Source organism: Sminthopsis crassicaudata, chromosome 4 (genome assembly GCF_048593235.1).
Source record: "Sminthopsis crassicaudata isolate SCR6 chromosome 4, ASM4859323v1, whole genome shotgun sequence".
Classification (NCBI taxonomy): Eukaryota; Metazoa; Chordata; class Mammalia; order Dasyuromorphia; family Dasyuridae; genus Sminthopsis; species Sminthopsis crassicaudata.
This window is the reverse complement of record NC_133620.1, coordinates 320,120,815-320,188,312: the sequence shown is the minus strand read 5'-3', so window position 1 is coordinate 320,188,312 and position 67,498 is coordinate 320,120,815. Positions and strand designations below refer to the sequence as shown.

At 39.5% G+C, this 67,498-nt stretch overlaps 3 protein-coding genes across 10 annotated transcripts; 1 reads left to right on the top strand and 2 right to left on the bottom strand.

Moving 5' to 3' along the window:
- Positions 1-15,300: 15,300 nt before the first annotated feature.
- Positions 15,301-38,161, bottom strand: LOC141538705 (mitochondrial dicarboxylate carrier-like). Of its 2 annotated transcripts, none has more exons than XM_074260413.1 (12): positions 37,906-38,161; positions 33,965-34,376; positions 29,709-29,828; positions 29,114-29,228; positions 28,865-28,913; positions 28,652-28,693; positions 27,872-27,915; positions 26,958-27,028; positions 26,270-26,362; positions 23,334-23,408; positions 22,995-23,051; positions 15,301-16,159 (listed from the first exon to the last, which is right to left on the bottom strand). In XM_074260413.1, the coding sequence occupies exons 2-12, from the start codon at positions 34,052-34,054 to the stop codon at positions 16,043-16,045; spliced, it is 873 nt and encodes a 290-aa protein (XP_074116514.1). In that variant the 5' UTR covers positions 34,055-34,376; positions 37,906-38,161; the 3' UTR covers positions 15,301-16,042. The 2 variants fall into 2 exon arrangements, with proteins under 2 accessions (XP_074116514.1, XP_074116515.1); XM_074260414.1 differs by lacking the exon at positions 15,301-16,159 and adding an exon at positions 21,519-21,624.
- A 508-nt stretch (positions 38,162-38,669) lies between these two features.
- HGS (hepatocyte growth factor-regulated tyrosine kinase substrate) lies at positions 38,670-62,714 on the bottom strand. Of its 7 annotated transcripts, none has more exons than XM_074260411.1 (23): positions 62,400-62,506; positions 60,205-60,289; positions 57,228-57,333; positions 55,116-55,191; positions 54,472-54,564; positions 52,277-52,400; positions 51,317-51,369; positions 50,482-50,550; positions 50,258-50,382; positions 45,890-45,968; positions 45,602-45,700; positions 45,266-45,361; positions 44,523-44,561; positions 44,291-44,434; positions 44,129-44,188; positions 43,186-43,399; positions 42,064-42,236; positions 41,523-41,663; positions 41,242-41,419; positions 41,014-41,147; positions 40,670-40,789; positions 39,869-39,955; positions 38,670-39,539 (listed from the first exon to the last, which is right to left on the bottom strand). In XM_074260411.1, the coding sequence occupies exons 5-23, from the start codon at positions 54,559-54,561 to the stop codon at positions 39,423-39,425; spliced, it is 2,142 nt and encodes a 713-aa protein (XP_074116512.1). In that variant the 5' UTR covers positions 54,562-54,564; positions 55,116-55,191; positions 57,228-57,333; positions 60,205-60,289; positions 62,400-62,506; the 3' UTR covers positions 38,670-39,422. The 7 variants fall into 7 exon arrangements, 6 of the variants coding, with proteins under 6 accessions (XP_074116512.1, XP_074116513.1, XP_074116507.1 ...); XM_074260412.1 differs by having other exon boundaries at positions 43,186-43,396; XM_074260406.1 differs by lacking the exon at positions 57,228-57,333 and having other exon boundaries at positions 62,400-62,714.
- Positions 62,715-62,763: 49 nt separating this feature from the next.
- ARL16 (ARF like GTPase 16) lies at positions 62,764-66,325 on the top strand. Its single transcript, XM_074260415.1, has 5 exons — positions 62,764-62,898; positions 63,089-63,146; positions 64,070-64,183; positions 65,373-65,488; positions 65,620-66,325. The coding sequence occupies exons 1-5, from the start codon at positions 62,837-62,839 to the stop codon at positions 65,789-65,791; spliced, it is 522 nt and encodes a 173-aa protein (XP_074116516.1). The 5' UTR covers positions 62,764-62,836; the 3' UTR covers positions 65,792-66,325.
- The last annotated feature ends 1,173 nt before the right edge of the window (positions 66,326-67,498 follow it).

Here is a 67,498-nt window from a genome sequence, read left to right as displayed (position 1 = left end):
AGCAAAAGCCTGGTCCTAATGCCAAGGGATACAAAGGTTGGCTCCTCTCCATTTTTTTTAAAAGAATGAAAAGGGTGGGGAGGGAAGCTCCCGGCCTAAGATTGAGAAAATGAACAACTTTAGTTTGCTTGCTTTAAAACTATTTTATTTTTAATTCCAAAATTCTGTTCCTCCTCTGAATCACCATTGGGAAGGCAAGAAAACAAAATTCGCAAATATAATGTACAGCCATTCAAGACAAATTCTGGGGGAAAGGCAGCAGTAGGAAGACGTGCTTCATTGTCATTCTGAATCTGTCAGATCTCTGCTGAAAAAATGGACAGCATGATTTATCAGAGGCCTTCGTAGCTATCATTGGTTTTTAGATTGAACACAGTTACTAAGTCTTTGAAAGTTCATCATCTTTACAATATTACTGTTACTACAATAAATTTTTCTAGTGTTCTGATCATTTCACTTTGTGTTACTTAATATGGCTTCCCAAAAAACCATCCTGATGAGGGGAGCCCCGAAACACATACGCTGTCTCCGTCTCTCTCTCATGACTCTGTCTCTCTCTCTCTCTCTCTCTCTCTGACTCTGTCTCTCTCTCTCCCCTCTCTCTCTCTGTCTCTCTCTCTCTCTCTCTGTCTCTCTCTCTCCCCTCTCTCTCCCTCTCTCTCTCTCTCTCTCTCCCCCCCCCTCTCTCTCTCTGTCTCTCTCTGTCTCTCTCTCTCTCTCTCCCCCCCCCCCTCTCTCTCTGTCTCTCTCTGTCTCTCTCTCTCCCCCTCTCCCTCCCTCCTCTCTCCTCTCTCTCTCTCTCTCTCTCCCCTCTCTCTCCCTCTCTCTTCTCTCCTCTCTCTCTCTCTGTCTCTGTCTCTCTCATTCTCTCTCTCTCTCATTCTCTCTCTCATTCTCTCTCTCTCTCTCTCTCTCTCTCTCATTCTCTCTCTCTCTCTCTCTCTCTCTCTCTCTCTCTCCTCCTCTCTCTTCTCTCTCTCTCTCTCTCTCTCTACTCTCTCTCTCTCTCCCTCTCTCTCTCTCTCTCTCTCTCTCTCTCTCTCCTCTCTCTCTCTCTCTCTCTCTCTTCTCTCTGTCTGACTTTGTGGAGAAAGCTTGGGAACTCCCTCGGAGACTCTCTCCCCTGAGAGACTTCCCAGGGAATCAAGATAAAGTCATCCTGTTATTTAGATGGCGCTGCAGATTCCAATCCTATTGAATTGAAGATCAGTCCAAAGTCACCCATTCAATTCCAAGATTTTCTATTCTGATTCCAGCCCCACACTTCTAGCCATAATATGAGCCAACTTGGGGCTCAGTTCTTGCAGAGGACCTAACATGCCATGCTATGCCGAGAAATCTCTCTCCTTGGCATAAGTTGCAACCTTCTGCCCACTAAAATGATATTCTCTTTAAGCATACCCCCCCTTTTATTTCTTTCACACCTATTTACCTAACAAGACTTTATATCTTTCTGTTGGGATTTCTCTGCTAGAAACTTTACTCCCTTGGTGGGACCTTGCCACCAAGGAATTCAATCTTTCTATTCATGCACAGCAAAGGCTGACTTCCCAATGCCAACAATAAACTTCTTTTACCAGCCTTCGTTTTTCAGGTTCGTAAATTCCTTTAAGAAGGACCTCTGTGTCATGAGAAAGGGGTTCCCACAACTCCCCGCCCTGCACCAAATGCTAGGGGATCTAGGGAGCCAAACCTCTTCATTTGGTTCTCCCCTGAACTCTGAACCTGCCACTAACCTCATCATTTAACTCCTTGATCACCAGGAATTCTAACCTCATCAATCCCATTCATTTCTTACACCCCAATAATACCTACCTTTAGAACATCATGTACATGCTCACTTCTCTCCTCTGACTCTACCACTGATGGATTACAAGGGTGAAGCCAGACTTTTTCCATACAGGCTACCGGAAAAATAGAGTAAAGGTTATTCTCTTCATATGGTTCACCAAATAGTTAAAGAGGGGGGTTTGGACCCTAAAAGTATACTATAGAGGGGCAGCTAGGTGACGCAGTGGATAGAGCACCAGCCCTGAAGTCAGGAGGACCCGAGTTCAAATCTGGTCTCAGACACTTAACACTTCCTGGCTGTGTGACCCTGGGCAAGTCACTTAACCCCAGCCTCAGAAAAAAAAAAAAAAGTATATTGGAGTCTCCAGCCAGTGTTGCAGGTTGTCTCAAAAGAATTTGTAGGTTTGGACCTTCTCCAAATCAAGAGGCAATGACTTTATTATTAAACCATTGACTGGTATCCTAAGTTCCAAAGGGGAGTTTTAACCATTAACAAAGAGAAACACAAAAGCTAAGAATCCTACCAGAACTCACCATTAACTAGGGAGAAGATGCCATAAGACAGGCAAAATTAACTTGCAGCCATAAGGGTGGATGGGAGGGTGGGGGAAAAAACATTCCTAATGAATTCAAAAAGAACTGGAAGATCACTCCATTGACTAGCTGGCTAACTTTAAAAAGGACATAGTACTCTAAAAAGAGCAAGTTAGTAGGATATAGATAGGTTGTTTTATAGGGCAAAAATAACCTCTGGGGTTGACATCATAGCTTGACCCTCTGATTGGGGATAAATTTTAGGGTTTGTCAATACAAAGAATTGAAAAAGGAATTCAACCAAGACTTACTGAATAAAGGTCTATTTAGGCCTAATCAAAACCAAAAGGTCCACTTAAAGAGATGAAACTATTAGTGCTCCTTCTTTCTTGCCTCAGGGAGTAGCTTGGACAGTGAGGCTCTCTGCTATTAATGCTCACCAGCTACAGACCAAGGACCCCATCACCACCACTTGGGTGTAGGCCCTCTTCACCATATTCTTAAACGACTATCATAAACTCTGATTGTCCCCCTCATTCAAATGGGGGCCATTGCCAGTCATCTTGACTTATATGTCTTCTCACTGAACTCTGACGACTGTGAAGGAGAGAGTGAAGTCAATGATTTTGCACAGCTCTGCCTCACTTAAATTCAAATCACCAAGTTAATGACAAGTCATGATAAAGACTTGATAAATGACCTCTTAATATCACTAGTCCTCTTTGAGAATGAAGAGCTCCATTTCGTTATATATAGAACCAGCAAGGTATCCATAAGTCAAAGCGTTATTGTTCAGTTGTGTCCTATTTTTCATAACCCCATTTGGAGTTTTCATGACAAAAAGGGACATGTCCAATTAAATAGTTTTTTGGCCATAGTTCAAAATTACTTTCCTCATTGGTGTGACTAGTTCACAATTCCACCAATTAGTTCAACCAATAGTGCATTAGTGTATCTGTTTTCCATCAGTATTTATTACTTTCCTTTTTTGCCATCTTAACCAATCTGATGAGTATGAGTGAAGTACATTCCTCTGGTTTCCTTCAAATCCCAACTAAAATTCCATCTTTTACAGAAAGGTTTTGTTAACCCCTCTTTCTGGAATATCATCTTCCAAGATGGTAGCTATTAAAAGTCTGTAGCTACTAATTCTCAAGTAATCTTGGTTATACTTCTGTGGCAATTGAATTCTTTCCTTCTGGGTACTTTTGGTATTTTTTCCTTAACTTATGACCTCTGGATTTTGGCTTTATTTTCCTGGGAGTTTCAGATGATAACTAATGAATTTTTTTTTCAATTCATACTTTGTCCTTTGGTTCTAAGCTACCTTGCACTTTTATATTTTATTGAAATATGATGCCTATCAATTCTGATGGACATGGTTCTCTTTAACAAGGAGATGATTCAAACCAATTCCAATTGTTCAGTGATGAAGAGAGCCATCTACACCCAGAGAGAGGACCTTGGGAACTGTAAGTACCCAACATAACATTCTCACTCTTTGTGTTGTTTGCTTGCATTTTGTTTTCTTTCCCAGTTTCTTTTTTTTTTCTTCCTTCTTGATCTGATTTTTCTTGTGCAGCAAGATAACTGTATAAATATGTATACTTATATGGATTTAACATACATTTTAACATATTTAACATGTATTGGACGACCTGCCATCTGGGGAAGGGAAGGAGGGAAGGAAGGGATAATTTGGAACAGAAACCTTTGCAAGAGTCAATGTTGAAAAATTATCCATGCATATGTTTTGTAAATAAAAAGCTTTAATAAAAATAAAAGAAAACAAATAAATAAATAAATAAGAAATATGATGCCTAGGCTTTTTTTTTTTTTTGGTCATGACTTTCAAGTACAATGATTCTTAAATTATCTTTCTTTCACATGAATAGATGCTGAGTAAAACAAACAGAATCAGCAATATATTGTACACAATAATAAGAATGGTGATGATCAACCATGAAAGGCTGATCTACAGGAATCCCAATAGACTTTGGACAGAAAATGTCATCTGCAACCAGAAAAAGAAGTAAGGAGACTGAATGTAAATCAACACATGCTATATTCAATTATTTTTTCTGCTTTTTTATCTATTCCATGGTTTTTCTTGTTTGTTTTGATTTTTCTTTCCCAACATAATTCATAAAACAATGTGTATTAAAAATAAACATCCTTTTAAAATGATGCAATAAAAATTACATTTAATAAAGAGCCATGATAAGATTGATCAAAAATTCATTGGAAACTAAATAATCTAATCCTAAAGAATGAGTGATTCAAAGAACACATCATAGAATCAATCAATAATTTCATCAAAGAAAATAAGAATAATGAGACAACATACTAAAATTTATGGAATGCAATCAAAGCAGTACTTAGGGGGAAATATCTATATAATGCTTCTATGAACCAAGTAGAAAAAGGGCAAATCAATGAATTGGCCATGCAACTAAAAAATTTAGAAAAAGGATTGAATGGGACCAGGTGAAGCTTTCTCAAAAAAGTCTATGAGATGGAGTGGGTCAGACCCTAGACCTAAGCTTCTGGAAGTTATGTGTCCCACAGGAAGTAGACAGTATTGCTGACCATTAGTCCATGGTTACTTCCTTTTCAATCCATCCAATGAACCCAGTTCTTTTTCTATTTAACCAATTTATTATTTCCAGCTAAGTGCCAGGCATAATGCTGAGAGATGGGAGCTGAAAGACTCTGTGTCTGCTCAGCAGGTGTGCTTGGGCCTCTCCTTGCAAGGACTGAATAAATGCTTCCTCTATGTATCTGAAGATGCCTCTGAGTAGTCAATTTGGGTAAGGGGTCTCACACAGAATAAATTAAAGATCTCCAATTAAAGATCTTCCAAAAGACCATATTGGAAATCCTGAAAATCCTGAAAAGGGGAAATTAATAACATTGAAATTAAGAAAATCATTGAACTAAGAACTGGTATTATGAAAAATAAAATAGAGAAACCATTGGTTAATTTGTTTAAGAAAAAAAGAAACAAGAAAACAAAATTGTCAGTATCAAAAATAAAAAAGTATGGATTCAAGATCAATGAAGAAGAAATAAAAGCAATAATTGGGAACTATTTTGCCCAATTGTATGCCAATAAATCAGACAATCTAAGTGAAAAGAATGAATATTTACAAAAATGTTAATTTCCCAGATTAACAGAAGAGGAAATATAATACTTAACCCCATTTTAGAAAAAGAAATTGAATAAGTCATCAATGAAGCCCCTAAGAAAAAAAATCCCAGGGCTGGATGGATTAACAAGTGAATTCAACCAAACATTTAAACAATAATTAATTCCAATACTATATATACTGTTTGGGAAAACAGGCAAAGAAGAAGCATACCAAATTCTTTTTAATGACACAAATATGGTATTGATACCTAAACCAAGAAAAGTCAAAACAGAAAGAAAATGATAGACTAATTTTCCTAACAAATATAGATGCAGAATTTTTAAATAAAATACTAGCAAGGAGATTATGATAATATATCACCAGGATCATATACTATGAGCAGGAGAGATTTATACCAGGAATGCAGGACTGGTTGAATATTAGGAAAACTAACTTTCAGCATAGCTGATCAGATCAGTTGCAAAACCAATAGAAACCATATGATTATCTCAATTGATACAGAAAAAGCTTTTAACAAAATACAGCACCCATTCCCATGAAAAACACTAGAGAGCATAGAAATATATGAAAGCTTCCTGGTAAGTCGTATCTAAAATCTTCAGCAAACATTCTCTGTAATCAGGATAAGCTAGAAACCATCCCCAAAAGACCAGAAGTGAAACAAGGATGCCCATTATCACCACTATTATTCAATATAGTACTAGAATTGCTAGAAAAAGAAATTAAAGGAATTAGAATAGGTAATGAGAAAAAAAATTATACTCTTTATAGATGATATGATGGGATATTTAAGAGATTGCTAGAGAATCAACTAAAAAATAGTTGAAATAATTAACAACTTTAGCAAAGTTGCAGAATATAAAATAAATCTATATAAATCATCAGCATTCTATATGTTAGCAACAAAGCTCAGCAGCAAAAGATAAAAAGATAAAATCCATTTAAAAGAACTTCAGACAATATAAAATACTTGGAAGTCTATTTGCCAAGATAAACCTAGAAACTATGAACTATGAAACTATGAAAAATACTTTTCCCATGAGTAAAATCAGGTCTAAACAATTGGAAAAATATTAATTGCTAATGGGTAGGCCAAGCCAATATAATAACAATGACAATTCTATCTAACCAATAAAACTACCAAAAATTATTTTATAGAGCTAAAAAATTTTTTTAAATTCATCTGGAAAAATATCAAAGGGAATTAATGAAAAGAAAGAAAGAAAGCAAAAGAAGGTACTCTAGCTATACCAGAGCTCCAATTATATTGTAAAGCAATATCAATCAAAATTATCTGTTCCTGTCTATCATATAGAGTAACGGATCAGTAGAATAGATTATGTACACAAGATAGAGTAGTAAATAATCAAGGTAATCTAATGTTTAATAAACTCAGAGATCATAGCTTCTAGAATATTTGACTGATTTGATTGATAGAATATTTCACTATTTGACAAAAACTACTGGGAAAACTGGAAAATGGCATGGCAGAAATTAGTATAGACCAGCATCTTGTGCCATTTACCAAGATAATGAAATGGACTGACACGACATAGACAACTCAGACCAGATTATTCAATTTAAAGCATCATTTATTAGCTGGCAGGCAACTGACCCCACTAGACAGGCTAGTAGAGATCAGCCCCGAACCTTTAGTGAGGTACACTTTTAGCGTGTTTGCCAAATCTTGGTACAGCCTTGCAGTTACAAATTTCGGAAATCACTGACACAATTTCTCATTTACAATGAAGAAATGTCTGGATGTGAGTGAGCACACAATGGAACCTGTTGACATGTTTTACAATGTTGTCCTGACTCTGTTAGACACACACTTCTCAGAAAATCCAGGGTCTCATGAACCAGGGGATGGGGCCCAATCTGAACATAACACTTCCCTTAATTTAAGTTTAAGTAACATTTTCCTATAAGCCTGAGGCCCCTTGACTCAGGAATGAGGGGACCAGTCTTTTGTCCATTTCAATAAGATCAAAATGAGTACATGATTTAGACATAAAGGATGATACTATATGCAAATTAGGGGAATACAGAAAAATTTACCTGACAGATCTATGGAGAAGGGCAAAATTTATGACCAAAACAAGAAAAAGAGAGCATAACAAGATGTAAAATAGACAATTCATTCAATTAAATTTTAAAGTTTTTTCACAAAATCAATATAGTCGATTAAAAAGAAAGCAGAAAGCTGCAAAACAAATTTTAATAGCAAATGTCTCTGATAAAGATTTGATTTCTCAAATAAATAAGAACTGAGTCAAATTTATAAGAATACAAGTCACTCAAAAGATAAATTGTTAAAGGATATGAACAGGCAGTTTTCAGATTAAAAAAAGTAAAAGCTATGCATAGTCATATGAAAAAGAATTACTCTATGAGAGAAATGCAAATGAAAACTACTCTGAAGTACCACCTCACACTTATCAGATTAGTTAACATGACAGAAAAGGAAAATCAAAAATATTGGAGACAATGGGAAAATTAGGGCACCAATGTATTGTTGATGGAGTTGTGAACTGAATTTTAAACTAGTCCAAAGGATAACCAACCTGTGCATAAGTTTTGAGCCAGCAGTACCACTAGTAAGTCTGTATCCCAAAGAGGTCATAAAAAAGCAGCTTTTTTGTGCTGGCAAAAGGCTGGAAATTGAGGAGATACTCATCAATTGGGGAATAGCTAACTAAATTGTGGTATATGAAGGTAATGGAATACTGTTGTGCTATAAGAAATGATGAGTATGATAGTTTCAGGGAAACCTGGAAAGACTTACATGAACTAATTGAAAGTACAATGAGCAGAACCAGGAGAACATGGTGATGAGAGTTGGGAAAGGGGGAACACCTTTTGGTTTGGCGCAAGGATAGTCTAGTGACGGTGCAGGGTCCCCTATAAAGGAATTTACAGGCCCCAAAACCTAGATTGATAAAAAAAAAAAAAAAAAGGTTTATTGTAGGTGTTTGGAAGTACGGGTAAAGGTAGAAAGATACCAGGGCCAGAGGTGGTCACCGGGCAGACAGGAACCCTTACATGGCCAGAAGGATACCATGTTTTAGAGCTCCTGCAACGAGTGGACTCCAGAGTTTCCTTTTTTATGATCTTGAAGGTGGGTGGAGTGGCAGGCTCCTGGCTGGTTTTAGCTAGGGTTAGCATTGAATAGAATTCAATGGGTTTTAGATAAGGAAGAAACTGTGGGGATTGGGGAAACTTGAGCAGATAGTGGGGTGCTGGAAAGCCCAAGTTAGCTCAGATCCGGTGGGGGCTGGGAAAGCCCGGATATCATTGGATTTCAAAAAGGGTGCTTTTTGACCAGGATTTGTGAATCAAAGATCCTAGCTTCTTCAGCCATGGGCGGGGGAGAGGGGTTGGGAATCAGAAAGGAATCTTAAAGGGACCTCAACCCCCATTAATGGTACGCAGTAACAGCCACATAGTGCAATGATCAACTATGACTGATTTAGATCTTCTCAGCAGTACAGTGATCCAAATCAGTTCCAAAAGACTCACAATGAAAATACTACCTACCTCCAGAGAAAAAAAAAACTAATGGTGTCTCTGTGCAGATCAAAGTATACTATTTACAACATGATTAATATAGAAATATGTTTTATGTGATTGTACATATATAATACATATAGAATTTTTTTTTATCATTTTAGGGAGATAGTTTGAAATTTTTATATTTTATAAAAAAGGAAATGTTAAGAATTGTCCTGATATGTAATTGAGGAAAAAAAAAAACCAAAATCTTTCAAAATCTCCAAAAAAAAAAAAAAAAAAAAAAAGAAGTGAAAAAGAAAAGAAAAAAGGTCTCCATTCAGGACTAGCAATAAAGTTTTCTCACAATTCACAAAATTAAAGTTTTCTCATAAGACAGAAATTGCACTAGACCGATAAGTGAATAGCAAGGGAACTGAACTAGATCCAGAACTGAGTCACAAGGTGGAGTCAGTGTCATTCATTCAATTCCCACAGACTTACATCTCCTCAGTAAAGTAGTAGTGTCAGAAGATGTCTACAGAAGTAAAATTTGAGGGACATTAAGTGGCAATGAATACAATTCAACTAAAAGTGATCGCTTCTTAAAACTTTTCCTTTGCACTTAATCACTTTACCTGGAATCATATTTACATACACATTCCCCATCAGATTTAATTTTTCATCTTTGTCTCCCCAGTACTTTGCATAGTATCCTATCAAAGCAGATATATGCAGTACTTTAAAGCTTGGAAAGCACTTTATGCCTATGATTTCATCTGATCTTCATAACACCACCATGAAGTAGGTGCTATTAACTCCCCAGAGAAGAAAACTGAGGTTCAGAGAGGTTTAATCAACCTTGCCACACAGCTCCAGGAAGCCTCAGAAATATGTCCTGAACATGGTTCTTCCTGACTAATATATTTCAAAGCCTTAGCAAATTAAGTTTATTAGTTTATTGAGTTGAATTTTTTTCTAGTTCCTTTTTTGTAAAATCTATTTTTGTTCTAGGATTTATTAAGGAGAACTGGTTCTCTAGTATTATCTTGATTTATGAGATAATTATTTCTAGTCAACATTTATTGCGTACTTACTGTGTGTTCATTATGGCTACATGGTTATGAGCCAAACCTCAGGAGATTTCTAAGGCCTACCTGGCTCAAACAGATGCTCTGTTATTCCCCTTTGGAATGGAGAACCAGGGACTGCAGAGAACAGTGGCCAGGAATCCAAATCTCACCAACTTCTGGTCTATTCTCAACCTGTACGCACCGTGGCAAGGGCCAGTAACTGGCACCCCCGCTCCAGATGGCATTTTCTTCCCAAAATATTTTCTCCCCAAAAACAGTCTCTGGTGGAATCTGGCCCAGTTCCTCAATAGCACTGATCCCACCAAGTTCATGTCCAAAGGTGATGAGTCTCTGTATTAGTTTGCACTGGACTGGGGTCCCAGAGATCATATTTTATTCTTTGAGGGATTGATGCCAGTATTAACAGACAACATCAACAACTACAATAACACCACTTAACATTTATATAGTATTTATCACCTGTGCCAGAACCTGTGCTAAGCACTTGACAATGTTAACACAATTTCACTGTATTGGTCTCTGAATGAATGTAGTTACACAAAGCAGGCCTAGAGACAAGTTTTTACAAATTAAGGAGCAGTTTGTATGGGGCAATGAATCGTAACCAAATTAAAATCAGACTCTCAAGGTAAAAAGAAAAAAGGGATTTATTATGATCTCCCAAGAAAAGACAAACTCCCAATATAGACAAGGTGTCAGCAGAATAGTGCAAAGCACAAACTGCAAATATAGGATTATATAGCCCCTAAGGCAGAGGTCCTCACCCCTCCCACCTTTTCTTACATTGGGTGGGGAGTTCGAATTTAACCAGACACTAAATATGGATCCCCAAAACAAAGAATATTAGTCAATAATACACTCTTTACCTTATTAAGTACTTAATGCCAATGAAAAGTTGTTAAGAGGTGAGACTAGGAGGGAAATGTTTATATAAGATAATCAAACACTTGCAGTTTTTAGCTGTAACTAACTTGTTATTGCAAAGTCTCAAGTCACAATTAGGACATAGGTCAAGGCCATATTCCCATGTTTTCATTCAGATAAACTTTACTCAGTTTATACCGTTCAAGTTTAAATAAATCACTTTCAGAATGAGAAATGCAGTTTGCAAACTGGAAGCCCTCCTGGGCAGGAGATCTCACTTGTGACAGGAAAGGTAAAAATTTTATACACAAATCAAATGGAAAGGGAGGAAGAAGGTGGATTACAATTCAAACATTCCCTGGGTTTAGAAGACAATACAATTATTGAATTGTTTCTAAATCTTGAGGGTTGTGACCACTCCCTCCTCAGGGCACAGAACCAGAGTTCTGTGATAGGAACAGTTTTCTATAGTTCTCCATGTTGTACACTTCACTCATTATACACAGGTACCATACAGCACAATAATATAACCATTTTCAGAGTGGTAATTTCAAGCTTTATTGTGTGTTTTTGACTCCCAAGTCAGAAAAGGCAGCTCTGGGAAGTTCATAACACATATCATATGAAAATCACAATATTTTTCACAGCACATTATCAACTCTGGTAAGTAGGTATATCCATTTTACAGCTGAGAAACCTGACGTAAAAGTGTCTGAGGCGAAGTTTCTTCCTGGCTCTCTACCGGCTGCACCACTTAAGTGCCTCCTGTCCTGGTGCTAGAATCTAGACTCTAGGACAGAGAAACACTGGTGAACTCCATTCTCTGCCCCCCCCCTCCCACCTCTTGAATTTATGAGCTTCATGGTTCTATTATCTATCATTTAAAAGGACAAAAACAAAACAGAGACTAAGACTAGGGTCCTTTCTTGAGACCACAAGAAAGTGGTTGAGGCAGACCAGCTTTTTTGAATGCCTTCATACCCATATGAAGAATCAAGTTTTGAATTCCAAATTCTCTTCTTTAACCCCTCCTCCATCTATTGAGAAAATAAGCAATATAAATTATACATGTAAAACCATGTAAATATTTCCATATTAGCTATATAAAACTATAAAAAATAAAGTGGAAAAAGTATACTTCAATTTGTACTCAGAGTTCATTGGTTCTTTCTCTAGAGGTGGATAGCATTTTCATCATGAGTCCTTTGGAAATATCTTGGATCAACATTGTCTTGATCAGAGTATGAGGGTTGGCAGATCGATTCCTTGTTTTAAAAATGAGGAGGAATACATGAGGAAATCACAATGGCATTTTCTTTGCCTAAAGATACCTTTATTCATGAGAAAAGCTCATGGATAAAATCCAAAGATGATTTCATGACATGTTTTGGAAGGCAGTGATTTTTATAATTTAAGAGGAAGGAGAGATAAAAAGGGGGATCTAGAGAGTGACAAGGATTTATATTGAGCTTAAAGATAGTCTGGTATAACAAGTTTCTATCAAGACTGTCTCAAAGATTGCTTTGACCATCTTTAAAGATGCTAACTAGACAGCCTTGGGAAACCTAAGTTTCCATCAAGGTTGGAGAACATCATTCTACACAGACAGGACAATCTGGAAGAACTAGCTTCCTTTTTGTATGCAAATATGATTAATAATAGAATGGATTTTTTTTTTTTTTTAGCATTTTCTGATAAGAGAATAAGCTAGTTTCTGAGTTTACAATCAGTTGTTCATCCTTATACTATTGTTATCACTATGTAAAATGTTCTCCTGGTTCTGCTCATTTCACTGTGTATCAGCTTATTTACTTATCCCCAAGTTTTTTTTTTTTTTTTAAACCATCCTGCTTAACATTTTTAATAGAATTATAGTGTTCTATCACAATATGCTACAATTTGTTCAGGCATTCACCAATTGATAAGAGTTTGTGTCTCTTCAATGACAGTAAGCAAAACCTCTCTTTAGAAAGCTAAGGCTACCCCTTTAACCATCTCTTTTGAGTGTTTTGGGGACAGCTAGGGGCTGTTTTGTTTTTAGTTGTTTAAGAGGTGGAGGGATTATAACAGCTGATGCTAAGTTATCTCTTTAGTTAGAACATATGGTCAAGGCTGAGATGAAGTTGATGAAATCAAATGAGCAAATCCAGGGAGCATCTGCAAAATAATGTCCCTCTGAGATCTGTTATCATCCTTTAGACTTTTAGTCTAGAAACAATTCCTGTCCCACTGACAGCCATTCAATATTGTTCACAGAGTACCATTGTGTGCCTAGCACACATTAGTGAGTTAAATTAAATGCTATAAAAGGAATTAGAAAACAGGTGCTCTGATCTTTATTCACCATCTATTGGGAAACCAACACAGTCATATAATCTTGCATTTCATTTTATACACTTCATATCTGCCAAAGTCTACAACTGCTTATAAAGAATATTGATCCATAATTAATAGCCACTATACTGACAAAGCTTATGTCAGAAACTCCTTCCTCACACAAAAGGTTGGTTAAACTTTGGGAACCTCTTCTTGGGTTTTTTGCACTCATCCAGGTGCAATATGGGAACTTTATGTCTGGTATTTTGAGGGGAGCCACCAGTTTCTGTTATAAGTGTTCAGGATTACAAAACTTTATAGAGGCACAGAACAGATTTACATGTAATGGAAACAGGAAGAACTTGAGTTCATAATCAAAAGATTTTGTTGCCAACCAGCCTGTCCTTCCCACAAGAAAGGTGACAGTTCTTGAGACAATATTGTTCTATTGTTCCCTGCAAGATAGGAGTGGTGCTGGGGTTTGCTACTTCACATCTTCTTCCTTCACATCTTCACATTGTTTTTTTTTTTTTTGAAAGTCACATTGCTTTTTTAATCAGCACTTTCCCCCACTTGCTACTCTCTGTTGGTGTCCTATTCTTGATGTCTTCCAATTCCGGCAGTATTACAAGTCCTCCTCCGGATTTATTCTCTATTTTCCCTTCCAGTTCTCCATTGTTCAATTCTCTAACAGACAGTATGAGGTCCCTTCTCTCCAGAGATGACCAGCTCTGGAGCAGCCAGACCCTTAAGGAAGTTGAAGTGCAATCTTAACAAAACTATATAGCTTTTTCATGGCTCCAGAGACAAAGTTTGTTTTTTTCTTTTTCTTTTGTTTTTGTTTTTGTTTTTGTTTTTGTTTTTGTTTTGTTTTGTTTTGTTTTGTTTTGTTTTTTTAACTACTCAAAGCCCTGGAGCTGAGACCACAGAACAGATCTATTTCCTGCTCCAGATTAGTTCATAGCATTTGGGGAGAGAATAATCCTACTTGAATTAGTCATCACTGAGTATTTAGGGATTAAAGGTCTTGCAAAAGGGAAAGGCAAAGCAGAAGACTGACCCTAGCACAGTATATGAAACTCTGAGGGTGAAAGTAACTTGACTATACTTGATCTCACTAGATTCTCATAATAGCTCTATGAAGGCGAGTTGTACAAATTATTTATGAACCCCAATTTCACAGACCAAAAAGCTAAGGACTCTCCAAGTCCTCAATCTTAGTGCCTTCCCTCTGAGACCACTCTCTATCTTGTCTCTATCTTGCTGCACATCATTGCTTACATATCGCCTTCTCAATCAGGCTGAGTTCTGTCAGAGGAGAGGTTACCTTTAGCCTTTTAGCCTATCTTTTAGCAAATCTTATTGTCAGAGTAGGAGCATCAGATGTTCATAGGATTCTAGAGCTTGTTTTCATATTTCCAGTCTACCCCATCTGGTGTACAGCAGGTACTTAATAAATGCTTATTGAATGAATGTAGTCCAACTCTCTCAATTTATCGAGTGAAAAAACAGAAATGACTTGAAGGTCACACTTGTGGCATCAGATCTGAAACATGGAACTTGACTTCAAAAAACCCTTTCTACTCTGACATATTGGGTCACCGGTTCTGAGTTAAAATCTTGGCATTATTGTCTCAGTGTGAATATGGGCAAATCCCAACTTTCCTGAACTTAAACTTTTCCTTATATTCAAATCCATGAATTAATGGAACAGCTACTGGTGCAAGAACGTGTCCTCAAAGGGAAAGGGGTTGAAATCATTAAATTCTAGCCGAGTTCATCGATATAAGACAAATGGCAAGTAGGGTCATACTACATGTTTCTTGGAAAACACTGACTACTTAAAGGCCCAGAAAGTACCAAAGAACTTAGGCTCTTTTTTATGCCCATTTGCCTCCTGTCCTGGGCAGAAGAGTATCATACCAGAAGCCCTATTCACCTTCACACCAAGAAGCAGCGCCAGAGACAGTTCAGGCAGAAAGTACAGCCTTAGAAGAGTCTGCCATTGATTGTCCCACCTGCTTTAGAATACAGTCCAACAAAAACAAACACACAAGGCCTTGGAGAAAAATATATTTAATAGGTGGAATACACAGAATTAAAGTGGTTCAAATGTCACAGGTGAGTATTTAAAATTCAAACAATTCTAAGTTTTGCATTCCCCCTCTCCATAAATCTCTAGCCCTACCCATTACCAAACATGTACACACATTTTCCCTCCAGGTCAAAGGCAGCTCTGAATATGCTGTAGCTGTGATGAGACCAATCATGGCAGCCAAGATTCAATTTTCACAGCCTTTGAGGGCAATAGAAACCCAAGCTGAAGATGGGGTGGAGTGGGGGAGAAATAAGGTACCTTGTCTAAAATGCATTAAGAAGGGCAAGTTAAGAGCATCCCCTACCAAGTACCCAGGGCAGACCATATTTTTGAGAACCAACCTATCTCTATTATTGACTCTGGAATACCAGAAATCAACCTTTGCACATCAGAATATGATAACTGTTCTCTGATCTATATCATAGCCACCCTAAATTACAAGGAACTGAGGCTTACAAAGAAAGGCTCACCTGAGTAGATAAGTAGGTTGAGGATGGAGAGAAGAGGAGAAGAATAGACACCACAGATTCCCCTAAAAGGCTGTAATAGTGTCCTTGGAGTGCATAAGCCAAGACATGGGAAATCATGCCAGGTAAATGACCTTCTTTACATCCTGAAATAGAAAAGTCAGAAGTATCCAGGACCCCTCTTGGTCTTTTCTATGACATCTTTGCCATACTTGGGTCCAAAAGCTCTGATGAACCTCAATCTTGACCCAAGTCACTTTTCACTGGAATGCCAAAATTTAATCGAAGTTGCTCCAAGAAGACAAAGGTTAAAACGGTATGTGGTATCAGGCGAATAGCAGCAGGGAACATCCCCTGAAATGAAAAGGGGAAAAGATGTGGAAACTGGAGTGGCTGTTCCGGTACGTGATAGATTCCTTGATACTAATCTAGGGGACCCAGACCCTTCAAGGGCACAAAACACAAATGCAATGAGGCTACTATGATCTACCTATAGAATTATATGAGGTAAAACACAAAAAATTTCAGCCTGGTACTTAAAAGCCTTGCATGCATCTACCTTTCTAATCTATTGCATATTCCTACCTTTGAACACTCTTCCTGAAGGTGAAACTAGATGGTCAATCTCCCACCTCTGTGATAAGTCATCTTTCATGGCTAGAATTTACTTGCATCTTAGAATTCATGTGTGTTTTGTTTAGGCATTTTTCAGTTATGTCTGAATCTTGTGTCGATTCCTTTTGGGAGCATTCTCTTGGCAAAGATATTGGAGTGATTTGCCATTTTTCTCTTCCAGTTCATTTTACAGATGAGGAAACTGAGGCATACAGGCTTCAGTCACACACCTACTAAGTGTCTGAGAATTCCTAGGTTCTTTCAAAGCACAGCTCAGTTGTCTAGAGTCTAATCTAGGCCTCACTCCTTTTTTCACTTTCTTCTATTTGATTCCCTGCCTCCCTCCTTCTTGACTTCACTTATATATGTGTTGTATTACTCCTAGTAGAATGTAAACTTTCCAGCAAGGACGGTTTTTGCTTTTGCATGCCTAGTTCTTAGTGAGAATCTTTGTAAACTTTTAATAAGTATTGAATTCAAAATAGGAAACTCAATTAGATTACAAACAACATTTGGCAGTAGATTGCCTGAAGCACATAAAGGTCCCTGAGCTAGAAAGTACCAGGGGGAAGAATTTGAACTAAACTTTCACCAAAGTAGTGGGCCTCTAACTTGCCTGTTGCAAGTGTACCCCGCTCAGACCTGCAGATTGGCTCCTCCAAAGGGTAGTGATGTTCATAATTTCAGGATACTATATGTACATATGGTACTAAAATGAGTCCCTATGGATGAGCTCATTTTTAAGGGAGCCACAACAGACTTTTGCATAGATACATTCAGTTTAAAGCAAAGGCATTACTAAGGTGGATAGTATCATTGTAATACTAGAGAAACTGAGGCAGATTGTTTTTAAACTTTAATGTGGAGAGTTTAGGGTAGCTGACCCGAATGTAATTCTTGTCCAAAGCATTCTGGCCAGATAAACCGAGGCAAGGAGTTTTAGCTAAGAGGGGTTTGATAGGGGAAACAAAAGTAGATGGGGAGGGGGGGGCGGGGGGGGGGAAGAGGGGAAAGTCACTGAGAGGATGGACAAGCCACAATTCCAGGAAAGGATCATAATTTAATCCTGACAGGATAGGGGTCAAGATAGGTAGTCGTGGGCAGGAGACAGGGCAATAATCAAAAGAAGGGGGAATTATCCTAGCAAATTGAGCTAGAGCATCTGGTCTTTATGACACAATAGTATGTAGTAAAACTCAATTTCTAGTCCTAATGGCAAGGAAGTGGGTGGCTATGATGCCAACATATCCAGTGCCCAACATAGAACAGAAGCTATAAAACTATCCCCTCCCCCTCTCCAAACCTGAGGCACATTCTCCTACTCATGCAGTAAGAGAAGTAAGCAGAAACTTTTGAGTACAAGTGTTGGTAAAGTATATACACAAGAGAACACACATGACCAGGGAAACTTATGGCTCTGGTACTGTTGTGCTCCAACATGCTTTCTTTCCCCATGTAGTTTGGACACTTTTCCTTCCCATGGAGACCAGTATCTTTTCTGGGTGAGTTCCCCATCTCTACTCCTCCCTGCAGCTCGACTCTCAACAGCTTAGGGGAATAACTTAAAATCTGCTTTTAGCCTTAAATGCTGCTCTCTACATCTATTGTCTAGAGAGTGCTCCCTGCTATTGTGGTGCCTCATGAGTCAGACTATTACAAAGTGCTATGGCAAATGGACTTGGGATAAGGAGAGGAAATGCCCTTTGCTAGAGGACAAGGGCTGAAGTGAGTGTCCATTCTCCCAGAACTGCTGTTTTGAAACTCTTGTGTTTCATATACTGGCCTTTTAGGGACCACCCATGGCATGGTTAGTCATATTTCAACGACCAGCTGCCCTTCTAATTCTCCCAGACCTTTTTCATAACTCATAAAAGTCATTGCACTTAGTTTAACAACTTATTATATGACCTTTATTTTCTATAATTACATCCTGGATTAGGGGCTTAGTCAGCTATCAACTTCTACCTACCCCAAACACAAAAAAAATTCAACAAAAAACTGAAGAGGGCAAATATATCCTTGATCAGCTCTTAGTTTCTCCCTCATGACCTTGTTCCACCAATTATCTCCTCCCTCCATTAACTCCTGGGAGTACAAACATACCTAGGAAAAAGCCTTCCCTTAAATATGCTTAACTCTTGGCTATAGTCCTTTCATGGATAACCTTCCCAAAAAATTGATTTATAATCATGACTTCCATTTCCTTGCTCCTTTTTCAGTCTTTTAAAGTCCTAGAGTTTAGCTTCTACTCCTATCCATCCATTGAAACTGAACTCTTGAAAGTCACCAGTGGCTAATTGCCAAAATAAGGCATTTTTTCCTCCTTGTCTTTTTCTGTAGTAATTTATCACGCCTTCTCCTTTTCTTGAAAAATCTGCCCTTTTGACCACCATGCTCCATGAAAATCACAGCGGCTGCTTCTGTTTCCTTTATTCTTTCTTGGTTCCACTTTATCCTTCACTCCCCTAAATGTGGACCCTCCCTAATGTTCAACTCTTGGACTTTCTTCTCCCTAGGAACTCTGTTCCTTAGAGAATACATCCATTCTCACAGTTTCAGCCAGTATTTTTATCAGATGGCCCCCTGTTTTTATCTCCCATCCCTGACCTCTCAAGTTCCAGTCCAACATTTCGAGTTGTCCATTGGATATTTCCAATTGGACATCCAGTTGATACCTTAAAACTCAAGATATCTAAAATTAAATATCACCTTCAAAACAATTGCTCTTCTTATTTCTGTCAATCATACTATCATTCAGTCTATGTCACCTTTATTTCTCTACAACCCACAGTCACCCGATCATGTTAATTCTTTACATACAGTGGTATCTCAGGACTCGTCTGCTTTGAATCTCATCAATCTCATTGATGCATTTCCATTAGGAAAAAATGCTTCGGCACCTGAAGCTTGCTGTGCCCTCGTGGCACTTGGTGGTTGTCTTGGGTGAGCACAAGGACAAGAGATTGGCTAGCCTCACTGCCAGCTCCTTCTGCCACTGCTAGTGCCTTCACCTGTGGCTCCTTATCAGTGAGGTGTGCCAGGCTGGAGCTCAAGATGCTAAGGATGTGCGTGCTAGCAGGCAGGCAGAGGGGCAGTTCCTGTAGGACGATATGGCTGCAGCAAGTAGTCTATCAACTCCCCAAACAATAAGTAGTACTGGGAGAAGCAGCAGTGGCCATGCAAGCAACAGTAACAAGGAGCCCAAGCTAAGGCTGAAGTGGTGGGGGAAGACCCAGGACTCATGGAAACTTCTGCCTCCACATCTAGGTGTTCTCCCCTTTCCCCTTCCCCAAGGAAGCTTGGATGGCAAGGGATGGGAAGAGGGTATAAAGGTCACAGAAAGTAAGTTGGGTCAGGAAGGGAAGAGCCTGGCTGGCTTGGGCTGTTTTGTTTCTCCATAGCTGAAAGTCGTACTTGCCTCTTTGGGGAGCTGGGTGGGAAGGGATGGTTGTACTCCTTATGGGAAAAATTTGTTCAGTACTCATCATTTTTGTCACTCATGATTTCTGCAAACAATGAACAACTAGCAAGATACTATTGTAGTTCATATCTTAGAATTTAGATATGGAAGAAACCTAAGAGACCTGTTGGTCTCTTCATTTTATAGATGAGGAAGAACTGAGGCCTCCTGTGGTTAATCAACTTGCTCAAAATCATACAAGTAGTAAGTTACCAAGGTAAGATTCAACCTCAAGTTTTTTAAATCTCATATCCAGAGTTTTAAAATGTATAATAATGGATGACATTAATATGGTTCTTTAAGGCTCAAAAACTCAAAGGCTTTACAAATTTTATCTTATTTAATAAACTGACTTTTAAGATAAAAGCTATTTTCTTCCTTTTACAGAAGATGAAACAAAGGCTCAAAAAGATAGTTATTTGACAGAGTCTCATAGCTAATGTATCGAAAGCAGAATTTTAACCTAGGCTGACCCACCTCCAATTATTCTATCCACCATGCCTTCTATTCATCAGTTTAGTCACTATCTAGTCTGCTTCAAATAGGTCCCATCCTAATACCTCTAATCCACTTTAGATTCTTTTGTCACATCCATCTACCAGAAACATTGTTTTACAAATTTGTTTCTCAATATGATAAAGTCTTTCAGTAGCTTCCCATTGCCTACAGGATAAATTCCAATCCCTTTATTCTTATATTCAAACTGGCCCAGAGTTTCTTTTCCTAGAGGGATAAGATTTATCCCTCTTCTCTATAAAAGTATCACTCCAGTCAAGTCTGCTCACTGTATCCTAATTATTTTCTATGCATTTACACCTCTTCAAATTTGCTCATGCTATCTACTTCCCCTGAATAATAATGATAATAATAGTTATTGAACAGCTGAGTGGTACAATGGATAGAGTACCAATCCTGAAGTCAGGAAAACTCTTCCTTTGTTCAAATCTGGACTCAGACACTTACTAGCTTGTATCTCTGAGCAAATTAATTAAACCTGTTTGCCTCAGTTTCTTCATCTGAAGGAGGAAATGGCCAACCATTCTAGTATCTCTGCCTGGAAAACTCCCCAAGAAGGATCATCAAGTTATTATTATAGCTAGTATTTTTATAACATATATATATATATATATATATATATATATATATATATATATATATATATATATATATATATATATATATATATATATATATATATATATATATATAAGGTTTGCAAAGCACTCTACAATATTTCACTTAATCCTAATGACAGCTATGGGAGCTGGGTGCTATTAACACCCCTATTTTAAAAGGTAGGAAACGATTAATGCTTTTCTGAACTCAAATTTGAACTCCTGATTCCAGGTTAGTGTCTTAGTCACTGGAATGCCCATTATTTCTGCCACTCTAAAACATCATATAGTGTGGGGCAGTGAATAAAGGGCTATCTATCCTAGGACCCAGGCGGCCTTGGATTCAGCCTTTCACACAGAACAGCTTCGTGCTGGAGGGAAATTCTCTAAGGTTTTGAATTAGAGATGAGTTGCTAATCTGTAGGAGTAGCAAAATTTTCACACTGAGAGTTGCCTATACCTATAAAGTTATGGATATGTCCCCAAACCCCAGAGGCAGCAGCAGGAAGTGGCTTGGTAGATAGAACAGCAGGCCTGGAGTCAGGAAGCTTCACTTCCCTGAATTCAAATCCAGCCTTAGACACACATCAGCTGTGACCCTGGGCCAGTCACTTCTCTGTTTGCCTCATCTGTAAAAGTAAGCCGGAGAAGGAAAAGGAGAACCACTCAGGTATCTTTGCCAGAAAACCCCCAAATGGGGTTTACATAAAGTCAGACATGACTGGAAAATGATTGAACTACAATGTGCAAACCATTGTGCTGTGTGTTAGGGCTATAAAGAACAAAACTGTCAGTTCTTTCTCTTAAGGAATTTTTCATTATCCCTAGGTGGCAGTTGAGTTACACCACATATTCAAAATAATTAAGGGTGTCCCAAAAGTCTTAGTGGAGTTTTAAATAGTTTTTTTTTTTTTTTAAATGGTTTAAGGCATTTAAAACTGCTCTAAGGTACAAGGTAATTTGGGGAGTGTGAGACCACTGTTAAGGGATGTTAAGGGATTGCCTGAACTTGTCTTTTTGAGTTGCCATATTTTGCAGAAACACTGGTCCCAGAGCATGCAGGAGGCCCTGAATGTGTCAAGGATGAAATTCCCCCGAGGTAAAATCATTTGTTGTTGCACTCCAAGCTGGACCCCCTGTGTGACCTTGGGAGGCAAGACAGGTGCCAAACAGTCTGTACCAGGCTGGGGTAATAATGCTTGTACAGCTGGAGTCCTTTGCAGATAAGAAAATCCTTGGTCTGGAAGTTCCCAAAGGAAAAAGAATGAGGCTTTTGCCATCCGGTTGCTCCTCCCCATTCCTTTGCTTCACTATTCCCTTCTCATGTCACACTCTTTCCTGGTATTCCCTCCCCTTTGTCCTACTATTATAAAAATGTAAAATTTTGTAAAGACTGAGAACTCTAACAACATATATATTCATTTCTCTTGTAATAATCCTGGTTTTTACACAAATCTCATGAAGTTGCGATTGTTGATACTATTGATCACACAAACAAACCAGGTTTTAATTTGTGAGATGGGAGGGTATAATGATCCCTGACACTGAGGATAATTGGCTATTCGTTCATTCATTTTTAAAAACTCGAAGTTTTTTTTGATAGTTTATGTTTTTCATATCATCTAAAATCTACTTGTTAATTTAAATTCTTCTCAGTGACATATTTTGATTCAATAAACATTTATTAAATACTATGTGCTAAAGTACTGAGAACAAAAAGACAAAGCACAAAAATCATCTCTGTCTTCTTCCTAAAGTCTACTTGGGGCTAAAAAGATAGTATAACCATTAACAGCTAAGTGTGGATTGAACGTTTACTGAAAAACATTATAAGCTTTTGAGAGTTTGTATGAAAACTGGTAGATCCTTAAAATTCTTTGTCAAACTATCTTTTAAAAATAATTTATAAACTTCTTTGACTCTTCCTCAGGATAAAGTCCCTTCTTAAAATCCACCAATGTCAAGTCCTTAAGACTCTTAAAAGAATAGGTATAGGTACCTTGTAAAAAGCCAGAGGTCCCAATTTGGCGGTCTCTGATGCACAATGAATGATACCCTAGAAGAAACAACAAACACAATTTCCCAAAGATAGTACATTCAACAGTCTAGTTCTATTTTAGTTCATGTGCAGCTCTCTCTCCTCAACTTTATGATCTTAGACAAAGTCAGGCAAGTTGGCACTTTTATTTGAAGAGAAAGCTTTTGCATTGTCTAAGTTTAAAAAAAATTAAAGTTATCCCCTATAGTTCAAAAATAGCCTATGCTAATTCTTTAATTTCTTAATAGTAATGAAATTTAGGAAGAAAGATCTTTAAGATAAATAGTTCTATATACTCACATCATAATCCTGGGCATTCATCATTCGAGTCTTCAGCACATCCAAGGGCTGACAGAGGCAGGTGGCACAAAAACCCTAGGGAGAGGGAGAACTTTAAGATTACAGGGGATAAAAGATCTCCTGCCTTCATTCATTTGTTATTTCTTCAACTATTCTAGGTATTTTTCTCATTTAAATCTCTCGGTTCTTTGGCAAATCAAGTATCATCATCAAGGTGCCTGAGAATCAACTGGTTACCCAATGGATGGATATGTTTTGCCACACTGTCCACCACACCTCCTATTTCAGAAACCATGACATCATGGTTATCACCCCAATCTACCAATTGTTGCCTTTCAGATTCTTCAACAAAAGCTCCTGAAGAAAATGCTTCTGTTCAAGAGCAGGTTTTATCCTCAAAAACTTGTGTGCCCTTCCCAACCATGGCATCAAGACAAACTTTGGTTTTGAGGTTTTGAGAGGTTTGGGTTGTTTTTTTTTTTGTTTTGTTTTGTTTTTGTAAGGGGAAACTATTGCTGATTTGATCTAGTTCTGCATCTGAAAGGATGAATGGGCTGATAGCCAACCAAATAATACTGTTGTATTGGACACCAAAAATGACTATACATATCAAGTGGCAAAACATCTGACTGGATTTGATGCTGTTCATTATAGGAACATTGACAACCTATCATGCATGAGGAAAGAATAAAGAAATCTTGATCTCATTTGGTAAAGGAGCAAAGGCTTACTTATAGCTAGAAGTCTTCACTGGAGTTCAGTGAGTGTTATCAGACAATCCAAATTTGCATAGAAAATAAAGCTATGATTTAAGGATGAGTTAGTTATCACTGATGTGAACTCTAAACAAGCTCATTCTGTCTCTCTAGTCAGGGAATCCTAAAAAAAACCCCATTCTATTTCTAATATCAAAATTGTTATCATTCCTAATTGCACACAAAATGAGGTCAGTTTTCCCAGACTGTCTTATCAGCATATTTAAAACAATCTGAACCATCTCATTGCATATTTAATAACTTGCATTTGTCCTCAACTAGGCTCCTCCTCAACTCTCTCACACTTCTCCCCCTACTCCTTAAACCTACCTTTGTTCCCCCTCTCCTCTGAGACTTTAAAGGCCCCTTAATAGGAAGCATGGTACTTAATCATCTTTGATTCTACCTTGCTTATTCACATTTGGCTAAGCCCATGTGATATTTCACATAATGGCAAATTCTTGTAACCTGTGATAAACATCTGACATGATTGTTTTATATCAAATTGAACAATTATGTTGTCCCACAAAAGTATTTGGCACTCTCTTATTACATCATTTCATCATGTCAATGGACATAAAGAAACTTTGCAAGTACAAGTAAGAAGCACATCAAACTTATTCAAGCCTACATTAAAGTCTCAGGAAGGAAAACTCAGGAAGGATATTATCCACAAGAGAAAACAGTAGTTGTCCAAAAAACAACAACAACAAAAAAAAACATAGATATGATGAAAGGAAACACTGAAAAAGAGAGGGGGAAGAGGTATGGAAAGAGAGAGCCAGAGAGAGGGGCCCAAACACAGAATTCTTGTAACTAGCTTGCTGTTGATTAACAGAAATCCATTTCTATGCTGTTTTTGAGAACACATGCAGAGGAGCCAAAGTTCAAAGTAGAAAAAAAGCACAATTGAGTAAAATTAAATATGTTCATCAAACATCAGATTTAAGCTACTTAATCAAGTAAACTACTTTATGTTCTTTCTACAGCCACATTAAGCTGTAGCTACTGCACTTGGGACGCAGTTTGAAGAATGTCCAGCAAAGGGCATTGGTATGGGTCTGAAACAAGCCAGAGATGCAAAAAACTTTAAAACTTTTTTCTTTTTACTCTAGTTAAGAGAGTGCCTGGATTTCTCAGAGGACAAATAAAAGATCAGATTAAATTATTGGTAGATATTCTTAATAAAGGAGTATGATTCAGGCTCTTTCCCCAGCCTTCAGTACTAACCTTAACTTCATCTGAATACAAATAAAATTAAGACCTTATGAGTAAGGTGAGTTTTAATACCCCAGTTCCCACAAAATACCAGTGGATATTTTGGAGGATAAAAATAGGTTTTGAAGCTACAAATTCATAATCAAAATGGAATATAAGAAATTTCCTAATCTTGAGATATTTGTTTGGGAATATAAACTTTAAAACAAGATCTAACCAGTACATCAAAAATAAAAACAAAGAAAAAAATCTTGTCAGCATTCCACTGACTTTTGTTGGCTTACTGGTTAAATGTGGAGATTTAATGTAGGTGATTCAAGCTTCCTGGCAAGACTTTCTAGCCATCCCACTAGACTCAAGAGAGACCCTCAAACTAAGGAGATGCACAGCACAGGCAGAGATAGCATCAGAGAACAGTGAAATGATACCTTGAGATGAGAAAGACACCTCTGCAATATCTGAGGGGTGAAGTGCTAGGAGCATTAAGTGCCCTGGCCATGTGTACTCTATTATGTCCTTGGGTTTTTGGTCACTATCTTTTTACCCAAGTTCCTTGATCACATTCATTCTTTGCAATGTGAGCTTTATTCTATATATCTCCTGTGTGCATGAGAGAGGGGTATGAAATCTTCCTTTTCCACTTTTATTTGCCATGGTATTAATGAAGTTCCTTTTGTTCTGAACTTTATCATCTGGCAGATAGATAAAAATACACATATTGGGAGGAGGGGTTGTGGGCAAATATTTTAAATGAGTGTTGACCTAACAGTATCTTGAAATAGGGAAAACTTTTCTGTGGATCTCAATGAAGAAGGACGTATCAATGAAGCCACATTGATAATTTGGAGAGATTTCCCCAAGATGTATTAAAAGAATTCTGAGAAAGCATATGACACATGCATTCCAGTACACAAAGTCATATAATTTCATGAATATCCCTTGAAGCTTCTAAAAAGAACCTACAGCAATGAAACTGGCCATAACATGGGTGCTGAGACTGTCTGATGAAATTTGCCAGGTGAGCACCAATTGCTTGATCTCGTCATAGAAGGATGCCTGCAGAAGGAGATTAAGTTGTATCAGCATCTTTAAAACTCAAGCTGAATTTTATGCCTGTTCTTCTCTATCATCTCTGTCCATCAGAGACTCTGCACAGAAGCTTAGTATGAATCCAGCAATAATTGTATGCTATGGCATAACAGAGAAAAGTCTGGCCTTATAACCAGAGAGTCAGGTTTAAATCCTAGTCCAGACATTTATTGGCTGTGTGGCTATGGACAATTGATTGATGTCTCCAAGACTAAGGTTCTTCATCTGTAAAATAGAGATAATACTTGTATTTTCTCTCTTGCAAAGCCGTTATGAGAAAAGCCCTTTATCAATCTTAAAGCATTTCATAAATGTTAAAGTATTAAATATCTTATTTCAGTAAACCCCTTGCCATAAGGCAGCAGTTCTAAACACTTTCCTTCAAATCTGTAACTGTAAAGTATGTGAATAGGATTCAACAGTATTTTTATAGTTTTAAAGGTAAGACTTACATTGAAATAGCATGAGAGCCTTGAAAGCTTCATTTGTGGCCTCCTTCCAGACACTCTCCCAGCCAATAGGTGCAGAGAGCAGGACATCTGAGGAAAGGAACATGGCCTACCTGTCCCACCGTCATCAAAGCCCCTCGACTTGACGCCAGGGTAGCCCCAGAGAATAACATCGAAAACCCCTCTGGAGGAAAGAAGAGGGGCAGGGAGGCAGACAAAATGCCCTTGAGCAGGTTTGGAGCTGGAAGGACAACTACCTCAGTCTCTAAGTTGGATAAATCATGCTCTCAGTGGGCGAGGATGCAAGTGCTGGTTTACAAAGATGAAAAGCAACCCAGGGACCTCCAGCATTCCCTCAGAGAATCCTGAGCTTCCCTAAGCTCCCCCTTAGGTGCTGGGCACCAGGAGCACAAACAGGAAAATCGTCTCTGTCCTCCAAGAGCTTACACTTCCCATTAAGGGAAGGACTGTGCTTACAGAAAGTAAATACAAGGCATAGGTTTAAAAAAAAGGTCACCATCCATAGACTAGCCCCACAGCCTTTTCTGGTCCCCATCACTTGCTCTTTTCCTTTCCTCAGATGATGCCCTCAGTAGAATGTAGGCCCCTCAAAAGCAGGGGCTATTATCTCAGCTTTGTATACCTTAAAATGGTTACCTGCCTATTTTGCTTTGGGGATCTAGATCTATAAAGAAGCTGCTTACGAAAGCTGAACATCAGAGTCTTAGGGAATTGCTTTGGGTCCTGAGGGTTTAAGTGACTTGTCCAAAGTCACAGAGCTGGTGTATATAGGCTTGACTCCAAAGCCAGGCCTTAATCCACTATTCCATGTGGCCTCTCATCTAGAACATAGGAGGGGCTGTTAGACCACATGAAAACTCTGAACTATGTGTCCCTTCTTTCAGAGGCTTTATTTTGGTGGGCACTTAGGAACACTTTGTCCTGCTAAATGTCATTCAAAAAATAATTACAGCAACAAAACAACAATAATAAAATTTCTATTTTTTCCCTTGTTAGGAGAACCTACCTTCCTGAATTATACGTGTGAATCCATTCAGCACATGGGAATAGCTATAGGATAGAAAATATATAGATAAAATAGATGTATACACACACACACACACACACATACAAAGTTATGTCTCAAGGATTGGTTATTTAATATGTAGGTCTCTTGGGTATTGTGGGGGAAGACTAAAATAGAATTCAGGGATTGTCTGTGAACTTCATTTATTCAGGCTATGTCTATTTCCTTATAAATCCAAATTATTCCTTTTCATATCCCTATTCAAAACTAAAACATTTCTTGGGCAACTGCTGCCATCTGGTAACAGTAAGACCTACTGCTATTTATTTCAGGGGAATTCTTCAACTTTTTGCATGGTTTACTGGGTGTAGATTAGCAAATTCATTTTCAGCTTTCTTTAGATTCCCTTTTTTAGGCTTTTGCTTCCACTAAGTTTCTACATAACAATCAGCAGAAGTTCCATTCTTTAGTCTGTGGATTTCCCTGGGCATTTTACCACAGTGAGTTGGGGGCAGGCCTCAGTGCCCCTGGGGCAATGACAGCTAGTAGAAGACAGCAAGGAAATATAATCTCATCATATATGTTCAAGAAGATTAGAACATGAATCTGCTAGTTCCCTCTCTACTCTTCTGAGTTTAAAGGATCATTTAAAAGACCATTAGCTCTGTGTTAACTTCAATTGAGCTTTAGACTTCAATTTGGATGAGATGATGTCTAAAGCTCCTCCCAATTCAGAGTTTCTATAAATTATGAACTCACTCCCTCTCCTTTATGACTTACTTCCTCCTCATGTGCACTGGCATCTTCACATCATTCTGCATCCTGCTTCCAAATAAGATCCAATAATTAGAAGGGTTGGTCACCCTTATAGGACACAGAGATGTGAGAAGTTCAGAGGAAGAGAGATGCTAAGAGGAAAATAGTGGAGAGAAATATGCCCCAAGTAAGGGAGCAGGAGAAAAGGGAGGGAGAACAGCACGGGAGGTAACTGACCTAACATTCACCAAATCTGCTGGGCTCCCCACAAACCCGCCAATGAAACCTAAAATCAGAGGGAAAAGGACATAAGGTTTACAAGCCTGCTTCAAATTCCATGGAACTCCAGGACTGTTCACTCTCTCAGCTCCCACAGTTTCTTACTTCCAATATCCCTCTCAGGGGAAATGAACAACGCATTTAATGCTCTTTGATTCTTGGGCCGGTCAGCTGCTTCTTATCAACCTCGAGCTCAGCTCCTCTTACCTCCCAGGGCTGCCAGATACACCTTCTGATAGAAGGGGAGGTGCTTTTTCTTGCCATGTATTATATGGTCCCGCAGTGAGTGATAGATGGCAAAGCGAGTCACAGAATATGTCAGCTGATAGAGAGACAGAAAGTTCCAAAAACAAAGATGTCTCAGGCAGCCAGGAGAAATCTTAAGCAATCCCTTGATCCCATTGCCCTTGGATGAACAGGCAAGATTTAAAAGAAAACCAAAAACCAAAAACAACCCTCAGAGCTACAGCATTTGTTGACTTTTATTATGTGTAAAACCCTGACTTAGTCAGCGGATTCAGAGACATTAAGGAACCTTCAAAGAGCTTATATTTTATTGGATGGGAAAAGAAGGTTCAGAGAGATCAATCAATCAGCAAACATTTGTTAAGCACCCGCTATGAGATACTGGGGGTAGAATGAGGAGTTGAGGATAACGGCCAAGCCTAAAGATGTCATCCTAGAATTAGTCAAAACTCTGTGATAGTCACAATGTCAACTAGGTGGATCACTTCCTGGACCCAGGAAAGATGATATCTTGGATCAGAGGACAAAATAGTAGGGGTCCCCATCTGTCACCTACCTGTCTACATAGTGAGGCAGAGAGCCCACTGTAAAGTGCCATAAAGCCACTGACGCTAATCACTCTCACTGCCATGCCAGCAAAGCCAATATTTGCTTTGTGTTGAGTTTGAAGATGGACCTACATCAGGGAGACAAGTGGGGATGAACATGGAGGTGGAATATAATGAGCTGCTGCACTGTGGGATAACTGACAATGTACAAAGGAGCAGGGTTCCCAAATCTTGCCATATTAAAATTATCCCACTTACAATAAGAGAGACTGAGGCAGAAGTCTGAGCCAATGGTACTTGGTCCCTTCTAATGAGGCAGACCTCAGACCCTCAAAATCTCTTCCTTCTAGGGCCCTATTCACATAGGGTTATATGTTCAGTAATTTCAAAACAACTATACCAAATACAGAATAATTCCACTGAATAAGAAAAATAATGTCAGCAGGGTCACAAATTGGGTGAAACAAAGAATATAGTCACATAATATGGACAAGCTTCTCCCTAATTTGGGCAGGAGGAAATAGTACAAGTCAGTGCCCTAAGAGGCTATAAAATGGTCATCTGCCTCCTATTGGACAAGTGATTGGTCTGGAGATACAAAAATATTTTGGGGGACTTTCCATGTAGTTATCACCTCTGCCAAGCTGAGCTTGATCAACATCACAAGGCAAATCAAGAGTGGAGGACCTTAGTTAACTTCCTGTGGTTAACTTAGTGAACTTAGAATCTGCATCTTATAGCTCTGGGGCCTTATATGTAGAACTTTGAAATGATTCTATAATTAATCAATTGATTAATACTGATTGAAACAGAGAAGGGGTCCAAAATGAATTATTTCTCTCACTGCATTGAAAATCCTTCATGACAGACCCAGAAAAAGGGATGTATGCCTTAGATCTGAAAACCAGCCCAACTAAATTCAGAGGCACATCATCAGGATGGCTGGAATTAGGGATTGGATATGGGCAAACTGTCCATAGGAATTTTGGAATACTGCCCCCCGTTTCTCCAACTTGTAGCAGGACTGTAACCCAGGATGGTAGAGGAAGTACTCAAACTGAAAAAAAAAAATCACAACAGAATTACAGTATCCACATTTTTAGATTTGGACAGCAACTAAGTGGGTCAGGTACGAGAATATGGATCTCCTGATAGAGATAGCTTACTGCTTATTTGTTTGTTTACCCACACCACTAAAAGGGGTACATGTACAGAAGCATCTTTAGGTGAGCATAATTTCTTACATTAAGAGTAGGGGCTTCAACTATTTTCAAATTGCAATCTTACTGAGAGATACAGCTCTTACTAGCAAGTCACTTAACTCTGACTGCCTCACCAAAAAAGAGACACAGACATATAACCCCTGGGTTTTATATATATAACCCCTATAATAACCCCTGGGAAATTACACCTCTTTTATTTGAGTATTTCAAGGGAAAGAGATAACATACCCTCTTCCTTTAGTGGAAATTATTTGTTGGGCAATTTATGTCTCAGGATCTGGCCAAAGAAATTTTATAAAAATGTATTAATAGGCTGACTCTGGGAAAGTTTCTCTTTGGTGAATACCTGAACTGATGAGGTCATCCCATAAGGGATCCATCCCTGAGGGAAATGGTTAAGAGTGTTAGGGGGGAAAAAATCAAAAAAGATTCAGGTAATCCCATATGTAAATTCTAAGGCAGAGGAAAAGGCTGCAGTCAGCCCTCCCAAGAACAAATATGGAAATCTGATAGAAAGGAGAGGAGGAACATGAATAGACAATCCAACCTACCTACTCATTTTACAGATGAGGAAACTGAGCCAGGGAAGCAACTTGTCCAAGTTCACAAAGGGAATTTTAGCATTGGAATTGTAAATCCAAGTTTTCCTGATTCAAAAACTTGTACTCAATGAAAGTCTATGGAGTTATGACCATCTAAGAGGAAAACGGAACAAGGACATCTAGAAAAAGAATTCAGAGACACTTTGGGCAGTGGTTAAAAAAAAGTGATAATTGGTGCACCAAGATTAACTAATTACTGAGCACACTTCAGTGGCAGCATTGGGTTTCTCAGGTTTTTTTGGTCTGGATCTGTGACATCACGGTAGAGCAGAGCTCAGGTGTGGAAGCTGAACTGACATAGACAAGCACCTGGTCTAGTCTGGCCACAGTGAGAAGTTATTTGCCCAGGATCACACAACAGATATGAGGCAGAGGCAAACTTCTTGAATTCAAGGCCGGCTCCTCCTCTGGGGCGGTAATTGCCTTAAATTCAATAAAACATTTCCTTTAATGAGGATCTAGAGAAACAGGATAGGATGGGAAGAAAAAAACTAGGTCTTAGGAGTGGATTCTGTCCACATTTATCAAAAGCAGGAAGCTTAGGCAGTTAAGGAACTTTGGCCAGAGAGATAGGGATCTCATTTGTTAAAAGGACATAGCCAGAAACCCTTTACTAGAAATTAAAAAAAATTTTCACCCCTTAAGTGTTCCTTATAACAATGCTTTTAAAAACTCCAGGCAGTTTCTAGCAAATTCCAGGGATAGTGGTCCTTCAGATACAGCTCAGGAAGGGAGGTAGAACACACAACCCCTCTGGAGGCAGGTAGAGTTTATTAGAAACACAGGACTGGAAGCAAGACCTGAGAGAGTCCTGGCAATTATATCCCTGGCTTGGTTCTTAATCTGGAATCTATGAATTTGTCATTTTTCATATTCTGATAACTGTGCTTTAAAATAACTGGTTTCTTTGGTAATCTTAAGAATTGTATGCATTCAGTAACATTCTAAAAAGGGGTTCATAGATTTCACCAGATTCAGTCAAAGGGATCCATTATTGGAAAAAAAAATAAGAATCCCTGCTTTTGTTGATGATTGTTGACAATGTCAATTCTTTTTGTGGTGGAAAAGATTATGGAAACTAAGGAGATGCCCCTCAGTTGGGGAATGGCAAGACAAACTATGGTATAGGAATAGGAATTTATACTACCATGTCCTAATTAAATGATCAAAGGAATGGGTTCAGAAAAATTTGGGAAAGCTTGTGTGAAGAGAGAAGAACTGAAGGAACAATTTAGACAATAACACCACCATAAAGAAAAAGTTTTGAAAAACTTAGTAATACTGATCAACACAATGAGCAGCCACAATCTCAAGGGTGCCAATGATAAAACATGCTACCCACCTCTTGACCAAAGATGACAGATTCAGGGTACAGACAAACAGATATATACCTTTTGGACATGACCAATGAGAATCTGTTTTGCCTAACTATGCCTAACTACGAGAGTTTTGTTGTTGATTTTGTTCTTTAGTTAGAGGAGGGTAGCAGAAAGAAAATAGTTTTTGTCCATTGAAAAACCTAGTGATAAACTATGTGTGTGTGCTGTCTGAAGAATGGCTTAGAGAGTGAGTCATCACCAGATTAGTGATGAAATTTTTAGTCACAGCAACTATTATAAATGGATTGTGATCTAAATTAGTGGATATAATCTCTATCCATAACAAAATTACTGGACAAATAGTGACATAGTGGATTGGGCGCTGGGGCTGGAGTCAGACACTCCTGAATTCAAATTTGATCTCAGACATTCACTTCCTAGTTGTATGACCCTGGACAAGTCACTTAATCCTGTTTGCTTCAATTTCCTCATCTGCCAAATGAACTGGAGAAGGAAAAAGCAAACTACTTCAGTATTTCTGCCAAGAAAACCCCAAAATTGGATCACAAAGAGTCAGATATTACTAAAAAGCAAATGAAAGCACAAACAAAATTATAGTTCCTTAAAGCACAAGAATAGACTAAGTTGCAGAAGGATTGTGACTTGTATCTGTAAAGAAGTACCAACATGACTAAGTATTAGCTCTTTTTCAGTGAATCTTGCCTACCATAAGATTTGTAAATTCTTTTACTGCAAGGATCACGTCCTATTAATCCTTTGTTTCTCTCCCAGCATCTGACATAGCCCATTGCTTCCCCTTCTTCCCTTTTCTGGACCTGTAAATTTGTTGTCATTAGGAACTTTCTCTACCAATACGCATCAATAGCTCATCTGAAACTTAAAAAGTCTTAGCGTTGCCTGGAGACACTGAAAGTTTGAAAGACTTGCTGAGATCAGACATTTAGTACATATCAGAGATAGGATTATAAACCAAGATTTTCCTGACATGAAGGAATTTTAGGTACAACACACTAGCCCAATGATTTCTGAGGAATGAATGCTTGAATTCTAGACCACCTCATTTTCACTTATTCCTTGCCTTGGAGAAGTTGGTACTCACCTTGATCAGATCCAGTGGATGGGTCACACAAGTGGCTCCAGCCGAAGCCAGTCCCCCAAAGTACCAGCGGAATGCAATTTTCTTGCCCATGTTGTTGCTCTGAGAGGGTTTCCACAGGCTCTGGGTACAATCACTCACAAGAGATTCAGAGAGAGTCTTGATTATCAATAAGTTGTAGAAGTTCTGTCAAAGGTTACAGCTGCCACACACTTCTGCTCAAGGAAGTAAAATGATGGAGATTGTTCACATTGTAGTTAGGAGAAGGTATGCTGAAGTGTTCGGGGATTCTATGTTAACTGATAGATCTGGGAAGGCTGCACATTGGGCTACTGCCCACAGGACACAGGCCAAGTGTCCGCTGTTCCATTAGCACCTGCTCATTTGACTTACAGAAAACTCTTGGAACCAATATCTGAAGGGTTCAAAAGATACATGGAATCAATCAGTCAGAGCAGCAGTAGGTACAAAGGAAAGAGAGAGGGACAATGGAAACAGTTAAAGTTTTATGATGAACACTAGATAGTTAATTCAGTTCAATTTACAAACATTTGTCAAATACCTACTAGGCCTGACAACAAACATTTGAATCTACAAGGACAAGAATGAAAGATGCCTTGCCCTCAAGGGATGTTTTCCCCCTCAAGGAGATTACAGGAGTACACCAAGTACACCAGTAAATAAATACAGAATAATCTGAAGAAAGGGAAAGTCCTACTCTGGATTATGGTACCCAAGACTTGTAAAGACCTTACATAGAAGGTGGTATCTCAGCTGTGCTTTAATGATAACAGCTGGCATTTATAGTGATTTAAAGTTTGCAAAGTGCTTTACAAATACCATCTCATTTTACTCATTTTTCTTCTACACAGTAGGTCTGGGAGGTGCATATTATTACCCAGACTGGTCTGCCAGATTGGAGAGCAGCAGTGAGCCTGGAAGAGGGCCCCAAACACTGCCTGACCATACTAGATGGTGGTCTTTGAGGGCAGGGATGGTGTTTTGCCTTTCCCTGTATCCCCAGAGCTTAGTACACAGAAGGTACCTAATAAAGGCTTACTGGCTGACATAATAGAGGCAAATCAGACCATTTTAAGAAAACTGAGGAGATGTTCCCCACAGGATCCCTTGGAATCCAAAGAGAGAAGAGCTTCTCCAGAGTTGAGTGGCACTTAACCAGGCACTTAATGCTTGTTGAATGAATACAACACTCTTATTGTTAATCCTTAGTTATGGAAGTTATGGAAGAGTGCCTCAAGGAGGCGATACCAATGACAGGCTGTGCAAGGTCGCCTCCTGAGCCATCTCGGTCCGTGGCCAGATACAGACCAATCAGTCTGCTGACTGGCCTGGATGCAGTGAGAGGCCGCCGCCTTTTTAAGCTCAAGTCTTCAACAGGTCTCAGTGTGCCTGAGGCAGTGCCCAATCAGTGATTATGGCTCACCACTACTAGGGGAAGTAGGTACTAAAGGCAGTAACCCTATGTTACAGTCTCAGAAGGCCGAGTCACTTGCTTGTGGTCACACAAATAGTGTCATAGGCAGGATTTGAACCTGAGTCTTCTAGATTTTATCAGGAGCAGCGAGGTGATGCAGTGGAGTTTGGAGACAGGAAGATCTGAGTCCAAACCCATCCTCAGATACTGACTGTGTGGCCCTGGGCAAATCACTTAATTCCCCTCCCCCCACTTAGTCTCAGTTCCCCATCTGTAAAAATGGGAACACACTGGAAAAGAAAATGGGAAACCACTTTATTATCTTTACCAAGAAAACCCCATAGCCTTTTTCATGGAGTTGCATAGACATGACTGAACAATTTCCTGATCAAAGAGCCTCAGTTCAACTCTATCTTTATGTGATTGTGGACCATTCATATCACCTCGCTAAGGCCAAGGCCCCTTTCAAGTAGAAATCTATGGTCCTATGATCCTAGGATTCCAAGTCAAACCTCCATGTAGCACTGCTGCCAGAGTAACCCAGAGGCCCTCAGGAAGAGGCACCTGAAGAGTTGTCATTTGGGAGGAATATGAGATTTACACTAGATCAAGTGAACCTGTACGTATATAGATCTTATATGTTCTCCTACTTCCTGTAGGACTCCCTGTCCTTACTGTCAGTGCCTATTTATTATACTGGATATGCTTTGTTGGTACATGGTTATTTGCATGTTGTCTCTCCCATTAGGATGTGAGCTCTTTGAGAGCAAGGTCTACTTTTTGCTTTTCTTTGCATCCCTAGAACTTTGCAGAGTGCCTAACACATACATAGTAGGTGCTTAAAAAATGCAAGGTAACATTATTAATAGAGAACAATAATTATTTTAAAATCTGACATTATGCAGCATCTTAAAGTCTGCAAAGAGCTTTCTACATGTTATCTCATTTGAATCTCATGATAATCATGTTAGGAACATTAGAAGTATTATTCTCCCTCTTTTACAAATGAGGAATCTAAGGTCTGAACAAGTTAAATGACTTATCTAGGATCACACATACATGTAAGAGGTCAAATTTGAACTCGGGTCTTCTTGAGTTCCTCTAAATCTAGTGATCTTATTTATTTTTCCTGAGGCTGGGGTTAAATGACTTGCCCAAGGTCACACAGCTAGGAAGTGTTAAGTGTCTGAAGCTGAATTTGAACTCAGGTCCTCCTGACCTCAGGGCCAGTGTTCTATCCACTGTCCCATCTTGCTACCCTTCTAGTGACCTTTTTAAAACAAGACAAATAGATCGAGGAATATGCCTTCTGGATATTGCATTACTTCAGAAGATTTACAGCTTTAAAAAAATCATGTAATGATAGCCTGAGCAGCTAGGTGACAAAGTAGATCGAGTGTCAGAGTCAGGAAGATTCATTTTCCTGAGTTCAAATCTGGCCTCACTTACTAGCTGTGTAATCCTGGACTTAATCTTGCTGCCTCAGTTTCCTCACCTGCAAAATAATAGCAATAACTTACATTCCTAGAGCTTTTCATGCTTATGTTTTACATGCATCATTTCATTTGAGTGTTTATAGAGGTAAACAGCACAAGAATTATTCTCATTTTTAGAAGAAACTGAGGATCAGAGAATGCTATAGAAGAGGAAATTGAGGATCAGAGATTAAGTAAGTGGAGTTAAGGAGTGGAACTGGCACTCAAACCTGTCTTCCGAGTGCAGTGCTCATCTACCAAAGCATGTAGTCATTTAGGAATCCTCTTTCTGGTTTCAAGTAATTACAGGATTTATGGAATAAGCAGGGAGACTCAGAAATCGAGCCCTGTGATAACTATTTTTCTCTAACAATTCACTTCAGATAAATTTGAACAAACAAAACCTTTACACACTCGCCACAGCGTGAGGTTTTTATAGTCTTGGGCCATTGTCATCAGGTAAGAGTGCAGTTAAAATCCAGTGTCCAAGATGAGTTCCTGTTAGGGTCATAGTCAAGCATGGAAGGTCCAACCTGGAGATAGCATGCCCGGCCATTGCAGTCCCCGAACCTTTACCTGAATTAGTCAGATGCTGGAACGGTGGGGGTGGGGCATACTGGAGAGAAACATTCCCCCTAGACGTTGGCCTGGTCTTGGGCTACTGGCCTGGTGTTTCTCACCTCTACTGATTCCCCTCACCCCATATTTAGCCTAATGAAATAAAATTAAAAGGCACAACCAGGGCAGAAAGCGTTTTTTCGGGGGTGGGGATTTCCATCCTCCTTTTCCTAGATGTGCGAAGGGAAGCTGCAGCCCGGACTGATTGAGGGTCGCTCCGGGGAGTCCGTAGTGGGATAATGGAAGGAGGAGTGTCCCCTTTTCTCCCATTTTTCTTCCCCTTTTCTGGGCTCCTGTAAGCCAGGAGGGTCGTGGAGCTGGGGGGGATACTTTATTGATCGACCGAGAATTATTTGACAGGCCATATTTCAGGGCGTGGCATAGAAAGGGAAGAGTCCCAGGGCCTGTTTGCTCACCTGAAAAAACGGAGAGGATCACTGGAGTGAAATTGGAGTGAAAACAATTATAAAAGGAAGATGAAGCGTCAGCCCGAGGCCGGGCGGGATGCTAGCGTCCACCGGCCCTTCCTCTAGCCCAGGCCTCCCACCGTGCCAGGGGTCCGGCGGGACTAGGCCCAGCAGGGGCTCCACCCTCCCAATGTTCTAGGGTGGGGGGAGGGGCGGCGCGAGACCGCGGCCAACCGCCTTGCCCAGCCCCAGGGCGCACGTGTCTGTCTGGCGTGTGGAGGTGGGGCCCAAGGTCTGAGAATTCCGCACTCCCCCACCCCATTTCAAAAGCTGACCAGCCACCCTGGTCTAAGTCTGCAGAGGTTCTGGCTCACGATGGAAGGGGCTCAAATGGTGGGAGAATTACCAATTGCTGGAGGAGGGAGGGGATGCCCTTATGTGCTTACTAAATGTTTGCTGGCTGTGGAGCGAAGGTAATCCTTAACCAGGTCTAGTTGGACTCCATGAGCCCCTCATCACCTGTCCTTTCTAGCTGATTCTAGTAAGGGCCCTATATTGTGGGAGGTGATAAAAAAAGCCATGGTAAGGAAATTCGTGTTGGACTGGGTGTGAGGGCCACTCATGGGCACAATACAACTTTCTGCTCAGGGGAGAAGGCAGGTATCCTCCAGTGTCCAGTACTTCAACCTGCCCTCTAATAAAGTCTAAATATAAGAATTGGGGGGGGGAAAAAAAGGATCCCTCTTCCAGCTATCAGAACAATGCTGCATTCATTCACTTTTAAAATGCATTTTTATTATTGTTTCCAATCAGTTTACTAAAGACACTAAATATGAGAGATGAGTGCTTAGAAGCAGGGGTATACAGACCCCCAACTTTGGCCAGGTCCTATGGAGAGCGGCTTGTGACTCCTAGGAGCTAGCCTCTCTGAGAAGGGAGCCAGCTTTGGTCTACACTATAGAGTTCCATACATGTTCCCTTATGGCCTTCACAGCAGCTGGGGATACACTCAATGATCTCACAAAATAAGAACTGCATCTGAAGATGAAGAAACCATATTCCAACCCAATCCCTAGAAGGGGTCAAACAGCTCTTTTCTTCTCTCGTGGGTGGTATCAGGGCCAGAATTCACCTGGAAGGTGTTACTCCTCCTCTTATAACCCTACCCCTCTCCTTTCACAGGGGCCAGGCCTGGGAAAATGAGTCAGTTTCCAGAAACATGGCACCAATGAGATGAATGATGGTGATGGGGGTCTGGGAAATTAAGAAACTCAGGAAGACAGAAAGGGAGGTGGCTTTGGTGAAAGGGAGATGTCCAGAAACCATGTTGCTGACTGAACATAACAGTTCCACCTTCATTTTTGAGATTCCCCTTCTCCCATTCTGTACAGAGAAAGGACTACACGGCAACAGGCAGAGAATAAGTTGACAGAATAATGGCTAGTTAAGTACAGAAGTAATTTCTGATGAACCATAGTGTCATACTGGTACGGTGATCCCCCAACCCAATCACTCTTTCCCAAAGATCAGTCAAAGGAGATGAGCTGTGCCTCTCCACTTCCTGGAGCCGGCTGACCCTGTGACGGGGGCTGCTGAGGCACCGGTGGTGGTGGCTGCTGCAACGGGCCTCCTGGAGGTGCCAACTAGAGGGAAGAAAACCAGATGTTGTTATAAGCTTGTTCACTAACAAAGCATGATCCAGTCAATCCTCTTTGACCCACCAGGCTGCATAAACTTTGAAAGTCCAAGACATTCACTTGTCTGATGATGAACCTTTAAGTGCTTACTTGTGCCCAGCCCAAAACCTACTGCTGACAATTTTCAGAGCAGACAGGCTTTTGTTTTCATTTGATAGCCTGAATAATCTTGTTTGCACCCCAAATCCAAAGAGATTTTGAATTCATTCTTAGAACATTTTTTTAAGGTCCTGAAGATAGTCAAAAAATGGTAGAAACCTTAGAAAAAGACTTACCTGCTGGTATATAGGCTGCTGTCCCGAGAGGTAGGGTTGCTGGGGTGGCATCGCTGGATCCTGGCCAGGAAGGGCAGTCATAAGATTCTAGGGATGAATAAAGGAAATAGTGATTTTAAGAAATCAGCTGAATGGTGTGGAAGCCTCTTACTCCAATATTACCAAGAACTAGAGCAGGGCTTTTTCAACTTTTTCTACTGCCTACTTATTTTCTTTATGGTACGTATACAATAGATATACAAATCAAACACTGATAATAAATCATAATTTCTTGACACCCCCTCCCCCCATATACAGTTGGCAAGACTCCATATGGAGTCACTACCCAGAGTTTAAGAAGCTGGGGCCTAGAGGACTAGAAGGGTTTCAAGTATTAGCCCAAGGAAAATGGAATATAGTTCTATCACCTTAGCACTAATTTTTTAACCACCACACTGCTCACAGATGGTTTAGTGTTCTGAACTATCTCAGTGGAAGGAAAGTAGCTGCATTAATGAAATAAGATGCCCGAAGTTTTGAAACATATGATCAAGAATCAAAAGTCAGAAGAGGAAACATCACATGGTACAGAAAAAAAGAATCAGATAGAAAAAGATGTTCCACTTTGCTCACTTCAAGATAGTTTCTTTAAAAAGTGATGGCCCATAAAAATAGATGTACAAACATCCTTCAGTCACCCCCCTTCCTAGACCTTTAAAGTATTTCTGCCTATTTCAATACTCTGTTTTCCTCTAGATATTGTGGAGTGCCCCTTTCTAAACTTCAAACCAAGACCTTAATACTTAGTGAACCTCTTCTCACCTGCATGCTATATGGCTGATATCCCATGGAGACAGACTGGTTCCCCATATAGCCCATTGTACTGGACTGTGGAGGCTGAGAAATTGGTGGGAGGCTCTGTGGGCCCTGAGAGGCGACATTCTGCAAAGGGAAGGTAAAGTGAGGCAAGTTTCCCAGTCATCTATCTCTCTCTTCCTTTCTCTTTCCCTCTCCTTCCCTTTTCCCCTCTCATTCTTCCTTTCCATTTCCCTTTCCTCTTTCTCTTCTCTCACTCAAAGGATAATGAGACGTTGGCTCTGACTTTTTTAACCAAGAAAAAAGAACTAAACTTTTACTTGATTGGTAGTTACCTTCTATCAACGTACCTGATAGCCTTGTGTCGGGGTTGGTTGGTAGGAAGAATAGGCTGGATTTGTGGTGGGCACAGGCTGCCCCTGTTGTGTTGCCTGCCCACCACCTGCCCCTGCTTGATACATGTAAGCGCTCACCATGTTAGGATCTGTGGCAGGAAAAAAAGGGAAGACTTCCAAGTTTAACTTTCTTTGTTATGGCTCAGTGAGCTTAATTATCCTGTGATGCCCATATCCTCTTACCTGTTCCAGCCACTGGCATGCTAGAGTAGGGTCCACTGCCTGCCTGTGCTGGCTGATTCATATATACTGTGTGCATAGGGGAGCCCTCCACTGAACCTGCTGGGCTAAAGGTACCAGGGAAATTTGTAGGGCCAGAAGGCTGGTATATTACCCCACCTGCGGGAGGCATGGCCTGTAGCTGGTAAAAGGGGGAAAAAAAAAAAAGAGGTTATTAGAATTAGGAGGTTTAGCAGAAAAAGAAAATGTCTGACTGAAGACAGAACAAGCAGGTAAACAGACACCTGAGCATAAGGCAAGGAGAAAGCAGGCATTTGTGCTCGCATCTGAATTGTCTGCTTCTGCTGTTCCAGGCGCATCTGCCGCTCCTTTTCCTGTTCCTGTAGGCGCTGAATGGCCAACTGCCTCTGCATCTCCAAGTATTCCTGAAAGGGAAAGGCACGATTGACAAGGCACCCTATCAGTCTCTTTCCTAGGAAAGAAGAGTCACAGCACAAATGCTGAAAAGAATACTTGGAATCAGAAGAGCCTGATCTGATTTTGACTCAGGCTGTGACACCTAAGACCAACCATTTTAACATCTCCAAGCTTTGGTGTCCTCTAGAGAGAGCTCATTCTGCTTCTGCATACACAGCCCTCACTCCTGAGCCCAAGCCCCTCAGGGCAAAGCAGAGCATGGCTATTTTTCCCACATGGTAATTAACCAGTGAAAGGCTCCCTTCTGTCTTTTCTTTATGCTAAAAACACCCGTTTTTAGAAAGGGACTGACCTTCTCTACCTACACAATCTTCTGAGGGAAACAGTAGGAATAGTAGCCTTGCTCACCTGCTTCTTCTGCCTCATGATTTCTAGTTTCTGGGCCAGTTGGATCTGGCGTTGACGCTCAGCCTCTTCAGCTGCTCGGCGCAGTTTCTCCCTGTGCTCCTCTCGGAGGGCATTGAGTGCTCCCCGGGCATCTCGGATCTGGGCAAGTTTATCTTGGAGTCCTTCATAATACACTATGGAAGAGGGACAAAAAGCATAAACTCCCCTCTAATAGGAAGACCCCCCCCAAAAAAAATTGTGGCTCTGTTCTTGGGGTACTGTCCTGCACTGGCTGAAAGAGTCCCCATCTCGAGTGATGCTAAGCAGATCTTCCCAGAATCTTGACCCCCTTACTCTATGCTATCACTAAGACAAAACCAATACCTGGCTAGTTCAGCTCCTCTCCATCCTCTCCCTAAAGTACAGGCTGACCTTGCAGGTCAGCACACTTTGGTGTGTAAGCCTTTGGCGAAGCCCCTCTGAAACAGTGGCAGCCAAAAAAGGGTGTTCCAAAGTGTTGAAGCAGTTTTAAGTCATTAGAGCTCCATCTCTCTAACAGGCTCTAATGACCATTACAGTGAAGAGAGACTCCCAAGAGGCCATAAGCTCCTGCTCACAAGAACTGTATCTTTGCCCACTTTGTATGCACTATGCTTCTCAGTAGAATATATATGGCTAGCTGAGCACTGGATTTAAAGTATTACTAGTTTCTTAATTTATATGTGTTAACTGGCCATTTTTTTACCCATGGCAAAACTGGTTATTGTTAAGAGAGGGTATGGCAACAATCTAACCCAGTCTCACTGGGACGGGCCACATAGTCCTTACTCCCAGGGAGGATGAGAAGGGAAAGACAGTTCTAGAGAGGTATATCATGGGCATGACTCCCAAGATGATGGAAGCTGAGCTGCCCTATATTACTATTCCAGAAGCAAAACTCATTTGACCTGTTAGTTAGAGCTGACATGGCATTTGGAAATAAAGTTAATAGACTGTACAAATAAAATGGAAAAGACTACTGGATATGACTTCCAACAAAAAGGAATTCCAAAATATTGGATGGTGTGGATACCGGGGTTTCAGGTCACAGTGGATAGTAGGGTACAGTTGGATTGAAGCTCAAGAGAGACCAGAAGTACGTACACCTTCGCTCATCTAGCTGGTTGAGCAGCTCCAGCAGCTGAGGATGCATGTTATTAATAGACTGGAAGAGGGAGAGCACAGCTGAGTCATTAGTGATGCTCCGTCCCCTCATATGGTTGCTCTTCATGCGATTGACAAAGGTGGTGACAGCATTCTGTAGGGCCTTCAGGAATTGCTCGTGGTTCTCTTCAGACTCCCCATTCTGGTACTGCTGCTGAAGAAAAAGCACAGGAGATTGACAAGAGATTGCCAAGTACCACTTACAAACACCTAAGCTAAGACTTAACCATCTCAGACTTCCCAGGGCAGGGGATCATTCTATCTAACAGATCTTCAGAGCACTAGAACACTGAAGGGAAATCAATTTCTCTTAAGGTTTTGTAATAAATTCTTTCATCTCATAGTAGGTGGCAGAGACCCTCTTTTATCTCCATAAGGCCCCAGCTCTTGGTCTAACAAACCTAGAGTGCTAGGGGATGACTGTCATGGAACAAGTACCTAAGAACTAATATTCCACTTCCATTGGGGTAGCTCCAGACACAATCTGGACACTGGGGCTAATTCCAGGGTGGGTTCAAGCTTATTCTACAGTCTCCAGGACACAAGTGACAGTCTATATCTACTCTAATCACTAGCTTGCCTTTCACACCAGACCCACCTCCCTCAGGTGCTTGGAGTCAAATTTTCTGGGATCCAGTTAGAAATGCAGGGTCACTGTTTGACCCAGATTACATTTCCAGGGCTGGAATCAGCTCATTCCTGATCAGAAAGAAGCCATGGCGGATGTTCAGGGCATTCCCTTGACTGTGGCATTTTTCTCCTGCTTATTAGCCTCAGAGCCATTTTCCAGGTGCCTGAGACGGGGCTGACTAGCCCCTTGAGGACTGTGTGCTGAGACGGACAACATTATGAAGCCTAGGGGCTGGGCCAAGCAACAGCTTACCTCACTAAAGGGGCCACCGGAGGGAGTTATGGGCTGAGAGTCTGTTTCCGGGAGGGGAGTCTGGAAGAGACCAGAGGTTCAGTGGGGGCCTGTCACCTTAAACCTTTTCCCCCACCCCCACCCCCGGCAGGAACATGGACAAGGGCCGGGGCACCTTGCTACCTCTAGTATGGTTACGGGGGTGGCATGTCCCTCTGTGGGCTGGGGAGCTGAGTCTGCCAAAGGAGCCGGAGCAGATGGCGTGGGGCTCTTCTGAACTTCCTCCTGCTTCTTCTCCCAGTAGTTTCGGTTGAGGTACCGAGCAAGCTGCAAGAAGGAATAGAAGGGAAAATGCACTTCTGTGGGCCAAGAAAAATAAGGAGCAACAGGACAGAACAAGCAGTCATGCTCCTACCTCAGGGTCAATATCCTCTGCCAAGGGGGCGGATGAATTCTAGGGATAAAAAGAAGACATTCTGAGAGTTATTCCTTACAAAGAAAATGGGTACCCCATCATAATTAAACACCTACAGTGGAAGAAGACTAATGGAAGGCCCCATTCTGATTGCATTCAAAAATCCCTGTTTTCTCCAATTAGGTTCCTTCAAGCACTCTACATTACAGTCAAATGGAACTACTTTTCCTCTTTTGATCAAACACTGTACTTTCTCACTTCACCCCATGGATATGTTTATAATATTCCTCTGCCTAGAATATCACCTGTGTTTGCCGAAATCCTATATATATTTCAAGATCCAAATGAAAAACCATCTTCATGGAACCATCCTGGGCTCCCTGACTTATTCTTCTTTGCATGTACCCATGAATCCTAATACGATATCCCTCTAGTATAATAGAAGACTAAATCTCTTAAGTACCTTCCAAATTACCTCCCAAATCTAAAATCCTAATTCCTATGAATGACAAAAAAAGGGCAATCAGGTTCAGTAAGGTTGAGAGCCTGGGCACATTTGGTGACTCAGAAATAATTGTACTCCTTTTGTGAGGTACAAATGCCTATCCTTTTGAAAATAACTCTTTAAGGAAGACGGCAACTTCCACTTTAAAAATTTAAATAAAATATACTACCCTCCTAGCTCTGAAGAAAAAGCTTCAAAAAGGTCTGTTTATGGTAGAATTATGCAAGTGGGACCTTACCACAGGAGAAGAGTACAGAGTGCTAGCAGGGGGGGCAGATGAGGTCACAGGTGTGGGCTCCGCCTTTGGATACATGGTATATGTTGTTTTTTGCCTCTGAAATAAAGTGGAAAACATGGGTTTTTAGGAAAGAGTAATTAGGAAACAGTGGAAGTGGATAATTCTTTCTTTCAGCCTAACAGCTCTGAACAAGTGAAATCTTGGCCTTTTTACCCCATGTTGAAGCATCAACTGAAAACCTAAGGACTTTGTTAGGCAGGGACTGGTTTAACAGTGCCTCCTCTTTTCTATGTCAAAGCAGGGTCTCCAATATAAAGGACTCTGCCAGCCACTCACCATTCTCTCCTTTTCCTCTGCCTCTGACTGTGACAGGGCAATGGCCAGTTGAAGCTCTTCTTCCTCTTGCAGAGCTGTCTCGTCCCTCTTGGGAGGCAACTAAGCAAAGGCAGAGGTTGGTAAGAGACTAATGCCCAGGGTAGATAAACCATACAAGATCCCTGGGAAAGCAGAGGGAAATATGAGGGAAGAGGGAAGAGGGAAGTAGGGTAGAGAAGGGAGGAAGAAACTCTGCTGCTTCCCAGATCCAGATTGTCAAGAGACGATGTCACTGGGGGACCTTTGTACCTGAGACTGCTGGGATAAGGGGCTGGTCAGGTACTCTGGAGGCAGTTCTGTCGTGGAGCTAGATTTACCTTCAGCCTTCCTAAGTGAAAAATAGCATGAAAGGTTACTAAGTGATAAAAATCTTATGTGACACTTTTCAAAGTAGCAATTCCCTAACTTCTAAGATGGGGTCACCCCTAAAACCAAATTCCCAACAATATATTTCCTAGGGGTTTTCAGTTATATTACTTAAGATCAGAAAGGAGTGAAACAGATTCTGCAAGACAATTGGTCTCATTACTTTATAGTCACAAAGAATAATTAGAACAGCAATTACCTTATACATTTGTAGAGCATTTTACCTTTGTTCACATGCTTTTATATACATTTTATTATTTATTGACAACAATCCAGAAGACACACAGAACAAATATTCTCAAGTTTAAAACTTTAAAAGGATAACGGATTTGCCAAAGGATATGGTTACTGTGTGAATTTTTCAGAGTATCTTTATTTCAATTGTTTTAATGATTTGGGGTAGCAGTAATATACTGATCTCAAACTACAAAACAGTAATCATTAAAACAATATGGTTCTGGTTTAAAAAAAAAAAAAAAAAAAGATAAAATCAATGGAAGACGTAGGATCCACAACATAGAAACAAATAAATGCAGTAATCTAGTGTTCAATATCAAAGATCCAAGTTATCAAGGAAAAGAACTCACTACTTGACAAAACTGACACTAAAACTGGATAATAGCCTGGCAAAAAATAAGATAAGCTCCAAATGGATACATGATAAATAAGTCACATCATAAATTAGAGGAAGGAGGAAATGACCTTTCAGATCCATTGATAGGGGAAAAGCTCAGGACTAAACAAGTAATAAAGAGTATTACCCAAGTTAAATGGAAAATATTGGTTACATAAAATCATACACATACACAATGTAATAAAAATTAGAAGCTAAAGAGGGAAAAAATATTTTCAAAAAATTATTTGATAAAGATCCCATTTCTAAGATATATAAGGACCTGATTCAACTCTTATCAGATTTTCCCTAAAAGAAAAAGTCAATGGATATGAATAGGCAGTTTGTTAAAGAAGAAATCAAGGCTATCAACAATCATATGAAAAAAATGATCTCACTAAAAATCAGCAAAATACATATTTAAGGACAAATGTTGGAGGAGCTGTGAGAATACAGGTATATGACAACGCTCTAGTGGAAATATGAATTAATTGATCTAGTTATTCTAGAAAGCAATTCAGAACTAAGTCCACAAAGTTATCACAATGTGCAGACCTACTCTGACTCAGCTATACCAGTAGCTATACCTTTAAAAAAAATTTTTAAAAGAATGAAGGGATTTTAATGTACAGTATCTGTAGTAGCCTTCTTTTGGTCACCAAAAATTTGAAACTAAGGGGCTGTCTTATTGGGAGAAACAAGCTGTATATAAAGGAATAATAGAATGATATCACTATTTGGAATTGTATGCCTTATACTTGCATAGTATCTTATCTCTGTTCCTAAATTAATTGTGCCAAAGGAAGGGAAGATTATTGTGCCACAAAAAATGATGAAATGAACAATGTCAAAAAGGAACTAGGAAGATCTATATGAACTGATGCAGAGTGAACTTTATAAGAAGAATAATTTATATCAGAACAAATCCAACACAGCTAAGATTGGAAGTGAAATAGTTAAGTGGAGGAAAATCTCTGCAACAAATAAATGAATTAAATGTAAAAGAATAAGAACCATTTTGTAAGGGTCCTTTAAATGGGCGGCCACAGCGCAATAGGAGATTGAGTGGTCCAGAAATAATCTCTATGGATATAGGACTGCCCTGTGGATGGGATCCTGGCCATATTGAGATAGTTTCGTAATGGGTGACGGCTCTCTCGCTGGTTGGCTTGTGTGTGACCTCACATATATAAAGGTATAAGCCTACTGCTTGCAGCAAGTCGCTCTTTTTAACTTGGCTCCCTAGCCTGGGGTAGCCAAGCCAAGCTGATGGATAGCCCAGAGAGGTAAGGAGTTGGGTAGTGAACACGTGGGTCTTCAGTCCAGGTGTTTACTAGGGAGTTAACAAGTCAGGGCCTTATGTGAGTAGGTATAATAAAGGCTTTTAAGATTACACATGGTTGTTCTTGAGCGTTCTATCAGTTATTAAACTTTAGATTCAAGAAATCGTGACCAGAGACCTTTGAAGGCCTCAGAGGAGGCGAGCCGGGTAGAGTTGACACTGCAAAGGTCAGTGGTCAAAGGTCTCTGTTGGGCCTAGTTCAGACTGGTAATTGTAACTGCCAGAAGGGCATGTTACACCATTTAAAGACTTGAAAATTGAGGAGATGCCTATCAACTGGAGAATGACTGAACAAGTTGTGGCAAATAATGAGGGGAATGTTTTCAGAAAAACCCAGGAAGATTTATATGAGCTAATAATACAAAGTGAAGTGAGATGAACCAAAAGAATACTAACACAGTGACTGCAATATTATAAGGATGAACAACTATGAAAGACTTAGCTATTTTGATCAAGATGATGATCCCAGATGATGCCAAAGTATTCATGATGAAAAAATGCTATCTATCTCCTAGGAGAGAACTGATAAATTCTTGAATGCAAATTAAAGCATACTTTTAAAAAAGAGCTTTATTTTTCTTGGAGTGTGTGTGTGTTTTCTCTTTTGCAAGATGGCTAACATGGAAAGATGTTTTGTATGACTTTACATGCATAGTATTTTATTATTTCTAAAAGAGTGGGAAAGGCCCAATTTGGATCTTAAATTTTTAAAAATGAATGTTAAAATTGTTTTACATGAAATTAAGAAATAGTTAAACAAAATAAATTTTTTAAAAATATATTTCTAAAAAAGAATAAATAATAAGAGCCATTCCTCAATTGATAAATGGTCTGAGGATAGAAATAGGCAGTTCTCAAAATAGAAAAGCAAGGCTATCTCTAGTCATGTGAAAGTATTCCAAAACAATAATAGGAGAAATAGGAATTAAGCAACTGAGGTTCCACTTCAGAATAAGTCAATCTATAAACATTTATTAAGCACCAACTATGTGACAGGCACTGGTGCTAAGTGCTGCACCACACTCATCATATTAACAAAATTGAAAAAGAGGAGCTACATTGATTACATGGATCATGGATACATGGATTAGTACACTGATGCTATTTATATATGGTGGAATTATATATTGGTCCAGACGTCTGGAAAGCAATTTGGAACTATATACAAAAATTATTAAAGAGTGCATTTACTTTGACCCAGCTATACAACTGCTAAGCCAATAAAAGAGAAAGATTTTAAAAAGAGGAAACTGTGTTGTATGAATGTAATGGAATACTATTGTGCTGTAGAAACTAGGGAAAAGGTAACATCAAAAAGACATGGAAAGACTTGTGTGAAATAATATAGAATTAAGCAGAATGAGACCAATTTGATGCTACATGATAACATCAAAATTACAAAAGTAAACAATTTTCAAAGATTTAAGAATGCTCATTATCAGTAAAGTGATAAAGAACTCCTCTCACCTCAAGTCAGAACTGATGGAATAATATACAGAATAAGAAATGTATTTTTGGATGTGACCAATGTGGGGATTTGTTTTGCCAGACCAGATAGATGTTTGTTAGGGAATTTAGTTATTTTTTTCTTTTCTTTTTAAAAAATTTGCTCAGTTGGAAGGTAAATGGGGGGAGGGGGGAGGTTGTTGGTGGCATTGAAAGGGACAGATTAATAATTTTTTAAATTACCTGTTACCTTAGAGAACAAGTCAAACTCTCTCATTTTGCACTTGAGTGCTTGGTACAGGGATAGTTGATGAGGAAACAAGCAAAAGGGTAAATGTATCCCAAGTCATACTAATAGAATTCATAATTATTAGAGTTGATCATTAAACTCCTTAAAGAACTTTCCCCGTCACTAAGATTTCCCTCAATTCATTGGCATCTCCTAATATTCTGTCTAGGGGCTCTTTCTACTACCTTGATCTAATTCTTCTGCTTTTGTTCCCCTAGGGCTGCTTTTTCTGAGCCTTTACAGGACAGAATCCCTGTGGGTAGGCTACACAAACACAATGTTAGATAAACAAATCTAAGCTACATTCAGCCAGTAAATACAGGTGATCCTGCCAGAGTTATGGAGAGTTCCTGAGAGCCAAAATGAAAACACCTTTGGTAGGCAAGTGGCAATTTGTCTGTTTTCAGTTTCCTCACCTATAAAATAAGGAGACTGAATTAAAACTAGGTAATGCCTAAGGGATCTTTCACGATTTTGTGGTGGAAAACCAAGTTCTAAGCAAACAAAGACTAATATAGCAAGAAATTAATGAGATGACACATGGGAACATGGGGGACTCACTTGTTCAGCAGTTCATAGCAGGGCTCACAAACACGTACTTCCTTCTCAATGCCAAACTTGGGAATGGTGGAGCACTTAGAGGAACATTTCCCACAAAAGATTTGCCCACATGCCCGGCAGTGATGCTGCAGATAAGGGGAGAACAACATCAGAAATATGTTTCCCCATCTTACCCAACACAAAAGCACAAACTGGCCATCTCCCTCAGCTGAGAACATACTTACTTTACGTGTCATCACCCCAAATTGCACTCTGCACCTGTGACATTCTTCAGCATCAACCCAATCAGGAGCCTAAGAAAGAAGAAAGAGTTAGTGACAAAACTAGATGGTCCCATCCCTCTTCCTGCTCTATCAAATTTAGCACTCAATGCTAAAATAACAGTACTAGGTGAAAACTCTTAATTCCCAATAACGTTAGAAAAGAATGTGTGGAAAATTCAGAGTGTAGGCAGAAATGGCAGTTAAACGAGCAAAAGGATTGTTTACTACTGCCAACTAAAATCAGCAGCCTAAGGAGAAAGGCAGAGTAGCTGAGGCCTGAAGAATTATGTTTTAGAAGAGGAAAAAAAAAAAAAATCCCAAATCCAAAAGATTCCTTCTTTTTGTAAAAATGAGAAATTCAAGACCTCTTAGAGCTCTGAGTATATTTTAATTTAGACTCCAGACCACAGTACCACTAGCCACAATTTCATAAGACCCACAGGTTCTGTATGGTATCTTATCATAATTATTTATTATGTTACTATAAAGAGATTAAAACAGCTGCATGTTCTATTTATGAGTTGGCCAAGGTATCTGCTTCTCCTCAATATTCTTTATAGATCTCTAAAAATTTTTTTTTTAGCTTTTTATTTTCAAAATATATGGATCATTTTTAACATTCTCCCTTGCAAAACCTTGTGTACCAAATTTTTTTCTCCCTCCTTAGACGCCAAGTAATCCAATATATATTAAATAACACATGAAAGCAACACACACACCTTACTCCCCATTTTATCCCCCAATTCCAAGAGTCAACACTTCTCAATCTAGCCAAGGTCTAGATATGAGAACTCACCCTTTCTGCAGCAAACATGGCATCACTCTCCTTAAATTCTGGGAAAACGTGACCTGTAGAAATGAGAAAATATATTGCACACCCCTACCCCACCCCAAAAACCCCCAACAGTAACTTTATGGAGCAAAGGCTGGGATCAGAAGACCAAGATTTGTCAAATGAGCTGTTTTATTATGTGTGACCTACAGCAAGTCATTTTCCATCTCAGCCCCTGCCATGATCCTGCTGAGTATGCTGGGGGTCCTTCTTCTGTCCCTGCCCTTGGCATGTAGAAGGTACTCTTCTCCTAATTAAGCCACTTACTATCCCATTCCAGAAGGCATGTGTGATATAAATGCTCAAAGAGTTTTGTATGGGCATTAGTTAGGTTTTTGTTTTATAATGAGTGATGCTGTGAATAAAGCACTGAACCTATAGTCAGAAGACCTATGTTCAAATTCAGCCTCTATACTCACTATGTGACCCTGGGCAAGTCACTTAACCTGTTTGCCTCAGTTTTCTCAAAAGTAAAATGGGGAAATAGTAGTCCCCATATTAAAGGATTAATAAAATGCTTATTCTCTTCCTTCCCCTTATAATAAATTGTTCCTCCTTCTTCCAGGGTCTCACTCCTCCAACAAATCACTGTCAGACTATTTTTTATAACCCGACTATCATATCAAAACTGACAAGTGACTCAAGACTTATGATAGATCCTAAATCACCATATCACATTTAAATTCTACCTCAATTCAAGACCTTTCATAAACCAGCCTACCCTACCTGATCTCCCACAACTCCAAAAGAGCCTCTTCCGCTTTCACTATGCACCCCATATTCCCTCCCCACAACCATATCATGTTAATTCCAAAATTTTCTCCTCCCAATGGTCTTAATCTGGAATGTATCCCCACTTTTCTTAAACCTCCTAAATTAAAAATCTCTAATCTAAATCTCCACACGTCTACTGATATCATTTACCTTCCACCTTCATGATCTGGTAGGTGTCCTGTACCACCTTATACTTGGGCTCATTTCGGAAGGCATGAGCCCAAGCTTGGATCAGGTAGAGGATTTTATTACGGACATTTACTTCCACTTGCCTCTGCAGAGAAAAGAGGAGACAGATCAGCAAAAGCAACAGCAAATGAAGCGTGCCAGGGAAGAAGCTTCAGGGAAGAGAAGCAGATGAGAAATCCAATATTCCGAATGCAACTATGCAAATGAAGAAAGGGGAAGGGAGATTTCCTACAGGTCTAACAAATGTGGGACAGATTGTTTACACAGGAAATGTCCAGTTGTTTCAAGCACTTCCCTCAGGGCTTGTCTTATAAATATATAAAATGGAGGCAAGTAACTAAATCCTATTCAAATAGCAAGACAATTCCCAAACAACTGTTTCAATTCTTCGGATCTCAGCACTCAATCATTAAAAGTCAATCATGAAATTTCCTATGAGATCCTGCCCAGACACTAAAATTTCTTTCAGTTCATCAGTATCCCTACAGTCTTTACCACTTCAGACTTCTAACACAGAGTTTTCCAATCCAACTAACTTTTACATCAATAAAACTGAACCTCCAAGGTTAAGCTGCCAGCTTCAAGGAGAGAGGATCAACAGCCTTCCACATCCCGGGGTGCTTAGCAGTGTTTTTTTCTACTTCCCTCTAGTCAGAGCCAGTCTTAGACAGAGGTTTTGCCATCATCAGCTGATCCTGGCATCATCACTGCATACCACATGACCAGCTGTTCTGGAAACTCCCCCAGGAAACAGAATAAGTGCCAAGTGCTGAGAGCTCCAATTTCAACCAGGTCACACAGCACAGCCAAATCTTCAGTCTCTATATCTATCAAGGAGATGCTTCTAACTTGAAATTCTGAAGCAATGAAGAAGCATGAGAAATGGCTTCAGGGAGGGACCATAAGAAACCTCAACCTGGGTTCCAATCTTTGAAACTCTTAGCTCAATAAGAAAATCCTCTACACACAAACTTACTAAGTGACACTCATAAGGAAAATAGAATACACAAACAATTAGTTGGAAGAGTCAAGTCAATAACTCCAGTCTCTTAAGCCAAATCAAAACCTGATAATATCCAAAATGTTTTAAGTATTATCATTCTAAGACTATAATCATAAATGGAAGTAGCAAAGGCTCAGGTCTGGGCAAAAGGCTCTCCTTATTTCAAGTTGCCCCTCCCCTCTCCTATCCATCCTCTATACATTTACTAAATTGATCGTCCTAAAATGACTGACTGTAATTCTAAGGAAAAAGTCTTCATTGTCTTTCCATCACGTCCAAGACAGGGGTTCTTAACCTCTTTAGTGTCACAGAACACTTACCAGAATGTTTTTAAATGCATAAAACATACAGAATTACAAAGAAACCAATTATACAAAATACAACTATACAGATATTGTTTAAAAGTTCATAAAAACCAGATTAAGAACTTTTCCTGTCTTATTTTCAATGACTCTTTACTAAGTCAAACTGCCCTGCCAGCTGTTCCCTGTACATGTTACTTCCCAACTCTGTGTTTCTGCACAGAGGAGTCCTAGGTCTGAATGCACTTTTTCCTCACTAACACTGACAAAAAAAGACAAAACAAAAACACACACATCAAAACTTGGCGTCTTCCAAAAGAGAGCTTAATTGTCATCCCTACATACAAATGGCCTTTTCTCATACTCAGTTACTAGTAGCCTCTTCTTGCTGGACTAACTGAATGGATTCTTTGGTGTATGTGTAGTTTCTCTCCTACAGACCATAAGCTCCCTGTCTTACTTTTGTCTTTGTGATCCAAGTGCCTTGTAAACAATATTCACTAAATGTTAAGTGAACTGCATTGAGAACTCAGCTGCCCCCAGTTTACATTAGCATGGTGCCCAGTTCTAGGTTGGAGGTTGTGAATCAGTTACAAAAGTGGAATATATATTACCTCATATCACATGTGTATACGGAGAACTGCTACTCACATAATGCACAATTCCTCCCTCCCTTTCTCCTCCAAGACAGATAGTAATTACCATGAGAAGTAGAATATTTGACCACAAAGAATAGCTATCAGGGTAGCCTGCTAGAAATTTTGCCATAAAAACCTTTATAAAAAGTTACAGCTTTTCGGGTCCTGCAACAGGGCATCTATTTTAGCAATACTTCTCAAGGAAGCTCCTACCTTGAGCAGCTCTTTGAGCTCTTCCATTGTCTGTTTATTGGCTACCTCATCATGAACCGTCTGACCGCAGTTCTTGACAACAGATTCCATAACCTGTCATGAGAAAGAAGCCCCATAGGTGGGAAGAAAATAATTCATTAAGACAAAACCCACAAAATTCCGCCCCGGAAGGCCCAGTGGCTTCAAAGGAAAATTCTTAACAGTCCTCTTTAGGTCTGTGAGAGGCCAAAACGGTAATTTTATTCCTTTGGATTCGGCGGTCCTACAATGTCTGCAAGAATTCTCACTGATTCCCTATAGGACTAGCAAGAAAACCCACATGAATCAACTCATAGGTATTTATTACTAGAAATAGACCTGTTATTTACAAGTTATATCTGGAGAAAACAAGAGAGGAAAATAATTCCCCTCCCTGCAGGTTGCAAAGTAAGTGGCAGCGCTGAGATCAGAATTTAAGAATTCTTTCCTGCATGTCTTAGTGCTCATGAAAAAAACTGCTCTCTGTTACAAGCCTCCCAGAAACAATGAAGCAGACATAAGGCTTTTCTCATCTCTGTGCCTTCCAAAAGATATGAAGAAATCTTACTGTATGTGGTTAAAAAGCCTAGGTCAGACTTCACTGAGGTATATTTATTTCTATTTACCTCTAGAGCATAGAGGGCCACATGTGGATTCTTGTCATTGACTTTTTTCTTGATGGAACTTACTGCATATTTTGCTCTGAAAGGTAAGGACATTAAGTAAGTAGAACAGGAATAAGAAAAAAATTCCAAATTCTTAGCAACTAAAGAAATTGCAACAAAAGTCTAGGAACATTTATCTACCTGGTTTAGCAATTATAGTTTTCACCAGTGTTGATAAAAATCAGAAGAATTAGTTTTAACTGTCCAATATTTTAATTATATCAGCACAGAAAAGCATGAGGTTTTTTAAAAAATAAAGTTTACTGCATGATTATATATGTATAACTTATATTAGTCTGTTTGTCATCTTAGGGAAGGAGGAAGAAAATCTGGAATTTAAAATCTTTCAAAAATAATGTTGAAATGAGATGATTCAAACCAATTGCTCAGTGATGAAGAGAGCTATCTACACCCAGAGAGAGGATCGCAGGAACTGAGTATGGATCACAACATAGCATCACTCTTTCTGTTATTATTTACTTGCATTTTTGTTTTCCTTCTCAGGGTTTTTTCTTTCTATCTAGATCTGATTTTTCTTGTGCAGCAAGACAACTGTATAAATATGTATACATATATTGGATTTAACATATTATTTTAACATATTAAACATATATTTGACTACCTGCCATTTAGGGGAGAGGGTGGAGGGAAGGAGGGGAAAATTTGGAACAAAAGATTTTGCAAGGGTCAATGTTGAAAAATTACCCATGCATATGTTTTGTAAATAAAAAGCTATAATAATTTTTAAAATAAAATAAAAATAATAATGTTGAAATTGTTTTGCCTGTAACTTGAAAAAAATATTAAATAATAAAAATATTGATATCTTTGTTTTTATAAGTCATTTCTGGATATAACTGACAACTTCTTGCCCAACTCTAGAAATGGATCTTCCTTTGAAACAAAATAATTGACCAAAAATAACAAAACTATCATCATCATGTAATATTCTGTCTATATAGTTTTCTGTGCATATTTTATCATAAATTTTCTAGGACCAAAATTTGTTATTAATACTAAAAGGAATCCAGCTTCCGTTTAGTGTTATTGTCTTTTACATAAGTCAGTAAATATTTATGCAAAGCACTGAGAAAAGGCAAAAGACATTCCCTGACCTCCAAAAGCTTAAGACATAAAGGGCAGACAACATGCAAATAAATACATACAAAGCAAACCATATATAGGCTATGCAGGAAATAATTAATGTTGGAGAAAGAAGGCAATTGGAATTAAGAGGGATGGGGAAAGGCTTCCTATAGAAGATGGGATTTTAAGAAAGCCAGGGATATCAGTGGGCAGAGTTGAAGAAGGAGAACAAACCAGACAAAAGAAATATCCAGAAAAAATATCTAGAGTGTAGAGACTTCTTAGAACAGCCAGGAGACCAGTGTCATTAAATGGAAGATCAAATAGCAGGATGTAATAGGTAAGAAGACTGGAAAGATAGGAGGGGACTAAGTTATATAGAGTTCTATATGCCAATCAAAGCATTTTATCTTTGATTCTGGAGTTTACTGAATTGAGGAATGACTTGGTCAAACCTATGCTCTTGGAAAATCACTTTGGTAGCTGAATGGAAGATAGACTGGAATTGGGAGAGAGATGAGGTAGGCAGATCCATTAGTAAGTAGTAGGCTATTGTAATAAGTATGAGGCAATGAGAGCTTACACTAGAGTAGCAACAGTGTTAGAGAAATGGGAAATTAAAAGCCTTCAAACAACAGAGAAAGAGGGCAGGAGAGAAGAGAGAGACGACGAGCGACGCAGAGAGACGATGAGAGAGACGAGAGAGAGAGAGAGAGAGAGAGAGAAGGGGGAGAGAGAGACAGAGAGAAGGGGGAGAGAGAGAGACGAGAGAGTCAGAGAGAAGGGAGGAGCCGGGGAAGAGGGAGAGAGCATCCAGGGTTAACATCTAGGCTTTACAACCTGAAGCCTGGGAGGATAGTGTCCTCTACAATCATGGAGAGGGTGGGAGCAGAGTAACTGTTTAGACCAGAGGTGGGGAACCTTTTTTCTGCCAAGGGCCATTTGGATATTTGCAACATCATGGGCCATATAAAATTATCAACTTACAAACTCAAGCAGTGAGAGGTTGCTGTAGCTAGCTTTCAGCTCATCACTGCCTGCGATTGCTTTGGTAGGACCAGGGCAATGATTTCACGGCAGACGTTCCTTACTCCTGGTTTAGAGGAAATGATACTAAGTTCAGTTTTGAACACATTAAAATTTAAAAATTCAGTTCAGAATGCCTGAAAGGTAGAGATATAAGATCAGAGGTCAACAGAGTTTGGAGCAAGAGAGTTAGATTTGAGAATTATCAGCACACAGATGTTAATTTAATCTATGAGAGCTGATGAGATCACCAAGTGAAGTGGTATAGAGGGAAAAGAGAAGAGGACCCAGGACAAAACCCTAAAGAGACGCTTAGGGTTATGGGGAATAGTTTTGAGGAGGATCCATTAAAAAAAAAAGAGAAAGAATGATCAGATATATTAAGAGAACTAGAAGAAAAGAGAATATCAAAGGAGAAAGAGTGATCAACTTGACAAAGGCTGCACAGAGGTCAATGAGACTGATGATTAAGAAAAGGCCATTGGTTTGGAGAAATGAAATAATAATTTTGGAAAGAATGGAAAGGTCAGAAGCTGGGCTTACAGGGGTTAAGAAGAGAGAAAGAGAGGAGAGAAAACTGAGGCAACCAGTGTAGACAGTTTTTTTGAGTTGAACTACGATGGGCAGAAGAGTATAGGATAAAAATAGACATTTTTAAAAGGTCAAGTTAGAGTGTTTTCTGAATTGGGAAGACATAGCCATGTTTGTAGGCAGCTGGAAATGAACCAGTAAAGAGGGAAGAGATTGAAAATAAGTGAAAGAGGGAGGATAACCAAGGAGGTAATCTATTGGAGAAGATGGAATGAAAGGGGATCATTTGTTCAGGTACAGAGGGATAAGCCTTGGTAAGGAGTAAGGCTACTTCATCATGTGAGTGAGTAAAAGAAGAGATGACATAAGGTATCAGATGAGAGACAGAAGAGGGAATCTGTGGTAAATGTTTTCAATTTTTTCTGCAAGTTCTCAGCTGACAAAGTAAGGGGGAGTAGAAATCATAGAAGGTATGAGGGAGGATGAAGAGGTTTGAAAAACCACTATGGAAAGAGGAAGTGGACTGCAGAATTGTTGTAGTTGTGTGTATTTTTCTTCTGATTCTGTTCATTTCACTCTACTTCAGTTCGTAAGTCTCCCTATTCTGTTCTTAGTCACTTCTCAAATTTTTGCCACTTGGCTCACCACAGAAATGAAACTGTCTCTCCCTTAAGAGATCAGTGATCTCTTAAGTATAAAATTTGATGGCCTTGACTTATCTGTTTCATCTGACACTAGGGAACATCTCCTCCTGAATACTAGTTCTTTCCTGGGTTTTTATGATATTAAATCTTTACTAGTCCTTCAGTCTTTTTTTTTTTTTTTTTGCCAGTTCATCTGTTTCATGCTTCCTAAGTGTTAATATATTGCATTGAGTTTTTTCTTCTTTATCTGGACTTTTATTTGGTGATTTCACCAGCTCCTGAAGGTTTAATTATTGTCTCAGTGAAGGTTACTCCCATCTAGCTCCAGCCACTCTCTATAGTGCAAGGCCTGCATTATTAACATTCCTCTTCTAATCTTTCTTCTTTCTTTTGAGGGAAGCAACCTCCTTCCAGTCTCTTATGATTGTCAGTTATCTAATCTTGTTATTTCTATCTCTACCACATCTCTCAAAATTCTGCCTTGCTCATTACTTGAATAGGCACCCCCTAAATTCAGGCTCTCATCAATCTTACCTAAAGTATTATAAAAATCTCCTAATTAAGTATCCACAGACTTGTCTCTTCCCTATTCCAAACATCTTCCACAAAACTGTCAAAGTGATCTTGTCCTGTCACTAACCTCAACAAATTCTCTTGACTTCCTATCATCTTTAGGATAAACTGTCAACCCTTCTCTGGCACAAAAAAATGTTTGCGATAATTTTTTTGATAATATATTGGACCTTTCCGTCTTTTGATTTCCTTGCGGTATATGTCCAGTAATAGAATTTCTATATAAAAAGTCCTTGAATAACTCCAAATTATTTTTGAGAATGGCTGCATTAAGTTTTCCTACATGGATTGTTTCCCTTTTCACCTGACAATTTTTCAGGTGTGATATAAGACCTCAGAGATATTTTAATTTGCATTTCTCTATAATGATTTGGAGTACATTTTTGTGATTGTGGAAGAGTTTGTAATTTTTTGAAAATTGTTGAAGCTTTAATTTCATATCCCATCTAGCCAATTACCTAAGCCACCACACCACCTGGACCAAGACTCCCCACAGTGGACCTAAGACCTTGACTAGCTTATTCAGAATACATGACTGAGGAAGTTAATCTACTCATAGCAAATTAGGGCACTTTCTCTACAGGCTGGCCCTATACATCCAAGCATGCTTTGGTTTCCTAGCTAACCCTCCAGATTATCTTACCATTAACCATCCCCCAACTTTCTATTTCCTCAAAACAAGTCCTCATCCTCTATTAGAATGTAAGCACCTTGAAGGCAAGGACTTTGTCTATTTTTTAAAATATCTGTATACTCAATCTTTATCATAATTCTTAGCATATAATAAATACTAAATAAAATGTTGTTTTACTCTTTCATATATTCTGACTGGGAAATGGCTCTTGATCTTACATATTTGTATCAACTGTCTAAGTGCTTAGAGGTCAGGATTAATTAGTGATATTTAATACAAACATTTTTTCTCTATGTCTTTTATGACCAAAACCCCTCCCCTGACTCTTCAGATAAGTGCAAACATCTTATAAGATACATATTAGTCAGAGCTTCATAGACAGAGATCTAGAAGCAGAGTCTTAGTTTTTTCCAATTTAGTCAGAATTACAGAACCTAGATTGGGACAGGCAACCTGTGCCAGCCTAAGCTGGAAGGCATCATACTAAGAAGCAAACCCTGAAAAATGATAAGATTTAGAAAAATATTTATAATGAAAGTAAACATTGCTCACTTACTGAGTATCCCCCTGACGGATCATGTCACAGATCTGAAGGATAGACTCCCAATCTGTCTCTAGTAAAAGCTGACTGGTAGCTTTGTCTGCAAGGAAAAAACAACAATTAAATGAATTCACTCTAATTTACTAGGATTTAAGCAAGTACCAGATCATTTATCTCAGCTAAAGCTAGTCACAAGATCAGAGAATTAATTCTGACTTATTTTTATACTTTTTAACAACTTTAACAGATCCAAATTATACAATAATCCTAAAAAAAAATGGAGAAAGTATTATCCCTGTTTCAAATAGGAAAAAAAAGAACAGGGGCAGCTAGATAATGAGCAGTGGATAGTGCACTGGTCCTGAAGTCAAGAGGACCTGAGTTCAAATTCGCCCTTAAGCACCTTTATGACCCTGCATAACTCACAACCCCAACTGCCTGCCCCCCACAAAATGTACAAAGAGCAAGGAAATAATATGATCAAGGAAGATAACTTAATCATCTTAACTCTTTCAGCTATCTCCTCATTCAGATGTCTCATTTATTAAATTAGAAGATAAGTAGACATGAGACGATAAAAAAATGATACTGTAAACTGGTTACTTAATCTAAAGCAATCTATATGAATGACAGAGACATTAATTTTATATCATGTGATTCATAACTTAATATTTCTACTCCATTTAAAATATTGGTTCAAGAAGAAACAATAATGTCTTGCTGCTTTTGAGAGTATCATTTGCTCTGGGGATGTATAAAGTAATATAATAAACCTTCATTTTCAATATTGACTGGGTAGTTAAAACGTAAATTACATTTTGAAAGATGGATAATGTTGGTCAGCCAGCTAAGAGCAGAATCACTTTAAATGGTTCATATAACTTGCTAATCACTCCAATGTTTTCTTGATATAATTTAACTGATGACTATTAAGATGTATAATCTCTCCCAAAATGGTGTGCAAAACAAAATAACTCTGAATGTGGCTGTTGGTTAGAAACAATTAACTATACCCCAAAAAACCCTCTTATTCTATCTAAGCAGGAAACATCACACATTGTTTACTAGGGTCACAGGAACAAAATCTTTGAACTCAGAGATTATATAGTTCAATTGCTTTTTTTTTTTTTTTTTTTAAGACAGATGAGGAAACTGAGGCCCAGAGAGGTCAAGTAACTTGCTTACTTAAGATGTGTGCTCCTAAGTTATAAAGCTATTGTATAAATGGAATTCCTCTTATTCAAAGGGAGGGAACATCTCTCTCTTCTCCATGGAGGTTTCCTGGGTGTGCACGCCAGGTCTGTTACGCAAAGGTTAGTAAGGGCTCACACTAAAAAGGTTATTTTGTTTTCCGAAGATGGCGGCACTAGAGAGCCCTCATAGATTCCAGGAAGAAAACTGGTTCCACTGCTGAAGAGGACCAGAACTAAGAATTTCATCAGGCTCTAGATGCCTGGTGCAAACTACACTTTCCGGTGAAACGATATTCTTATCTGACTGAGTCACCAATTCTTGTGATGCGGGAATTCTGACTCCTGGTCCAACCTGTCAGATGCCAGACCAAAGTAAGGTTTAGGTAATGGGGCGTGTGTGAGTTGCCTAACAGTGAGGACGAAGAATCTCCACTACTTCTTTCCTTGGATTCCACTTGTACCCAACTGTCCTAAGTTTCTGGCAATTCTCACAAGACTCCTGAAATAATTGATGCTTTAAAGCTCCTGCTGTGAAACGGATCCTATCGGGCATATACATGCCACACCAAATTCCAAAGGAGGAAAATTATGTTAGCCGCTAAAGTCCCTGCAAGAGGGGATGACAGAAAACGAGGGCTCATCAATCCTTCCTTGCCAAACCCCAATACTGCCTGACGGCACTGACGGCGGCACCCCCCTCCGATACCTCAGAGACCAGCCCGTGGGACAGAGGGAAGAAAGGCGGAGGGGAGAGGCAGGCAATGGGGGGGGGGGGGAGCGGGGAAATAAAGACGGCGAGGAAGGAGGAGGGGAGACACGCCCCCCACCCCATACATGACCCCACCCTCTAGTGTCTCCACCTCCCTCCAGGGGCCCGACTGACTCAGCGCCCCAGGGGCGAAAACGAACTGGGGCGGCAAGGCCCCCCCAGAGCGTACGAAGCAGGCCCGGCCAGCCCCAGATCGCCGCTGGAGGGGGGTGGGGGTGGGGGAAGCTGTCCGTCTGGGGCCACGTTACCTAGGAGACGCTCGAAGGTGCCGCTACCTCTCCCCATGGCGACCTCAGACCCAACCCCGCAGCCCAGACGCTCTCCCAACTCGGAGCAGGCGCGCCCCCCGGCTTCCGCTTCCGCCTACGGGTGCTTCCACAGGAGCGCGCACGTCACGGAGAGAGCGACAGACAGACAGACCGACGGCGACTAGACCGCGAAGAAGGCGCTGGAATCTCGGGAATAGCAGCTTCCGGGGATCGAAGAGCGAGCAGAGAAGTTCTACCTAAGCGAAACGAGAAGCCCGCTGATTGGCCATCTATCACGATAGTCGGTGGTGAGGACCAATTAGAAGACGAAAGAGAGAGACGCAGGTCCAATAAGAGCGGGCAGACCGGGATGGGGCGGGATGTAGGGAATTTGGTCACTACGGCGACTCGGGTGGGCCGAACCATCCAGTCCAGAGATGTGTCTCCTTTTGGGTGCCACTGGAGTCGGGAAGACTCTGCTGGTGAAGAGGCTACAGAATATCCTTACCAAGCGGCAGGGGCAGAGGGAGGGAAGGAGCCAAAGATAAATTTAGGGCTCGGGTGATGCCCAGAGGAGCGGGGCTGGGCGAGCTGTCCTGGGCCTCTGGATGAGGGGAGCTGAGGCGGGGCGTCGCCCCTTCCCTCCCCGGCACCGCCTCCAGATATACTTCCTTAATCCGACCCGCACAGCTGAGCTCCCGAGAGGGAAAAAGTGACCTTGGGGACCCGCCCCCCACCCAGCCCACGGTAGGTGATTGGCCCGCCTGGAAGGGACCTTACTTAGGTGGTGCGGTGGGAAAAAAAATGCTGGACCTGGGCAAGTCACTTTTAAAAAATCCTGCGGCAGCTAGGGGGCGCAGTGGGAGAACACCAGGCCTGAAGTCAGGAGGACCCGAGTTCGAATCTGCCCTCAGACAATCAACACATCCTGACTGTGTGACCCTGGGCAAGTCACTTAACCCCAATTGCCTCAGCAAAAGAAAAAAAAATTCTATTTGCCTCAATTTCCTCATTTCTAAAAGAAACAATAGCAGCATCTGTCTCCCAAAGTGTAAAAACCAGTGAGCATGGCACTTTTCACACTTCTAATTGTTTGATGTTATTGGAAATCATCAATCAGAGATTTATTGAGGACCTATTATTTGCCAGTCACTAAGCATTTATTTACCAAGCCCTTTCCAGACAGTCATAAAAAAGAAGGAATATTTAGTAAGGTCACTTAGTAGAAGACATAAAAGTACATGTGTATGTGTATATGCATGTATATGTATACACACGTTTGTGGCTATTTATAATAAATACATATGTGGCACTTATAGATATACACATTTATAAGTGTGTTGTATACACATGTTCTACTTGTATCTATTCATATGTCTATGTGTATGTCTACATGTGCGAGTATGCATTGTGTATACACATTAAATGAATTGTAGAAGGAAACTTTGTGTCACTGTGAGAGACTACAAAGAGAGAAAAGTAAGCGACCTCGTACAGAGACACAGAGATATCTGCAGTTAAGGAGCAAAGGTGACTGAAGCCTTCAGAGTACATGAATCGTATCTGTTTAATTTGCATCATAGTATCACATGGAGTCAAACAATTGAAAATTGTTTGCTTTTTGCCTCCCATTTTTTGTATTGTGAGTTTTATTTTTTTTTCTTTCACAGGTGGGTACTGATCTCACTGACATCGTGACCCAGAAAAAAATGACTATCAGGGAGCTAGGGGGATGCATGGGTCCCATCTGGTCCAGTTATTATGGAGATTGCCGCTGTGTCCTGGTGGGTCACAGTCTGTTAAACTTCCTTTAGAGATATGTATCCTCATTCTGGTTTCATCTTCAGACTGATGTTGAATGGAATTCAGATGCTTTGGTGATTGATTTAGGACACTGTCTATGTAAAATTTTTCTTCTGGAAAATATGATTTTTTTTTTTGTTTCTCTGCAGGATTTAGAGCTCAATCTATCCATGTATGTATGTATATGTACTCACTACAAGTCTGTATGTGTGTATATGTGTGTATATATACACATATATGTCTCTGTGTGTGTCTGTATAAAGATGTATAAAGAATGAGAGACTGTATATCATCATAAAGAAAAGACTTAGATGGTCCTGCCTATAACAGTTTTAAAACTCTTTTTAGTTTTAGGGTTGTTTTATATTTTTAAAAATTATTGAGAATTGTCCTTCTCTCTGCAAAACACCAAAGAACTTCTGTTTATGTGAATTATCAATGTTTACCATGTTAGAAATTAAATTGTCTTTGTATTTTGTTTATCCTAAAGATCCCATGAAAGGTTCTTGAGAATTCCTAGTAAATCCCAGACCACACCTTTCAGTATCCCAGGCAACTCTGTAAAACTATAAGTTATAAAGGAGTTGCACATCTTTATAATAAAAGGGATTTGTATATTTAAAATTGCTCCACACAGATGAAATCATAGTAGAATTTTAACCAAGTTCTATTGACCTGAAATCTATAAGCTTGTTGGTTTTTAAAAATATATATTTTATATTTAATATAATTTCTTTCCTTTTTAATTCTTTGCATTTTATTTTATGTTTATTAACATTATTCTGAGAAGAGGGACATAGGCCTAACAACCTAAGGAAGGGTTCCATGACATGAAAAAAGGTTAAAAACTTTCTGATTGAGAACATCCATCAAACCTTTATTACTGCTTTATTCAGCCATGGATGCAAGTTTATGTTTGGTGTTCCCATCACTGAATGAAGCCACCCTGAGGAAGAACCAGTCTGTGATGTAAACTCAAGGAGCCTTTCCTTGGAACTCAAAGATGTCTTCAAAGCAAAGACAATCCTGAGAAGCTTTGAGTTTTTCTTTGAATCATAGTTTTTGTCTCATTGTTCTAAGCCCATTCCTGGTTTTGTGCAATTGGCAGATGCCACATGGTCCTCTCTGCTTGAGTGTTATTGTCACTAATAGGTTCTCCCTCTTTGCCAGTTCATGATTGATGCTTCTGACCCCACCCAACTGTCCTTATCCTGTGTCCAGCTTCTGGGCCTCCTTTCTGCAGAACAGCTAGTCGATGCATCTGTCCTGATCCTCTTCAATAAGATGTAAGGATGTTTGGGTGAAGAGAGAAGATTGGGGCAGGTTAATATTTGAGAATGTGTGGGGTAGAATTGCCATTGTCAATCAGATGCATTATTCTCAGGGGTTTGATTTTGATTGTTTGTTTTGGCTACAGTGATATGCCCTGTTACATGACCTTGGAGGAGATGAAATCCCTAATCAGACTCCCAGATATCATTGCTTGTGCCAAGCAGTGCATCACTACAGCAGAAATCAGTGCCCGGGATGGCACTGGTTTGGCAGGTGTCCTGCGCTGGCTCCAAGACACTCACAAAGCCAACAGTTGATTGAAGGATGAATATAAGTGACATTTCTTTTCGAGACAGAAAGACAGGAGACTGTGTAGACTATAGGACTTTGTCCTCAGGGCAGAAAGACCCACGCTGAGCTTCCAGGAAGATGATTAGGGTGGGCTAAGCTCAACTGGATGAGTTAGCAGGCAAATGGAGGCTGATTACAAGGCTTGAAAATCTCTGGTAGCTGAACTGCAAAGTGAAGAGGCTATCCACAGCACTGACAAGATGTTTTGGGCAGACGGGTTACCCCTTGGAAAAGTCTTTGAGTATTCCTAATGCTGCTTTTGGAAGATTACACGACATCTCAGCCTTTTTCTCCAATGCAGTTTGCTGGCCCCTCTCTAGCCCTGATAAATCTTCCAATCCCTACTCCATAAGCAGAGGCAGCATACAGTCACCTGGATTTGGGCTTATTGATAATTATCTGGGCTTTAGTTTTCTATCCAAGTGCCAGAGACATATACTGTGGTTCTTTCATCAAGTAGACAGTATAAATCTTATGGGAATAAAGCCTAGATTTTAAAATGAAGCCTGGGGTATTTATTTGGTACTTCATGATCAAGAATCACCATAATAAATTTTTTAATAATTCATATTCATATTATACTTTAAGGTTTGTAGAGTGCTTTACATATCTGGGTTCATGAAAGCTTCTTGAAGGTGAGAATTGTTTCTGTTATAGTATCTTTAATCCAACAAGTGGTCTACACAGAGAAGATGCTTAATATTTTTAAAAATTGAAGGATAGCCCTACATTATTATCCCCATTGTATGTGGGAGGCAAACCAAAGTTTAAAAATATTAAATGATTTGTCCTGATTTCATGCTAGCAGTTATCAGTATTTGAATGCACTGACTCCGATTCCATTACTGTTTCTATTATAGCTTGCCATCTGAACAAAATTCCTTCTTTGTAGAATACTTAAAATTTATGATTCTTAAAATTGGAAAAGCTCATGATAATCACAATTTCTTCCTATTTTCTCTTTACAAAAAAATCCTCCTACATGTTCAGTGTTAAGAGAATTTCTAATCTCATAAGGTAGTCCATTCAATTGTTGGACAGCTCTGTTAAGTTTTAGGACTTCCTTAAGTTAAACTTCTTAGAACTTTCGCCCTTTGGTCCCCAGTCTGTTCTCTGAAGCTCTATTTTCTACAAAATGGCACTTGAAAATATTTGAAGCACTATAACATTCCTGCCACTTACTTATCCTACCTTTTCACTTAGTCTCCTCATCTTAAAGTTAACTATCAATAAAAATATATTAATAAACATTTAAGCACCTACTATATGCCAAGAACTATGCTAAATTTCAAGGTTATACTTCTTAGTCTAAAAGCATGATTTTTAAAAAATATTTTAATAGTTTTTATTTACCAGATATATGCATGGGTAATTTTACAACATTGACAATTGCCAAACCTTTTGTTCTAATTCCCCTCCCCCGCACGCCAGGTTGACCAATACAAAGCATGATCTTTTTTGTACTCTTGTGAACAAGCTATGCTAATCATAGTGGAACTTTTGTTTTTCCTTTATTCTGGAAGAGGACCAATGGCATCAGGAAGGTGATACTCAATTCCTGACCATTATAGACCCATGGACAATAAAAGATAGTTCATAAAGTTTTTACAAAATAATCTTACACCAAGAAATTCAATAATATTCCCTCTTTCCTGTTGTGCTAAATCTATTCT

Coding starts and splice junctions, on each gene's coding strand:
- LOC141538705 (XM_074260413.1), bottom strand. CDS start 34,054: ATGGGCAAGAAAATTGCATTCCGCTGGTACTTTGGGGGACTGGCTTCG. Junction 27,916..28,651: donor CCAGTGCACATGAGGAGGAA/GTAAGTCATAAA, acceptor TCTATCCTATAG/CTATTCCCATGTGCTGAATG. Junction 27,029..27,871: donor CACACGTATAATTCAGGAAG/GTAGGTTCTCCT, acceptor TCTTTCCTCCAG/AGGGGTTTTCGATGTTATTC.
- ARL16 (XM_074260415.1), top strand. CDS start 62,837: ATGTGTCTCCTTTTGGGTGCCACTGGAGTCGGGAAGACTCTGCTGGTG. Junction 63,147..64,069: donor CGCCCCCCACCCAGCCCACG/GTAGGTGATTGG, acceptor TTTCTTTCACAG/GTGGGTACTGATCTCACTGA. Junction 64,184..65,372: donor GAGATTGCCGCTGTGTCCTG/GTGGGTCACAGT, acceptor CCTCTTTGCCAG/TTCATGATTGATGCTTCTGA.
- HGS (XM_074260406.1), bottom strand. CDS start 62,436: ATGGGGAGAGGTAGCGGCACCTTCGAGCGTCTCCTAG. Junction 60,290..62,399: donor CACCTTCGAGCGTCTCCTAG/GTAACGTGGCCC, acceptor TTTTCCTTGCAG/ACAAAGCTACCAGTCAGCTT. Junction 40,790..41,013: donor CCCCGACACAAGGCTATCAG/GTACGTTGATAG, acceptor TTCCCTTTGCAG/AATGTCGCCTCTCAGGGCCC.